This window comes from Aegilops tauschii, chromosome 7 (genome assembly GCF_002575655.3).
Source record: "Aegilops tauschii subsp. strangulata cultivar AL8/78 chromosome 7, Aet v6.0, whole genome shotgun sequence".
Classification (NCBI taxonomy): Eukaryota; Viridiplantae; Streptophyta; class Magnoliopsida; order Poales; family Poaceae; genus Aegilops; species Aegilops tauschii.
This window is the reverse complement of record NC_053041.3, coordinates 262,024,805-262,096,893: the sequence shown is the minus strand read 5'-3', so window position 1 is coordinate 262,096,893 and position 72,089 is coordinate 262,024,805. Positions and strand designations below refer to the sequence as shown.

Genomic DNA, 72,089 nt, shown 5'->3' with positions numbered 1-72,089 from the left:
AAACGCCACACATTATCACAAATTCAAATAAAATGTGAGATTGTTCGATGTATAGTATGGTTTAGATTGTTCGACATTTAGCTGTGAGTTGCAAACGACATGCATTATCACATTATGGTATAACATGTGCAAAACCACAACACGCGTATCACCGCTATATTCATGCATGCATATGTTTAAAACACTATGATCTCCTATTCAAATATATGAATCCACTTTCATATCAAATTATGATCTTTGTTAGTCTCTTACACCCACACAATCCTCTAACCTTTGTAGCTACCACTAACTTTCTCTCGTGCATGCACACGCCCTCCTCACCCTCCCCCTCCCTCAGAATTCTATCCATCGCGCACATTCATTTTTTTCTTTAGGTTGTTCTCCCACAGTCTCCACAACTCCTTTCCGACACACACCGATCAATAAACCTCTCCAGTGATGTCTACCTACAACATACACACGCACCTTCAATCTCCTCCTTTATGTGTCCTTGCCTCGTGTCTCTCATACGGTCCCACACACGTGTAAACTCTCGCCCCTCTTTTCATCGATCTCACAACCGCACACTCCTCTCCCTATCTAGCTAGTAGCTGGGCCTCTCGCACCACCTCCTAGCTCCATTCTCTCTGTCTATCTGTCTCGCTGGGCCTTATTTGCCTCTAACAAATGGACATACACCAACCGATCTCCCTCTATACATATAGCTAGCTAGGTCCTTATAACTCATTTTTCCCACGCGTCGATCGATCTACCTCATTAGTTATGTCTCTCCCTTCCTCCGACAAACAACAATCGATCTACCGATCTAGTTAGGTTTGCTTACCAAACACATGGTTCCCCTTCATCATCCATGGACGTGTCCCGACAGATCTATGATGCACAGGCACACACAGAAACACATCCCCACTCTTATTGATAATATTGCAGTTCCACCCTTAGTTTGTCTAGTAGGCCTCTCCTACCATCTTCGAGAAGCAACTCCATCACCCATCCAGCACTCTACCCCTCTCCCTCCCTCTCTCTCTGTCCCATCCTATTTCCCGTCCTTCAGTTATGTATGGATGTCGAACGATCTCCCTCAAGACATAGTTGGGTCTCTCCTTCTCAACACATATACGAGTCGTTCTACCTCTATAGTTAGGCCTCTGTCTACCCCTCCCCCCCACCCCTCGCACACACACACACACACACACACACACCGATACATCGAGCGCTCTAGTCATGTCTCCCTACCACACACAAACTTGACCTGTGCCCTCTGACGTTCCGGTAGCTAGGTCAGTCGCCCTATATCTTTGACTTGCACACACACACAATTTCGATGGCTCTCTTCATCGATCTCGCACCCACCCACTTGATCCTCTCTTCGACTCTATCGATATCTATGACCCCTCCCTCTCTTCTCGTGGATCGCCCGACCCTCTATATATGATATGGATAGGCCTCCATTTCACACACGTTGCATGCAAAATTTTGTTTGAGATGTCATCGACACATATTCCCACAAATACATTCACGAAATCAACCTCCCCCCCCAAACAAAAAACACTCACGAACGCTCAAGCCATTTGTCTAGGTTTGTATCTCTCACACACACACCCGTAGGTGGGGGACATGCACGAAGAGAAGAGGTGCACACACGGCGCACGTACTCCCGTCTCTTTCCCAACCACACCCGTGCGGGTACACGGTGGAGCTCATTTCTGTACGAAAAGGCAGCCCATGTGGTAACTTGACACGTGTACTGGTTGTCCACTAGATGGAGGGAGGATCGTCTACCACGGGTGAACAAACAAATTGCGACTTGACGCGTTATGTTAAAAAAGAGGCAAACCATGTGGGGCCTACCTTAGAGGCAAGGCTCTATACACTGGAGTACTTTTGATGTGTCCCGTCAACTCGCAGAACGAGCAGAAGCTTGCTTAGTACGCCGTCTCCCCCGCCCACATGTGCGGTGGCTCACAGGATGAGGTGAAGCTTGCTTACTACGCCTTACGCCCGCTCCCTCGCCCACGCGCGCGGTGGCTCGCAGGACGAGGAGAAAATTTTACTAGTACTCCATCCGTTTACTCCTCGTCCCTACCTTGGTTAGAGATATTATCATATTGTTTGGAATATATGTCCTTTAGTAGATTTCAATATGAACTACTAGTACATACTCCAAACAGTGATGTATATAGACGTATTTTAGAGTGTAGATTCACTCATGTTGCTCCGTATGTAGTCCATATTGAAACGGACGTAATAGTACGCACTCTCCCTCGCCCCTCGACCCTCTCCACGTGGTGGACGTGCAGCAATTCATTCGGTCTCATATAGCCAGAACGATATATACTGCAGTACCATTATTGCTCGACTTCCTGAAGAGGCAAAGAGCCAATCGCAAGGTTAATAGTTTGGAGATGCCAAGCGCAAGGTTTATACGAGAACGAGTAGTAGGTGCCGCGTCATTTATAAATAAAGTTTTTTTCCTTCAGTGGCACGTACGCAATATAAATAGGTTCATATGGAGAGAAAAGGAAACCGCTCCACTATATACATAGGCAGGACGGGCCTACATGGTTGCTTGCTGGGGTTGCTCTCTTCAGTTTTCACACTCTCTCGCACAAAACCACTGTGGCCACATCTCTAACATCCTGGCGGATCACGTCCGCCAGGGGAAGGGGTGGATGCTTAGTGTAGATGCAGTCGCCGTCGCCGACGGCGAAAACCCACTGTCGGCACGTCCCGATCAGGGGTCCCCGCCATTCTCTCTCACAAAGCCGGTGAGGTCGCCTTCGTCCATTGCTCACTGCCGCGGCGTGGGTAGTTGCCTCCTCCCGCTGCCCTCCTCTAGGTTGAGCTACATCCCGACATCCCTCAGGTACAACTCCCTTTACAGCCGGCTTGCACCACTGCTCCAGCTGCCCACATCACTCCATGTGGATATTTCTCTACTTCTTTGCCCCGCACATACCTCTACTTGCTTCTACGTACTGTATTTGTGATGAGTTAATGTCTCATCAACTAGTCCCAGTAATCTTATTCTAATCATGCTTCTTCAATTTCTTTGGCACAGGGATGCTCATCTCGATTTTGGTGAAACTGCACAAAATGATCCGATGATCGAAGGGTTGCAAACTTCATTTCTTAGGAAGCGCCGACGTTGCCAGCAAATTAAAGCCTGGTTAGGGTTTACGGTTCAAGGGCTAGGGACTGCATGGATCGTTTTTTCCTTTAACTATCTCTGTTTCAATGGCTAGGGACTACATGAGTAGTAGTAGTACTGTACGCCTTACGCCCGCTCCCTCGCCCACGCGCGCGGTGGATCGCAGGGCGAGGAGAAAATTTTACTACTCCCTCCGTTTACTCCTCGTCCCTACTACCTTGGTTAGAGATATTATCATATTTTTTGGAATATATATGTCCTTTAGTAGATTTCAATATGAACTACTAGTACATACCCCAAACACTGATGTATATAGACGTATTTTAGAGTGTAGATTCACTCATTTTGCTCCGTATGTAGCATAAAGTTGAGACACTTATTTTGGAACGGAGGGAGTACATATTTGCTATGATATGTCAATCATTGAGATGCAATAGCATGCATGTTAGTCTCCTTTGTATTTGATGAAATGTTGCAACGGGCAACCTTGGATGCAAGATACATGTAACAGAAGCTGGAAGCTTCATAGCATTGTACTATCTCACTGATAAATTACAGTACGTACTATACAAGTACTTCCTCCGTTCCTAAATATAAGTCTTTGTAGAGATTTCACCATGAACCACATACGGATGTATATAGATGCATTTTAAGTGTAGATTCATTCATTTTGTTCCGTATGTAGTCCACCTAGTGGAATCTCTACAAAGACTTATATTTAGGAACGGAGGGAGTACTATGTAAAGAGTTAGGTGTCGCACGGTGTCCAGAAAATATGGTGATAGTGTGAGGTGGGCCATGTAATCACTGAGCCTGCGTGTTTTCACTGCTCTTGCACTCCTCCGCCGTAAGAATGGAGAAAATTGTAATCTAGTAGTACCTCCTTTCGCCGAAAGCGTGGGACATCCAGCAGTCCTACCACCTCAGTAATAATGACCAATGAGCCATCAAATCACATAGACCCAGCAGTAAGTTGGATGGACGAAGCAACCATCACTCTTGGATCCGCTTCTCCCTTCAACGCAGGTGCCAGTGAGAGGTCACGTCCGCTCTGCCCAGGCATGAATGCGGCACCGATTCTTTGGAGCGGCGCTGACCGTTTCGGGCGGGAAGCGCGCGCGGGCGATGGAGGGGCTTTGGGTGGGCCAGGCTTGTCAGGAGCGAGCGTGGCAGCTGTCCGCTTGTCCCTATCGGACGCCCGAAAATGAGAGGATGCACCGACTCTCGCGGCTAAAATCATACACTACACACCATCTCTCTGTAGGAGTACGTCGATCTGTCGCTCTCTCTAACACACACATGCTGTTAAACACACACGCACACGCACACGCACACACAGGTTCATAGAATAGGAAAATCGTGCGAGTGCGAAGCCACAGGAAGTGAGATACAAATGGAGTACGTACAAGAAGAGAAGAGGTGACGAATATTCCATCAAACCTGGACTGAGGAGTAGTACTCCCTCCGTCTAGGTGTTAAGTCATCCTACGGAAATCAGATATTCCCAAAATGTTTAGGCGTCGTCCATTAACTTCGCATCTCAATCCCCTCCTGGCCTCGTTGCTAGCGAGCGTTGTTACTTAGGGAGCATTTGGATCCTTAGCAAGAACAGCTTATAGCATAGCCGGGCAAGGTTAGGCGTTTTGAATTGTTAAAATATGTTAGCTTTTGTGTGCCAGCTAGCTCGGGTGGGCTAGAAAAACCTTGCTAGCTCAGGAGAGCCAGATCGGCTCGCTTCCGACGGCAAACTTCGCGTAGTAGTAACATAGACTAGTAACATCCTCCATCACCAATTTCATGATGCTCACTGCCGTGCGTGAGTAATTCCATCGTAGGCTTGTTGGATGGTGATGGGTTGGATGAGATTTATCATGTAATCGAGTTAGTTTTGTTAGGTTTGATCCCTAGTATCCACTATGTTCTGAGATTGATGTTGCTATGACTTTGCTATGCTTAATGCTTGTCACTAGGGCCCGAGTGCCATGATTTCAGATCTGAACCTATTGTGTTTTCATGAATAAATGTGAGTTCCTGATCCTATCTTGCAAGTCTATAGTCACCTACCATGTGTTATGATCCGGCAACCCCGAAGTGACAATAATCGGGACCACTCCCGGTGATGACCGTAGTTTGAGGAGTTCATGTATTCACTATGTGTTAATGCTTTGGTCCGGTACTCTATTAAAAGGAGGCCTTAATATCCCTTAGTTTCTGCTAGGACCCCGCTGCCACGGGAGGGTAGGACAAAAGATGTCATGCAATTTCTTTTCCATAAGCACATATGACTATATTCGGAATACATGCCTACATTACATTGATGAATTGGAGCTAGTTCTGTGTCACCCTATGTCATGACTGTTACATGATGAACCGCATCCGGCATAATTCTCCATCACTTATCCAATGCCTACGAGCTTTTCACATATTGTTCTCCACTTATTTACTTTTCCGTTGCTACTGTTACAATCACTACAAAACCCAAAAATACTACTTTTGCTACCGTTACCGTTACTTCCATATTACTTTGCTACTAAATACTTTGCTGCAGATACTAAGTTATCCAGGTGTGGTTGAATCGACAACTCAACTGCTAATACTTGAGAATATTCTTTGGCTCCCCTTGTGTTGAATCAATAAATTTGGGTTGAATACTCTACCCTCGAAAACTGTTGCGATCCCCTATACTTGTGGGTTATCAAGACTATTTTCTGGCGCCGTTGCCGGGGAGCATAGCTCTATTCTTTGAGTCAGTTGGGATTTATATCTGCTGGTCACTATGAAGAACTTGAAAGACGCGAAAACAACAATTTATCCCTCAACTACGAGGGGAGGTAAGGAACTGCCATCTAGCTCTGCACTTGATTCACCTTCTGTTTTGAGTAAGCTTGCGACACCTAAACCTGCTTCTGCTATTAATTCTGATATGTTGCATGTTATTGATGATGCCACTTCTGCTATGCATGATACTTATGATGAAACTACTTCTATGCTTGATACTACTGTGCCACTTGGTGAATTTCTTGATGAACAACTTGCTAGGGCTAGAGAGAATGAAATTATTGAAACTGATAATATTGATGATAGTGATGATGAAGACTCTCCCCCTAATAAATATGAATTGCCTGTTGTGCCTGAGGGCTATGTTATGGATGAAGAAGCTGCTAGAGCTATTTTTGCTTGCAATGATAGATATGATCTTAAGAAGTTATTAGCTAAATGGAAGCAGCAATCTCTTAATGCTAGAATGAAACCTGACCCTGCTTTTGCTACTTCACCTATCTGTGTTACTGATAAGGATTATGAATTCTCTGTTGATCCTGAGATAATTACTTTAGTTGAGTCTGATCCTTTCTATGGCTATGAATCTAAAACTGTTGTGGCACATCTTACTAAATTAAATGATATAGCCACCCTGTTCACTAATGATGAGAGAACTCGCTACTTTTATATCCTTCAAATATTTCCGTTCTCATTAAAGGGTGATGCTAAAATATGGTTCAACTCTCTTGATCCTGGTTGTGTGCGTAGTCCCCAGGATATGATTTATTACTTCTCTGCTAAATATTTCCCTGCTCATAAGAAACAAGCTGCTTTAAGGGATATATATAATTTTGTGCAAATTGAAGAAGAGAGTCTCCCACAAGCTTGGGGGAGGCTTCTCCAATTACTTAATGCTTTGCCTGATCATCCTCTTAAGAAAAATGAAATACTTGATATCTTTTATAATGGACTAACCGATGCTTCCAAAGATTACCTGGATAGTTGTGTTGGTTCTGTTTTCAGGGAAAGAACACCGGATGAAGCTGAAATTTTATTGAATAATATGTTGACAAATGAAAATAATTGGACACTTCCTGAGCCAACTCCTGAACCTATTCCTAAACCAACTCCGAAGAAGAGGGGTGTTCTATTTCTCAGTCCTGAAGATATGCAAGAGGCAAAGAAATCTATGAAAGAAAAAGGTATTAAAGCTGAAGATGTTAAGAATTTACCTCCTATTGAAGAAATACATGGTCTTAATTTACCGCCTGATGAAGAAATACATGGTTTTAATACATCACCTATTGAAGAAACACATGGTCTTGATAACCCGACACAGGTAGTAAAGGTAAATTCTCTCTATAGATATGATACAGCTGAAATCCCTCCTACTAAGTTTGCTAGCCAATGTTTGGATGAGTTTGATAATTTTATGGTTAAGCAAGAAGATTTTAATGCTTATTTTGGTAGACAATTAAAACAAAATGCTTATATGATTGAACACTTGGGTGATTATATGTCTAGAGTTAAAGGTGAACTTAAACTCATTAGTAAACATGCTTCTATGGTTACCACTCAAGTAGAACAAGTACTTAAAGCTCAGAATGATTTGCTCAATGAAATGAATAGTAAGAATAATGACTATGCTGTTAGAGTGGCTACTAGAACTGGTAAAATGACTCAGGAACCTCTTGAGAAGGATTCTCAGAGAAATAATGTAGATGCACCTAGTCCTTCTAAAAAGAAGAAAAAGAAAAATGGTAGGCTTTGCATGCTTCTAGTGAACCTATTGCTGACACACCTGAGAATCCAAATGATATTTCTATTTTTGATGCTGAAACACAATCTGGTAACGAACATGAACCTAGTGATAATATTAAAGATGATGTTCATGATGATTCTCAACCTAGCAATGACAATGATGTAGAAATTGAACCTGCTGTTGATCTTGATAACCCACAATCAAAGAATCAACGATATGATAAGAGAGATTTTGTTGCTAGGAAACACGGTAAAGAAAGGGAGCCATGGGTTCAGTAACCCATGCCTTTTCCTCCCAAACCATCCATGAAAAAGGATGATGAGGATTTTGAGCGCTTCGCTGAAATGATTAGACCTATCTTTTTGCGTATGCGATTAACTGATATGCTCAAAATGAATCCTTATGCTAAGTACATGAAAGAAATTGTTACTAATAAAAGAAAGATACTGGAAGCTGAAATTTCCACCATGCTTGCTAATTATACTTTTAAGGGTGGAATACCAAAGAAACTTGGAGATCCAGGAGTACCAACTATACCATGCTCCATTAAAAGAAATTATGTTAAAACTGCTTTATGTGATCTTGGAGCCGGTGTTAGTGTTATGTCTCTCTCTTTATATCGTAGACTTGATTTGAATAAGTTGACACCTACTGAAATATCTTTGCAAATGGCTGATAAATCAACTGCTATACCTGTCGGTATTTGTGAGGATGTGCCCGTTGTGGTTGCAAACGTTACTATTTTAACGGACTTTGTTATTCTTGATATTCCCGAGGACGATAGTATGTCTATTATTCTTGGAAGACCCTTTTTGAATACTGCAGAGGCTATTATTGATTGCAACAAAGGCAATGTCACTTTTCATGTTAATGGTAATGAGCATACGGTACACTTTCCGAGGAAACAACCTCAAGTTCATAGTATAAACTCTATTGGAAAAATTCCATCGATTATTTTTGGAGGTTTTGAATTTCCTCTACCTACTGTCAAGAAGAAATATGATATTCTTATTATTGGGAATGTGCATATCCCCGTTGAGGTAACATAGTGTTATTCGAAATTTCTCCGGCTCCATGTTATTCGGAATGAGTTTGTTAACAAGACTTGATCAACCTTGTTAGTGGATTCCTTTTGATGAGCATGAGATGGATGAAACTAGAAGGCACAACCTTCTGTACCCTCTTTCTACTTTCTATTATTTAGTTGAAATAAAGCAAAAATAGTATTGTTCTGTCTGTTTTCTGAATTATCCGTGCAATATAAAAATACCCCAAAAATAAAAGTTCTCCAAATGCCCTGCCAATTTAATATGATTGTTTCTGGAATATTTGAGAATATCTGGCACTAAGAACACAGCAGGGGGAGCAAGCACCTGGCCACGAGGGTCCAGGGCGCGCCCCCTGCCTCGTGGGCTCACGGTGGCTCCCCTCCACTTATTCCTGCACCCACACACTCCTTCTTCCTCCCAACAAAATCACCATCCAGCTCAAGCACGAGTTCTAGCTCATTTTGCTGCGATTTTCGATCTCCTTGCTCAAAGCACCTCTCAAAAAACTGCTTTGGGGGATTGCTCCTTGGTATGTGACACCTCCATTTGTCCAATTAGTTTTTGTTCTAGTTCTTTATTCATTGCAAATTTGTGCTGCCTAGGTGACCATGTTCTTGAGCTTGCATGTCAAATTTATATGGTTCCAAGTAGTTCTAATGCATGATATAGTCTCTAGGCACTTGTAGGAGTAGTTGCTATCAATTTTGTTGAGCTTGGTTCACTTTTATTTGAAGTTACTAAAAATTTCAGAAATTTTCAGAAAATAATGAAGAGATTTTTGAGGGGCTCATCGAGCCGAAGCTCGAAGGAAAAGCAAAGTGAAGAAGCAGAGAGGCCCAAATATAATCTGCCTCGCATCGCGGAGGTTCGGCCGTGTGAATGGCCTTCCGATGATTTCTTGAGAGCAACCGGGATTTATGATGATTTTTATGAATTGGCTGAGAATGCAGGCCTCACCGACTTCCTCCGCGACCAACGTGAACAACCCATATCTCGTTCCGCTGGCGGCCATTCACGCCTAGCGGAACCCTACTTCAGCCACAGAGCCAGAGCCGGAACCACAATTTGATCCTCCACGACAATCTAATTACCAGTGGGATCCGGAGATGATTGCCAACCAGTGGCAATCAGGGGCTTCTTCATCTCAGTACGACCCCGGTTATAACTTTGGATATCCGCCAGGCCATCCGTGGCAATAAACCAACTTAGGCCAAAAGCCTAAGCTTGGGAGAGTACGTATTTCTCACCGACATTAAATTCATGTTCGCACACTCATTACTAGTTGTCGGTGCTCATACTCTTTCACTGTAATATCCATGCTAGTTTATTTTCCTTTTTCTTGCTTTCTTCTTGTGTGTTTAACAAACCTTAAGAAAACCAAAAAAATTAGTGTAGCTTTAGCTAGTTTACTTTTCTTGCTGTAGTAGTAATAATTAAAAGAAAACCCAAAAAGATTTCCCGTTCTTCTTTTGCTTGTTGGGAGTTTTCCCGTGTAAATAGTTTTATTTCTTTTCTTTGGGGTCGATAGGGGAAGACCATTATTAAATTGTTAAAGTGGCTCTTATATGCATTATTGTTGATTTAACCAAGAGCCCATATTGCCTTGTCTTCTCCTGTTTATTGAATGCTCGCAGATTCCAGCTTAGTCCAATGCACGTGCACTATTATTATTATTCACTTCGTTCGGTCGTGCAAGTGAAAGACAATTATGATGATATATGATGGGCTGATTGAGATGGAAAAAGCTGGTATGAACTCGACCTCTCTTGTTTTTGTAAATATGATTAGTTCATCGTTCCTGATTCAGCCTATTATGAATAAACATGTTTGCAATGACAATTAGAGATTATAGTTGCTCGTGCCATGCTTGATTAGCTATGAGTTATAATGGTTTACCTTGCGTGCCAACATGCTATTAAAATGGTTGTGATGTGGTATAGTGGGGTGGTATCCTCCTTTGAATGATTTAAGTGACTCGACTTGGCACATGTTCACGCATGTAGTTGAAACAAGTCAACATAGCCTTCACGATATTTATGTTCATGGTGGATTATATCCTACTCATGCTTGTACCCAATGTTTATTAATTTTAATGCATGTTCATGACTGTTGTCGCTCTCTAGTTGGTCACTTCCCAGTCTTTTTCTAGCCTTCACTTGTACTAAGCGGGAATACTGCTTGTGCATCCAATCCTTTAAACCCCAAAGTTATTCCATATGAGTCCACTATACCTTCCTATATGCGGTATCTACCTGCCGTTCCAAGTAAATTTGTATGTGCCAAACTCTAAACCTTCAAATGAAATTCTGTTTTGTATGCTCGAATAGCTCATGTATCAACTAGGGATGTCCGTATCTTCCATGCTAGGCGGGTTATCCTCAAGAGGAGTGGACTCCGCTCCTCACTCACGAGAAAATGGCTGGTCACAGGGATGCCCAGTCCCATGCTTTATGCAAACTAAATCGAAATAATTACAAACAAAACTCCCCCTGGGACTGTTGTTAGTTGGAGGCACTCGTTGTTTCGAGCAAGCCATGGATTGATGCTTGTTGGTGGAGGGGGGTATAAACTTTACCATTCTGTTTGGGAACCGCCTATAATGTGTGTAGCATGGAAGATATCGCCATCTCTTGGTTGTTATGTTGACAATGAAAGTATGCCGCTCAAAATATTATTTATCTCTATTTGAAAATCGAGCTCTGGCACCTCTACAAATCCCTGCTTCCCTCAGCGAAGGGCCTATCTATTTACTTTTATGTTGAGTCATCACCCTCTTATTAAAAAAACACCAGCTGGAGAGCACTGCTGTCATTTGCATCCATTACTATTAATTTATATTGAGTATGACTATGATTGGATATCTTTTACCATGAATTACAATGTCTAGTCAGTCCTTGATCTTTAAAGGTGCTCTGCATTTATGTTTTGCGGTCTCAGAAAGGGCTAGCGAGATACCATCTTGTTATATCATATTATGATTGTTTTAAGAAAGTGTTGTCATCCGAGATTTATTATTATTGCTCGCTAGTTGATTCTGCCATTGAGATGAGTAAACACGAGACCTAAATGTATTGTGAATATGGTTAGTCATAATCCTTGCTGAAAACTTGAATGTTGGCTTTACATATTTACAACAACATGAGCAAACAGAGTTTGTAAAAGTTTTTCTTTATCACTTTCAGTTTGTCAACTGAATTGCTTGAGGACAAGCAAAGGTTTAAGCTTGGGGGAGTTGATACGTCTCCGTTGTATCTACTTTCTCAAACATGTTTGCCCTTGTTTTGGACTCTAACTTGCATGATTTGAATGGAACTAACCCGGACTAACGTTGTTTTCAACAGAATTGCCATGGTGTTATTTATGTGCAGAAAAAAAGTTCTCGGAATGACCTGAAACTCCACGGAACTTATTTTTGGAAAATATTAAAAATACTGGAAGAAGAATCCACGTCAGGGGGGCCTCCACCTGTCCACGAGGGTGGGGGGCGCGCCCCCTGCCTCATGGGCCCCCTGTTGCTCCACCGACCTCAACTCCAACTCCATATATTCATGTTCGGGGAGAAAAAAATAAAAAAGAAGGATTCATCGCGTTTTACGATACAGAGCCGCCGCCAAGCCCTAAAACCTCTCGGGAGGGCTGATCTGGAGTCCGTTTGGGGCTCCGGAGAGGGGAATCCGTCGCCGTCGTCATCATCAACCATCCTCCATCACCAATTTCATGATGCTCACTGTCGTGCGTGAGTAATTCCATCGTAGGCTTGCTGGACGGTGATGGGTTGGATGAGATTTATCATGTAATCGAGTTAGTTTTGTTAGGGTTTGATCCCGAGTATCCACTATGTTCTGAGATTGATGTTGCTATGACTTTGTTATGCTTAATGCTTGTCACTAGGGCCCAAGTGCCATGATTTCAGATCTGAACCTATTATGTTTTCATGAATATATGTGAGTTCTTGATCCTATCTTGCAAGTCTATAGTCACCTACTATGTGTTATGATCCGGCAACCCCGAAGTGACAATAATCGGGACCACTCCCGGTGATGACCGTAGTTTGAGGAGTTCATGTATTCACTATGTGTTAATGCTTTGGTCCGGTACTCTATTAAAAGGAGGCCTTAATATCCCTTAGTTTCTGCTAGGACCCTGCTGCCACGGGAGGGTAGGACAAAAGATGTCATGCAAGTTCTTTTCCATAAGCACATATGACTATATTCAGAATACATGCCTACATTACATTGATGGATTGGAGCTAGTTCTGTGTCACCCTATGTCATGACTGTTACATGATGAACCGCATCCGGCATAATTCTCCATCACTGATCCAATGCCTACGAGCTTTTCACATATTGTTCTCCACTTATTTACTTTTCCGTTGCTACTGTTACAATCACTACAAAACCCAAAAATACTACTTTTGCTACCGTTACCGTTACTTCCATATTACTTTGCTACTAAATACTTTGCTGCAGATACTAAGTTATCCAGGTGTGGTTGAATCGACAACTCAACTGCTAATACTTGAGAATATTCTTGGCTCCCCTTGTCTCGAATCAATAAATTTGGGTTGAATACTCTACCCTCGAAAACTGTTGCGATCCCCTATACTTGTGGGTTATCAACATGATGTAGACAAGATAAACTCATGTATGAATAAACCCCATCTTTTTATCCTTAATAGCAATGGTACATACGCGTCATGTCCCTTTTGTCACTGGGATTGAGCACCGTAAGATCGAACCCATTACAAAGCACCTCTTCCCATGGCAAGATAAATCAATCTAGTTGGCCAAACCAAACCAATAAATCGGAGAAGAAATACGAAGCTATAGTAATCATGCATAAAAGAGTTCCGAGAAAACTCAAATTATATTCATGGATAGATCTGATCATAAACTCACAATTCATTGGATCCCAACAAACACACCGCAAAAAGTCATTACCTCAAATAGATCTCCAAGGACACCGAGGAGAACATTGTATTGAAGATCAAAAGCGAGAAGAAGCCATCTAGCTACTAACTATGGACCCATAGGTCAGTGGTAAACTACTCACACATCATAAGATTTAATTGATTTCAATGAACAACCTGATCATAAAGTGACAATTCATCACATTCCAGCAAAACGCACCGAAGAATTACATCGAATTGATCCCAATCATGTGATGAAGCTCATGTGAACATGGCATTCAAGGTCCAAAAGAAAGAGATTTATCTAGCTACTACTATGGACCGTAAGGTCCTGATGGAATTGCTCACACATAGTCATGGAGGCAGCAAGGTTGATGAAGAAGCCTTCGACAATGGATTCCCCCCTCCGGCAGAGCTCTGAAACAGGCCTCCAGATTCGATCTTCGCGAAACAAGAACTTGTGGCGGCGGTAAAATTCTTCTAAAAATATGGCGGATGGTTTCGGCATTTATTGGAATTTATTGCGATGGGATCAACGTAAGGCGGTGCAGGTGGGCCCACAGCCTAGGGGCGCGACCTACCCCTAGGGCGCGCCAGGTAGCCATGTGGCCCTCATGTGGCTCCTCTCGATCTCCCCGAAAGCTTCCTGGGTTCTTCATTGCATGAAGAAGTATTAAATCGACAATTTATTTTGACCTCCGTAGATATTGATTTACTAGGAAACCAAAAACATGCAAAAAACATGAACTAACACTGGACACTAAATTAATAGGTTAGTCCAGAAAAATAATATAACTTGGTATAAAAATTATATACAAGTGATAATATAATATCATGGAACAAAAATAATTATAGATACGTTTGAGACGTGTCAACTGCCCTTCTCCCTCATCATCCACAATCATTTTGTGACATATTACACAACATGTTGATACGTCTCCGTCGAATCTATAATTGTTTATTGTTTCATGCCAATATTATACAACTTTTACATACTTTTGGCAACAATTTATATGATTTATTGGACTAACATATTGATCCAGTGCCTAGTGCTAGTTCCTATTTGTTGCATGTTTTTTGTTTCGCAGAATATCCATATCAAACAAAGTCCAAATGCGATAAAAATTTACGGAGAATTATTTTGGAATATATGTAATTTTTGGGAGGTGGAATCAACACAAATGGAGGCCCGGGGCCTCCACTACCCACTAGGCCGCGCCTGCCCCCCTGCCGCACGGTGGTGCCTTGTGGGTACCCCGTAAGTCGGTTGGGGCTATTCTTCAGGCGTAAGAAAGATAATTTATGGAAAAAAATTGTGTAAAAATTTAAGCCCGTTCAGATTTATGGATCTCCGGAAATTTAAGAAATGGTGAAAGGCCATAAAACAGGAACGCGAAACAAAAGAACAGACAGATAGATCCAATCTCGGAGCGGCTCTCGCTCCTCCGCCGCCATGGAGGCCATGGGCCAGAGGGGGAACTCTCCTCCCGTCTAGGGGGAGGCCAAGGAACAAGAAGGAGAGGGGATCTTTTCCCCTCTCTCCCTGTGGCGCCGGAGTGCCGTGGGGGCAAGGATCGTGACGGTGATCTACATCAACAATATTGCTACCGTCAACACTAACATTCCCCCTATATGCAGCAGTGTAACACCTCTTCTCCCTGCTATAATCTCTACTTAAACATGGTGCTCAATACTATATATTATTATCCAATGATATGTTGTTATCCTATGATGTTTGAGTAGATATGTTTTGTCCTATGGGTTGATTGATGATCGTGATTGGTTTGAGTTGTATGTGCTGTCCTATGGTGTCCTCTGTGTCGCTCAAACATGAGGGATCCCCGCTGTAGGGTGTTGCAATACGTTCATGATTCTCTTATGGTGGGTGGCGTGAGTGACAGAAGCACAAACCCGAGTAAGGGGGTTGTTGTGTATGTGGAAGGGCAACTATCCTTGGGTGGTTTTGGTAATTCCTAACAACATATAGCTCATTGAACTAATGCTCTTTCAAGATGATCATTTCAGAAAGTTCAATGATTGGCATGGCATGAACTAGGAATGTGGACCCCGCAAAATGCTAAGGACACATATTGGCTCAAGCTCAAGACTCTACCTTTTTCATTTTAATGATCCAAGATCACATTGAGTTCATAGGAAAAGCCAATACTATTAAAAGGGGATGAGGTGTTGCTTAATGGCTTGCTTGCTGAAAATGCTTAGTGATATGCTCCAAAAGCCCTCAACCACTTTCTCATATCCACATATGTCCCAAACCAAAAGTCAAACTCGGCCCCACTGATTTGATCTATCCGGCGCCACCGAGTTCATTTCACATAGCCATAGCCAGAAACCCTAATTAGTTCGGTCTCACCGATAGGGATCTCGGTCTCACCGAGATGGGATTGCAAACTCTCTGTTTCCCTTCATAACGTTTTGGTCTAACCGAAATGAGCGATCGGTCCCACTGATTTCACAATGCAAACTCTCTGTTTCCTTTTCGTAACGTTTCAGTCTAACCGAAATGAGCGATTCGGTCCCACCGAGTTTGCCTGACCAACTCTCTGTTTGCCTATTACAGAAATCGGTCTTACCAAGTTTATGTGATTGGTCTCACCGAGATTACGTTATGCCCTAACCCTAATGAAATTGGTCCCACCGAGTTGACATGTCGGTCCCACCGAAAATCCTAACGTTCACATTTTGAACTAAATCGGTCTGGAGTTTCATGATTCGGTCCCACAGAGTTTGGTAAATTGTGTGTAACGGTTAGATTTTGTGTGGAGGCTATATATACCCCTCCACCCACTCTTCATTCGTGGAGAGAGCCATCAGAACGTGCCTACACTTCTACCATTCATTTTTTGAGAGAGAACCACCTACTCATGTGTTGAGACCAAGATATTACATTCCAACCACAAGAATCTTGATCTCTAGCCTTCCCCAAGTTGCTTTCCACTCAAATTATCTTTCCACCAAATCCAAATTTGTGAGAGAGAGTTGAGTGTTGGGGAGACTACCATTTGAAGCAAAAGAGCAAGGAGTTCATCATCAACACACCATCTATTACCTTTTGGAGAGTGGTGTCTCCTAGATTGGTTAGGTGTCACTTGGGAGCCTCCGACAAGATTGTGGAGTTGAACCAAGGAGTTTGTACGGGCAAGAAGATCGCCTACTTCGTGAAGATCTACCCTAGCGAGGCAAGTCCTTCATGGGAGATGGCCATGGTGGTATAGACAAGGTTGCTTCTTCGTGGACCCTTCGTGGGTGGAGCCCTCCGTGGACTCGCACAACCATTACCCTTCGTGGGTTGAAGTCTCCATCAACGTGGATGTACGATAGCACCACCTATCGGAACCACGCCAAAATCTCCGTGTCTACATTGCGTTTGCTCCCTCCAAACTCCTCCCTTTACCTTCGTGTGCAATGATTTACATTCCGCTGCTATACTCTTAGACTTGCATGTGTAGGTTGATTGCTTGACTTGTGCTAAGTTGCTAAAATCTGCCAAGACTTAAAATTGGGAAAATGCTAGATTTTTATTTGGTCAAGTAGTCTAATCACCCCCCTCTAGACATACTTTTGATCCTACAAGTGGTATCAGATCTTTGGTCTCCATTGCCTTGATTTCCATAGCTTTGGTGATCATAGCCTTGGTTTCACAACCTAGGAGAGTATGGTGTCTAGCGAGGGAAATTACCATCATAGAGGTCCTTACTTTGATGGTACTAATTTTGCTAGTTGGAAGCATAAGAAGAAAATGCATATTCTTGGACATAACCCCGCCGTTTGGCTATTGTGTGTATTGGCTTGCAAGGTGAATTCTTTGATGGGAGAGAACCAAACCATGAAGCTACCACGAAAGAGTTGAAGATGCTACAATACAATGCTCAAGCTTGTGATATCCCCTTCAATGGATTGTGCCCCGAAGAATTCAACAAAATCAGCCGTCTTGAGAATGCAAAGGAAATTTGGGATACTTTGATTGATATGCACGAGGGTACCGACTCCGTCAAGGAATCCAAATTGGATGTGCTTCAAAGTCAACTTGACAAGTTCAAAATGAAGGATGGTGAAGGTGTCGCTAAAATGTACTCTAGGCTTGCTCTCATCACAAATGAGATTGCCGGCTTAGGAAGTGAAGAGATGACCGATAGATTCATCATCAAGAAGATCCTAAGAGCCTTGGATGGAAAATATGATACCGTGTTTACATTGATCCAAATGATGCCCAATTACAAAGATTTCAAGCCAACGGAAGTCATTGGAAGAATTGTTGCTCATGAGATGTCACTCAAGGATAAATAAGAGCTTCACAACAAGTCAAGTGGTGCTTACAAAGCCTCATGTGATGCTCCTACATCATCAAGTGAGAAACAAGCCTTCAATGAGGAATTGAGCCTAATGGTGAAGAATTTCAACAAGTTCTACAAGAGTAGAAGCAAAGAAAGAAGTTCCAAGTCAAGGTCCTACAATGACAAAAGATCTTCTAGTCGTGAGCGAAATTGCTACAATTGTGGAAGACCCAGACACTACTCAAATGAGTGTACGACTCCCTACAAAAGAACAGAATATTCACCCAAAAGGAGAAGTAGAAGAGAAGAATCATCTCCAAGAGAGAGAAGGAGTAGAGATGATCATTATGAACGAAGAACCTGTCGCATAAGCAAGGATTCAGAAAGGAAGGACAAGTCATCAAGGAGCTACACAAAACGAAGACATCAAGCTCACGTTGGTGAATGGGTATCCAGCTCCGACTCCAACCATCACTCCGAGAGAAGTTATCACTCCGACTCCGAATATACTCAAGATGAAGGTGTTGCCGGTCTAGCACTTGTGTCGACTAACTCCTACGACATATTTGACTCACCAAATGAAGGAATTGGAAGATGCTTCATGGCTAAAGTCACCAAGGTATCACACCCCGAGTATGTTGATTTCAATAGTGATGAAGATGATTTGCTAGGTGATGATGATTTACTTGTTGACAACTCTAGTGATGAAACTATGATGAAATTGCTATTAATCATGCTAATCAAGATAAACGAATGACGATGATAAGAAGGAGATTGAGCGTCTAACTAAAGAACTAAACACTCTTAAGTTAGCTCATGAAACTACCTTGGAAGATCATCGAGAGCTTTTAAAGACTTATGAGAAGCTACGCTTTGAAAAGCTCAACCTTGAGCAAGAGCATGGGTTCTTAAAAGCAATCCATGATGATCTTCGCAAGAAAAGTTCTTCTTACATTGCCAAGCGTTTACTCTTGTCTACTTACATGCCACAAGTAAAATCTAGTAACAAGAACAAGAAAGATTCTTCTTCTAGTAGTAAGAACAATCATGTTAAATCCAATGTTGTTACTTCTAGTAGTTCTCTTGATTCCACTAATCACTCTCTTAGCCAAGTTACACTTGATCAAGAAAATAGCTTATTGAAGGGAATTATAGAGACATGTGTTTACAAGAACCTTGCCGGGAGTAAGCAATTTGAGGAAATTGTACACAAGCAAGGAAGGCACCGGAAGAATCAAGGTGTTGGTTTTGAACTAAAGTTCAATGCCAATAGAGTTGAGTGGGAAGAAGATCAATACCCCAAGACGAAGTTTGTTCCTCAACAAGAGAAGTATGATCCTACTTATTTCAAGGGGACACAAGCTCAAGATGATCTTCCACCACAAGACCACAAGCAAAAAGGCAAGGACAAGCTTCAAGAGGAGATTGATGCATTTGAAGAAGCTCCCAAGGCCTTGGTCAAGTGGGTTCCCAAGACTACATCAAGTTCTACTTCATCAAGTACGACTACAACTCCAAGGATTCCCATCAAGTTGATGTGGATCCCGAATAAGAAGAACTAGAGAGTTCTTGAGGGTGACTCCGCCAACATACTTCACTCATATCATCTTGGCGAGGACAAGTGCAAACAACTTCCACATCTTGCACTAGTTCAAGGAGTCACAAACCCTCTTGTTGGTAAGACAAGGGACAAGGTAACCTAATGCTTTCATGGACATCATCTTGTGTGAACTACACTCTATGGATATGGATATCCTTGTTTGTTCCTTGTGGTACTAACCCATGTAGGTATTGAAAGTGCAACTCACTCCAATGGATAGCTCCGAATGATCTACATCAACATTGAGCATCCATATCTTCAACATCTACATGAAGTCATCATCGACAAAACCCAAGGTTAGTTCTTCCCTCTTTGGGGGGATATCACATCTAGGGGGAGCTTTACTCTAAGAATTGAGCTAAAGCAACTCTAATGGTGTGAACACAATGATGCTTTATGTAAAAGTGGTAACCCCACTTGTGCTTAAACGATGAGTATGACCTATGATCAAATGTTCTCATTTGACTCCTAAGTCGATATACTCATATATAGATGACCTAGTCATCGCGAATTGCTTGATAGATGCTAGAGTGTTTGTGCATGCTTTGTCACATATTTCATTTGCCATTTTATTGTGTGAGCATGTTGGTTGCATATTTTACTCATTCGAGTACATCCATTTGTTGCTTTGATTGTTTGGCTTTTCTTTTGCCAAATGGATGGACAAGAATGCCTAAGAACTTCCTCGAGCTATCTATGCTTTTCTCATCTCAAACTCTATTCATGATACATCACAAAGTTTGATCAAGTCATATTCGAACCCTCTGTGTGAGGAGCACTCGGAGTCACCGATTCATCATAGACTTAAACTTCCAAAACCTCTTTGTGCATTTCGGTCTGACCGATTCATCCTTTTCGGTCTGACCGAGTTCACTGAGTTGATCTAGGTTTTCAATCTTGGTGCAAACAATTAGAACTTTTTGGTCACGCCGAGTTGCAGTAACCGCTTGCAATTCTGCATCTCGGTGCCACCAAGTTGTTCCACTCGGTCATACCGACAGGGTCAGGATATAAATACCGATGGGTCAAATTTTGGAAATTCCTCAAAAACCTCTCAGCCCGCGTGTGTCCTGCTCTGCCGCCTCGGGTCTTCGGATCGTCCTCTCGTTGCCAGCGACCTCCCGCTGCTGGTCTCCGTCACCGTCAACGTATTTCAACACCGTCGTTGCCACCGCAGTGAGCTCATCACCGAACTAGGGTATGAGTTTGAATCTTTGTGTTGTTCTTTACTCCGATTCTTAGCACAAAGCAAATGCAGTGTTTCTTACCACATATGAGAACTTCCTGTCCACCAAAAACATCATTTAGATTAGATTTGATTCAAGAATTTAGGGTTAGGTTTCCGCCGAACTCATCTCGGACCGACCGAGTTGTGGAAATCGGTTTCACCGATTTGGCTTAGGCCATTGCACTTGCACTTTTCGGTCTGACCGAAACTTGCAAATCGGTGTGGCTGAGTTCAACTCTCAGTGAAACCCTAGCAATCTCAGAGTCACCAAACTATGTCTCGGTCTGACCGATTTCACTAGTTTAGACTCCAAAAGTTGCTTCGGTGTCACCGAGTTTAACAAATTGGTAGCTCCGAAATGCTTTCTGTGGAAAACTAAAACTAAGTTTTTGACTCATTTGTTTTGCAAAATCTCTGCACTTTGTGATGCTCATCCACTCTATCTCATATATAACTATTCACAGGGTCAGCTGTCAGTTTGCTTCGCCAGAATGTCTGATCAGAGTGATGGCCAGAACAAGTCAGAAGAGCAGGTGAACCTGAGTGAGGGCACTAGTCCTTCTAGCAGCTATGATGAGGGTAGCAGGAGCACCCCAAGCAACTTGCCCAAAGCAGCTACAAGGACAAGGAGGAAGAGAAACTCTGACTCAGAAGATGAGGATTATGTTGCTGCTGAGGAAGAGGTCAGCTCCAAGAAGAAGGTGTTGAAAAAGGAATATGCTGCTGCAACTAAGCCAGGATTGAACAAGAAGGCACCTGCCAAGAGAGTGCCCATGTCAAAGGCCAGAGCCTCCACTCTTGAAACTTCCAAATCAACTGGTGGAGAGGCTGCTGGTGAGGGAAAGAAGAAGAAGGAAAGGAAGAGAGGAAGATGGTGCAAGAAAGTGGATCCCATGGCAGAATTTGAGAAGCATTCATCTGATGATGAAGAAGAAGAAGAAGAAGAAGAAGAGGATGTTGCACCAGCACCCAAGTCACAAAAGCTGATGGGGGATGCCATCAAGTCTGGGGCTGCCCCTTCTAAGCCCAAGACAGCCCCCAAAGCTTCTGCTCCAGCTCCTAAGACTGCACCCAAGAGGATCACAAGGAATATACCAGCTACTGAGAAGAACAAGGCCCCAGTGCCTGAAACTGAAATTGAGGAAGATGCTGAAGCCCAAGTGCTTAGGAAGCTCAAGCCCAAGATCCCTGGCCATGATGATAGCCATCCAGTGGCAGAAAACATGAAGATCAGAAAGGATGCAGGTCTCATACTATGGAGACAATCTGATCCATATGCTGTGAGGAGAAGGACTGCTGTGGATTACAGGTTCCACACCAAAGAGCAGCAGGATTTCTATGAGACTATCTTGCTTGATAAGAAGCCAATTGTTTGTGATATGAAGTGGGCAGATTGGAAATATATTGACAACAATGAAGACCATTTTCCAGGAGTGCATGAGAGCTTCAGGCTATGTGAAGTGGACAAGTTTGTGGATCAGAAACTCACCAAGTGGAATGATGAACTCATCATGCAATTCTACTCCACAACACATTTTTATCCTGATGGCAGAATTGTCTGGATGTCTGAAGGTACTAGGTACCAGTCTACAGTTGATAAATGGGCCAAATTGATCAATGCCCCTGAAGAGCAAGAGGATGGCATAGATGTATATGCCAAGAAGAAGAAGGATCACAACTCCATGGCTAATATGTATAAGGAAATTCCTGACGAAGCCTTGGAAACTCACAAGATGGGCTCTATCTACTATTTGTTGTCTGGTTTGACCACAATCAACACTATCTTGAGGCATACACTATTGCCCAAGTCTGGACATCATAGAATTATAAGAGGTCATTCCATCAACTTGCCGCAGTTGTTTGATGTGCCCCAAAAGTTCAAAGTCATGAGTCTGATTGTTGGGACAATCAAGAGGACAGCTGCAGATCAGAAAAGGTCATGTGGGTATGCTCCACACATCCAAATGCTCATCAACTCCAAGATGGGCACAGGCACATATCTTTTGGACAAGGAACATCTTCCCTTGAGGCCAGATTTTGAGGACAACACAGTTGTCATGAATGAAAATGACCCCACATCTGTAGAAGCCCAAGAGAAGAGAGAGAAAGCTAAGGCTGAGAAAGCTGCAAAGATGCCAAGTGCTGAAGAAGCATCTCAAGTGTTTCTCAAGACTAAGCAAAATCAACTTGGATATATGATTCAAGCCACCTTGAGGATAGAGAAGGGCTTGGCCACCCTGACTCAGAACCAAGAGAGCCTGGAAAGGATCATTGAGACTAAATTTTATGATCTTGATTTGAAGGTGACAGAGATGCAGACAGCAGTTGAGCAGCTCCAGGAAGAAGCTGAGGAGAGGAAAGGGCAGGCTACCATAGATGCATTTCAGAGAGTGCCAAGAGGACAGAGATCTGCTGCAGTGCCCATGGCTGACACAAGAGCAACTACTTCAGCACCTGCAGCCACAGCATCAGTGCCACCTCCAGTTGCCACTCCACCAGCTCCAACAACTTCAACAGATGCATTCATCCTTGGAGTCCTCTCAACGCCTCCTCCCAAAGATCAAGCCTAGAGAGACGCATAGCACTATGCATTTTCAAGCTTTTTGGTAACTTGTTGCCAAAGGGGAGAAAGTGTATAGGTCATAGGCCGAGAGAGAGAGAGAGAGAGAGCTTGCTTCTTTTTTCCTTCTTTGCTATTTGGTTGATACTTATTTGTGTGCTTGCTTGATACTCTATGTTTATGTGTGTGAGATACTTGTATGATCATGTGTTTGATCATATCATACATTAATGCTTGTGCTTGAATGATGTTCTTATCTCTCTTATATGATCATTCACTTTGCCTTGGTGATGAGTGCATATTTTACTTTCTATCATTTTGAGCGCTCCACAAAGATGTATGTGACATGGAAGAGTAACCCATGATCCTAATCGATTGTGCATTTGCATTCAAAAGCAAAATTTTAAATAATGCACAAATTTAGGGGGAGCTCTTGCTTATCACATATTCTCAAAGTGACGATGTATTTCAATATTATTATCATTTGTCGAAGCTTTGATCTATATGTTGTCATCAATTACCAAAAAGGGTGAGATTGAAAGTGCAACTATCTCTAGTTGGTTTTGGTAATTCCTAACAACGTATAGCTCATTGAACTAATGCTCTTTCAAGATGATCATTTCAGAAAGTTCAATGATTGGCATGGCATGAACTAGGAATGTGGACCCCTCAAAATGCTAAGGACACATATTGGCTCAAGCTCAAGACTCTACCTTTTTCATTTTAGTGATCCAAGATCACATTGAGTTCATAGGAAAAGCCAATACTATTAAAAGGGGATGAGGTGTTGCTTAATGGCTTGCTTGCTCAAAATGCTTAGTGATATGATCCAAAAGCCCTCAACCACTTTCTCATATCCACATATGTCCCAAACCATAAGTCAAACTCGGCCCCACCGATTTGATTTATCCGGCGCCAGCGAGTTCATTTGACATAGCCATAGCCAGAAACCCTAATCAGTTTGGTCTCACCGATAGGGATCTCGGTCTCACCGAGATGGGATTGCAATCTCTTTGTTTCCCTTCGTAACGTTTCGGTCTAACCGAAATGAGGGATCGGTCCCATCGAGTTCGCAATGCAAATTCCCTGTTTCCTTTTCATAATGTTTCGGTCTAACCAAAATGAGCGATTCGGTCCCACCGAGTTTGCCTGACCAACTCTCTGTTTGCCTATTACAGAAACCAGTCTTACCGAGTTTATGTGATCGGTCTCACCGAGATTACGTTATGCCCACCGAGTTGACATGTCGGTCCCACCGATCCTCTGATGTTGGCCCTTCTGCATCATCCAGCAAGGCTCGGAAGTCTGAGAAAATGACAAATGAATAGGTGTGGAAGTTACAATTGTAAATAAACCAGGATTCCGTTTATGGCATGAGGTGAAGTTAGAAGCATACCTGGATATATACTCATAGTGGTAAATATGAATTCCTTTGTTATAAGAGCAGCTAAACCTTATTTGGCCACTTTCCTTTCTTTCGCATTTGATTTGCATGCCCCCTGTAGATTTGACCCGGAGCCAATGCCAGTCTTTTTTGCGAAAGCTAAATAGATGATCAATTCTATTCCACGATGTATTCCTAGTTTGAAAAACGAAAAACTACTGCTTATTGGAAATTATTTCTTATTCGTTTTGGCATTTGAGTGTTTTTCATGGTCGATAAAAAAAATCTTTTGATGTCTTGCTAGTTCAATGTTTTGACAGAAGCGCGTTCACATTTTGAACTAAATCGGTCTGACCGAGTTTAGTAAATTGTGTGTAACAGTTAGATTTTATGAAAACGGTCCCACCGAGTTGACATGTCGGTCCCACCGAAAATCCTAACGTTCACATTTTGAACTAAATCGGTCTGACCGAGTTTAGTAAATTGTGTGTAGCAGTTAGATTTTGTGTGGGGGATATATATACCCCTCCACCCACTCTTCATTCGTGGAGAGAGCCATCAGAACGTGCCTACACTTCGACCATTCATTTTCTGAGAGAGAACCACCTACTCATGTGTTGAGACCAAGATATTCCATTCCAACCACAAGAATCTTGATCTCTAGCCTTCCCCAAGTTGCTTTCCACTCAAATCATCTTTCCACCAAATCCAAATCTGTGAGAGAGAGTTGAGTGTTGGGGAGACTATCATTTGAAGCACAAGAGCAAGGAGTTCATCATCAACACACCATCCATTACCTTTTGGAGAGTGGTGTCTCCTAGATTGGTTAGGTGTCACTTGGGAGCCTCCTATAAGATTGTGGAGTTGAACCAAAAAGTTTGTACGGGCAAGGAGATCGCCTACTTCATGAAAATCTACCCTAGTGAGGCAAGTCCTTCGTGGGCGATGGCCATGGTGGGATAGACAAGGTTGCTTCTTCGTGGACCCTTCGTGGGTGGAGCCCTCCGTGGACTCGCGCAACCGTTACCCTTCGTGGGTTGAAGTCTCCATCAACGTGGATGTACGATAGCACCACCTATCGGAACCACGCCAAAATCTCCAAGTCTACATTGAGTTTGCTCCCTCCAAACTCCTCCCTTTACCTTCATGTGCAATGATTTACATTTCGCTGCTATACTCTTAGACTTGCATGTGTAGGTTGATTGCTTGACTTGTGCTAAGTTGCTAAAATCTGCCAAGACTTAAAATTGGGAAAATGCTAGATTTTTATTTGGTCAAGTAGTCTAATCACCCCCCCTCTAGACATACTTTCGATCCTACAGGGATAAAGAGGACTTGGTACTTAATGCTATGGTTGGGTTTTACCTTAATGATCTTTAGTAGTTGCGGATGCTTGCTAGTGTTCCAATCATAAGTGCATATAATCCAAGTACGGAAAGTATGTTAGCTCATGCCTCTTCCTCATATAAAATTGCAATAATGATCACCGATCTAGTTATCAATCACCTAGGGACAAATGACCTTCTTGTGTGACAAAAGATATCTAATACTTTTATTATCTTGCAATTTATTCGTAGTTTTATCCTTGCAAAGTACTTCTAGTTTTATTCTTGTTCTAGGTAAAGAAAACGTCAAGTGTGCGTAGAGTTGTATCGGTGGTTGATAGAACTTGAGGGAATATTTGTTCTACCTTTAGCTCCTCGTTGGGTTCGACACTCTTATTTATCGAAAAAGGATACAAAGGATCCCCTATACTTGTGGGTTATCAAGACCTTTTTCTGCCGCCGTTGCCGGGGAGCAATAGCGTGGTGTGAATATTCTCGTGTGTGCTTGTTTGCTTTATTACTAAGTAGTTTTTATTTTCTGTTCTAAGTTGTTTTATATCTTTAGTTATGGATATGAAACACGAAACACCAAAACAATTAGTTGCATTTGCTACTCATGGATACGGGGAACCTCCAAAAACCCTCGATGCTTGTTATGTAAAAAATATTAAACACTACTTTGATAATCCTGAGAAAACCCCGTTCAACTTGATAATGGGAGACACGTTGGATCAACGTGAATACTTTAGGGATTATCTCTTGACTCAAAAAGGGAAATTGTTATGGGATCAAATTCATATGTTGCATTGGTATGCTCAGGATCTATGCTTGAGATATGATTATACATGTTGCTCTAGGATAAAGGCTCCACACCTTCCCTTTTCATGAAAATTTAACAATAATGAAACCTTAGCTTCTTATGCTAATGGTAGATATGATTACTATGATGTGGAACGAATAGAAGAATTTGTTGCCTTTAAGGGTGCTTATGAAATTGAATCTCTGTTTTAAAAGTATGAAGATTATGCTGATGCTGTTTATAGGCCTGAAATTTTTGCTATACTTAAATATTGCTATGAGAATTGTGAATATAATGTTGATATTAATGAGTTTATTGAGAAAGGCTCAACTGTCCAAGAAGAGATTAATATTTTGCGGGAATCTATGGAATAAGAAATTGATGAAACTGTGAGCTCATTGGATGAAAAATATGATGAGGAGAGCGAAGAACAAAAGGAGGGAGAGCGGATTAGCTACCCGTTCCCACCTTCTAATGACAGTAACTCTTCAACTCATACATTATTTAATTTCCCTTGCTTACCGAAGGATGAATGCTACGCCAATTGCTATGATCCCGTTGATTCGTTTGAAATATCCCTTTTTCATGAAGTTGATGCTTGTTATGCTTGTGGCCATGATGCCAATATGAATTATGCTTTGGAGAAGAACTTGCTATAGTTCCTTATGTTAAGAATGAAATTGTTGCTATTGCACCCAAACATGATAGTCATATTATCCTTTTGAATTCTCCAACCTACACTACACCGGAGAAGTTTGCTCTTATTAAGGATTATATTAATGGGTTGTGTTCTACCACTACACATGATGATTTTGATGAGTACAATATTCATGTGCTTGCTGCTCCTACTTGCAATTATTATGAGAGAGGAACTACATCTCCACCTCTTTATGTTTCTAACACGATAAAATTGCAAGAAACTGCTTATGCTATGCATTGGCTTTTACTTGGTGTGTATGAATTATTCTTTTATGACATGCCGATGCATAGGAAGAGAGTTAGACTTCGCCATTGCATGATATATGTTGCTTTGTGCTCACTACTAAATTATAAATCATTGCTAATTAAAATTGGCTTTGATATACCTTCGGATCCGGGTGGATCGATTACTTGAGTGCTTTAGGCCTTGCTTAATGGCTTTAAAGAAAGCGCTGCCAGGGAGACAACCCAGAAGTTCTAGAGAGTCATTTTATTCTGTTGTGTGTTTTTATAAAGTTTAAAAACAAAAAATATAGAGGGAAACTTAAAACATTACAAAAGAAAAGTGAAAGTAAGAAAGAAAGACGAGCACCATTGAAGTGGGGGAGCTCCTTGAACTTTGTTCATGCCCATGGAAACTTTGCCAATCTTGAATTACAGAAAAATTTCAACAAAAACAATTATCCCCTTGTACAAATCCATTGTATTATAAAAATGATGTGCCAAGATTTGCCTTTAGGATGATTAGATTGCTTGTTGGTATGTGCGGTGCAAAAATTGAAACTTTTGCTGTAGTGCGTGATTTTACATTTTTTACTGGAATGTCAAAAGTTTCTGAAATTTTTACACAGTACTGCTATGCAAAATGTTTATTTTGACCTAATTTTTCAGAATTTTTGAAGTTACAGAAGTATGGTCAATGTTCAGATAACTACAGACCGTCCTGTTTTTGACAGATTCTGTTTTTGATGCATTGTTTTGCTTGTTTTAATGAAACTATCGATTGTATCGGTGGTATAAGCCATGGAGAAGTTATAATACAGTAGGAATAATACAAAAATAAAATATTAATGGGTTTGCAACAATACTTAAAGTAGCGATTTGCATTATTATACTAATGGATCTCATGGAGCTTTCTGTTAAGTTTCGTGTGGATGAAGTGTTCAAAGATCGAGGAGGTCTCGATATGAGGAGAAGGAGGAGAGGCAAGAGTTCAAGCTTGTGGATGCCCAAGGCACCCTAAGTAAATATTCAAGGAGACTCAAACGTCTAAGCTTGGGGATGCCCCGGAAGGCATCCCATCTTTCCTCAACAAGTAACGGTATGTATCGGTTTTCGTTTCGTTCATGTGATATGTGTAAATCTTGGAGCATCGTGTGCTTTTTCTTTTTCTTTTAGCACACCATGCTGGTATGAGATAGTCCTTGGTTGATTTATAGAATGCTCATTGCACTTCACTTAAATCTTTCAAGTATGGCTTTTATAGAATGTTTCATGTGCTTCGCTTATATCATTTTGAAGTTTGGATTGCCTATTTCTCTTCACATAGAAAACCATTATTTGTAGAATGCTCTTTTGCTTCACTTATATTTGTTAGAGCGTGAGCATGGTCTTTTATAGAAAGAATTAAACTCTCATGCTTCACTTATATCTATTTAGTGAGTCAACAGGAATTGGTCATTTGCATGGTTAGTCATAAAATCCTACATAAACTCGCGGATCACTGAATATGATATGTTTGATTCCTTGAAATAGTTTTGCAATATAGAGATGATAATATGTGGGAGGTACTAGTAAATGATTGTGGTTAGTAGGAATATTGGTGTTAAGGTTTGTGATTCCTGAAGCATGCACGTATAGTCGTTATGCTATGAAATTGGAGCATGATTTATTATCGATTGTCTTCCTTTGCGTGGAGGTCGGGGTGCGCGCGATGGTTAACTACTACCAACCTCCCCCCTAGGGGCATGCGTAGTAGTACTTTGCTTCTAGGGCTAATAAACTTTTGCAATAAGTATATGAGTTCTTTATGACTAATGTGAGTCCATGGATTATATGGACTCTTACCTTTCCGCAATTTGCTAGCCTCTTCGGTACCGTGCATTGCCCTTTCTCACCATGAGACGTGGTGCAAACTTCGCCGGTGCATCCAAACCCCGTGATATGATACGCTCTATCATACATAAGCCTTATTATATCTTCCTCAAAACAACCACCATACCTACCTATTATGGCCTTCCATAGCCATTCCGAGATATATTGCCATGCAACTTCCACCGTTCTATTTTTATGACTTGAGCATTCATTGTCATATTGCTTTGCATGATCGTAAGAAAGCTAGCACGATATTTCCATGGCTTGTCCCTTTTTTGATATCCTTGCTACGCTAAATCATTGCACATCCTGGTACACTGCCAGAGGCATTCATACAGAGTCATACTTTGTTCTAGGTATCGAGTTGTAATATTGAGTTGTAAGTAAATAGAAGTGTGATGATCATCATTATTCATTATTAGAGCATGTCCCAGTTAGGAAAGGATGATGGAGACTATGATTCCCCGACAAGTCGGGATGAGACTCCGGACAAAAAAAAAGAAAAAAAAGAAAAAAGTGAGGCCAAAAAGAGCCCAAGAAAAAAAAGAGAAAAAAAAGAAAAAGAAAAAATTAGAGAAAAGAGAGAAGGGGCATGCCAATTCCACACTTGTGCTTCAAAGTAGCACCATGTTTTCAAATATATAGTGAGTCTCCTATGTAGTCACTTTCATATACTAGTGGGAATTTTCATTATAGAACTTGGCTTGTATATTCCGATGATGGGCTTCCTCAAATGCCCGAGGTCTTCATGAGCAAGCAAGTTGGATGCACACCCACTTAGTTTTTATGTTGAGCTTTCATAGACGTATAGCTCTTAGTGCATCCGTTTCATGGCAATCCCTGCTCCTCGCATTGATATCAATTGATGAGCATCTCCATAACCCATTAATTAAGCCGCGTCGATGAGAGACTTTCTTACTTTTTTGTCTTCTCTATTTTTACCCCTATCATCATACTCTATTCCACTCATAGTGCTATGTCCATGGCTTACACTCATGTATTGCGTGGGGGTTGAAAAAGCTGAAGCACGTTAAAAAGTATGAACCAATTGCTCGACTTGTCATCGGGGTTGTGCATGATAAATACTTTGTGTTAAGAAGATGGAGCATGACAAGACTATATGAATTTGTAGGGATAGCGTTCTTTAGCATTGATGTTTTGAAAGACATGATTGTTTGTTAGGATGCCTGAGTATTGATATCTTTATGTCAAATTATATACTATTGCTTTGAATCACTCGTGTCTTAATATTCATGCCATGATTAGATATATGATCAAGATTATGCTAGGTAGCATTCCACATTATTTTTTTATCATTTACCTACTCGAGGACGAGCAGGAATTAAGCTTGGGGATGCTGATACGACTCCGTCATGTCTATAATTTTTTATTGTTTCATGCCAATATTATACAACTTTTACATACTTTTGGCAACAATTTATATGGTTTATTGGACTAACATATTTATCTAGTGCTCAGTGCCAGTTCGTGTTTGTTGCATGTTTTTTGTTTCGCAGAATATCCATATCAAACGAAGTCCAAACATGGTAAAAATTTACGGAGAATTATTTTGGAATATGTGTGATTTTTGGGAGGTGGAATCAACGCAAACGGAGGTCGAGTGCCTCCACTACCCACCAGGGCGCGCCTGCCCCCCTGGCGCGCGGTGGTGCCTTGTGGGCACCCTGTAAGTCGGTTGGGGCTCTTCTTCGGGCGCAAGAAAGATAATTTATGGAAAAAAATCATGTAAAAATTTCAGCCCGATCGGATTTACGGATCTCCGGGAATTTAAGAAATGGTGAAAGGCCATAAAACAGGAACGCGAAACAGAAGAGAATAGAGAGATAGATCCAATCTCGGAGGGGCTCTCGTGCCTCCGCCGCCATGGAGGTCATGGACCAGAGGGGGAACTCTCCTCCCATCTAGGGGGAGGTCAAGGAAGACGAAGAAGGAATGAGGATCTCTCCCCTCTCTCCCGGTGGCGCCGGAGTACCACGGGGGCAAGGATCGTGACAGCGATCTACATCAACAATCTTGCTACCATCAACACTAACTTTCTTCCCCTCTATGTAGCGGTGTAACACCTCTTCTCCCCCTTGTAATGTCTACTTAAACATGGTGCTCAATACTATAATTATTATCCAATGATATGTTGCTATCTTATGATGTTTGAGTAGATCTGTTTTGTCATATGGGTTGATTGATGACCGTGATTGGTTTGAGTTGTATGTTTTATTTTGGTGCTGTCTTATGGTGCTCTCCGTGTCGTGCAAACATGAGGGATCCCCGCTGTAGGGTGTTGCAATACGTTCATAATTCGCTTATGGTGGGTGGCGTGAGTGACAGAAGCACAAACCCTAGTAAGGGAGTTGTTGCGTATGGGATAAAGAGGACTTGTTACTTAATGCTATGGTTGGGTTTTACCTTAATGATCTTTAGTAGTTGCAGATGCTTGTCAGAGTTCCAATCATAAGTGCATATGATCCAAGTATGAAAAGTACGTTAGCTCATGCCTCTCCCTCATATAAAATTGCAATAATGATCACCGGTCTAGTTATTGATCACCTAGGGACAAATGACCTTCTTGCGTGACAAAAGCTATCTAATACTTTTATTATCTTGCAATTTATTCGTAGTTTTATCCTCGCAAAGTACTTCTAGTTCTATTCTTGTTCTAGGTAAAGCAAACATCAAGTGTGCGTAGAGTTGTATCGGTGGTCGATAAAACTTGAGGGAATATTTGTTCTAGGTTTAGCTCCTTGATGGGTTCGACACTCTTATTTATCGAAAAAGGCTACAAACGATCCCCTATACTTGTGGGTTATCACATGTCATTAGTTGCCACAATGTCCTCGATTCCCACATCATCGTTGCTCCTTGAACAGTACTTCAATGAGCTTGGAGCACTCTGATGCCCTCTCCTAGCACTCATGAGCATTATTCCTAACACTTTCTTGCATCTGTGCAAAGATACATTGTTTGTTATCTCAGGGCTTGTAAGCCTTCACAAATGTTGCCCAATGAGGACAAAAACCACCAGCAAGGTAGTACCCCATATTATAGTTATGCATGTTGGTAGTGTAGTTGTACACCGGTCCCCATCACAACGTCCCAGTGAAGATCACATGAGCACACTGACGTCGTTGTGAGAACCAGGCATGCCAAAAAAGCATGCCAAACCCATAAGTCGTTTGATGCCACTACTTCAAGTATGATGGTGACATCTTTGGTGTGACCTTGGTACTATCTGCGCAAACTTTTCAAATAGTTCTTCCATTGCCAGTGCATGCAATCAACTGAACTAAGCGTACACTGAAAACCTCTTGACGCTCCAATTGCCAAAACTGTTCCGTGTCCCCGGCAGCTTGTTCTCTCAGGTACTCTCACAGGGAACAACTCTCCCGCTGCTTATTGGACCCTTAAATTTCAAAACATGCTCCACTTGCTTCACCATTTCTTCCTGGATGCTCTTCATCAACTTCATTTCAACAACTTTGTTGTCCGAATCTGGCAAACCCATTGTTTGCCTATAAATGAGATAGGGAAGAAACGTGTGGACGAGGCACAAGAGAGGAGAGGAATAGAGTAAGTTGGGCTAGGGTTAGGAACAATTTGAAGAGATTCGAGATGGGTTCATCCTATCGGATCCAACGAGGCGGACGTCCCCGCCTCCATATTCAGTTATTCACCTCACATACGAGCTGAATTTGAAAGATGACAGACAACCGAGCCTTCGGCCTAGTTTTGACGTTTTTGATCCGGGCGACGTCCGGAGGAGGAGGGTTTGGGTTTGGGTTTGTGGACCGGCGAGGTTGAAAATCCTCCTGCTGCAGGCCAGTGTTGAGATCCGGGCCTTGTCAGGCCAACTCCACCGCGCGACACCAAACAGACGTCCGTTTTGTCTGGTTTCTATCCGTTTGGGTAGGGCAATGGGGTCGTGTCCGGGCGTGTCCTGGGATGCGGTGGCTGTGCGCCCAGCGCACGGCCGCATCCCTTTGCCCCATCCTGTCCGTCAGGGCCAAAAATGCCCATATTTTCATCAAAACTAGTTTTACAACCCAAATATTTGTCTGAAATTAAAATAGTTTTACAACCCAATTGAAATTGTCTTTAATAAAATAGTTTTACAACCAAATCGAAATTGTCTTGACTGAACATAAAATGGACCAATACATCTATTGGTTGCCAATGTGATCCCACACGTGCTCAACCAAGTCATTTTGAAGATTCAAATGAGTGTGCCAATCACGCATCTCATGGTGGAATTGGACAAACTGTTCAGATGTGGCCGGGTCTTGGTGCAGGGGCTCAATATTTTCACCTTGATAATCAAATCCTTGGTCGAAGATACTCTCATCACGCTCGTCCTCGACGATCATGTTGTGCATGATCACACAAGCAGTCATCACCTCCCAAAGCTTCCTTTCATCCCATGACAGTGCAGGGTTTCGAACGATACCCCATCAAGATTGAAGCACACCAAAAGCACGTTCCACATCCTTTTTAACACTCTCTTGCATTTGGGCAAATCTCTTTCTCTTCTCACCTTGGGGTTTCGAGATTGTCTTCACAAAAGTTGACCACTGAGAATATATACCATCTGCTAGATAGTATCCCTTGTTGTACTGGTGGCCGTTGATCTCAAAGTTGACAGGTGGGGAGTGGCCTTCTGCAAGCCTCGCGAAGACTGGAGAATGCTGCAGCACGTTGATATCATTGTGAGAACCTGCCATGCCGAAGAAAGAATGCCATATCCAAAGATCCTGCGATGCCACCGCTTCTAATATGACAGTGCACCCGTTGACATGCCCCTTGTACTGGCCCTGCCAAGCAAATGGACAGTTCTTCCACTCCCAGTGCATACAATCTATGATGCCAAGCATGCCTGGAAAGCCTCTAGCTGCGTTGGTCGCCAACAATCTCTCTGTATTAGCGGCAGTTGGCTGCCTCAAGTACTCTGGGCCAAACACCTCGATCACAGCCTGGCAAAACTTGTACATTGACATCAGACATGTTGTCTCACTCATACGCACATACTCATTCACCAGATCGCCTGGAATTCCATATGCAAGCATGCGGATGGCCGCGGTGCATTTCTGGTAAGAGGAGAATCCAAGCTTGCCAAGGGCATCCGTCTTGCACTCGAAGTATGGGTCATGAGCAACCACTCCCTCTCGGATACAATTGAACACATGCCTTGCCATTCAAAAACGGCAACGGAATTTACCGGCTTGAAGAGCGGGGTGTTGGCAAAGTAATCGGCATAGAGCAGGGCGTGGCCTCTCTCCCTGTTGCGGTTCAGGTTGGGAGCACGGCCAGGGACTGACCCCCTGTACCGAGGAAGCTGCCGTTGAATGTGGTCATGAACGACCAATGCAGCCACCACAAGATCTTCATCATCCGACGACGAATCGTCCGATGAACAAAGGAAGTGATGGAAGAAAAACTCGTCTCCACTGTCCATACCTTTGTGGGCAAAATGCCGAACACCTTGCGGTCGTGGTGGCGAAGAGGCCGCGATGATCACCTCGACGCAGCAGGGGTGGTTGCCGGCCGGCTACTGGCCGCTCTGGAGCTCTCGTCGAAAGCCGTCGAGGCCGCCGTGGTACGTCGCCGGCGGTCGTGTCCCCTCTGCGGCCGGCAAAGACGGCGACGGCCAAACCTCCGATCAACGGCCAAAACTACGGCCAAAGTGCGGGCGTGGTGGCGGCCATGTCGAGACGTGGTTTGGTAGGGACGGCCGGGGGCTGCGCGGTGAGGAGGCGGCCGGAGAATAGCGGCGGCGCCGGCGGCGGGGCGGGAGAGAGAGGGTGAAAGCGTTGGGAGCGGAGGGACTGCTAGTGTCCCCGACAAGCGGGCCAGGGGGGACAAGGGCGTGCGTCCAGGCCGTCCGCGCGCGTCCGTTTCACCCCAAACCGAGCGCAAGTTTGGGCCGGGATGGGTAAAAAACGGACGGAATCTAAACATTTGTCCATTTAAGGCCGCGCGCTGGGCCGTACTATTCGTCCGTTTTACCACAAACGGAAGCCGTGCAGACAGGATGGGGTCGCGCGGTGGAGTTGGCCTCATGCCCCCTGCATCACCAAACGCAGTCAAGAACTTCGGGCCCACGGTCCTTCGAGTCATGCGTAGGAGTAAAGACGAAGCATAAAAAAAAGGGTAAAAGAAGGGTAAGGTCGCTGTACTGCTCGTACTGCTCCCCCGTTCAGGAGAAGCAGAGGAGAGCCATCCGAGAGCGACGGAGCTGCTTCTTCGCAATGGCGGCGAGATCTCCGCTCCACTGAGCAAGCCACCGGCCTCCGTACAGGCGTGCGTCTGCCAGGTGAGCTCGCTCGCTTGCTCTTCCAACGGATTCGTTGGAGCCTGGATCTCCTAAAGGAAAATGCATAATTCATGACAAGGTTTTGGTAATCCGGGGCCAGCTCGGCAGAAAGCTCGGTGGCAGGCGCGGCGGACCGGCAATTGCCCTCCCAACAGGAGATGGCGCACGTTTCGTTCAAATCCAAGGAGGTGGACAGCGTGCCCCGGTGGTCGGACTACCTGACCGCCGAGGAGTCCTCTCCCTCGGCGTCAGCAAGCTGGAGGACCATGGGCGTCGACGGGCCTCAACCCTCATCGAGTGGCCAGAGGCACCTTCAGATGGAGCCAGTGGTTCAGCTCTCCAAGGTCGCGGAAGGGCTGCTGGCCAAGATGTACAGGCTCAACAGCATCCTGGACTACCCAGATCCAAACACGCACACCTTCTCGGAGGCATTTTGGAAAGCTGGTGTTATGCCGAATTTCCCGAAAATTTGCATCACCTTGTCCAAGAAATTTCCTGAGCATCCCAACAAGCTGCAGCTTGAAAAGGCAAGTGTCTCGACCACCTGGATGTATTCTCTCAACCTGGAATTTGCTCAATCTTATGGCACCATGCCTTTTCAGGTAGACAAGTTTGCTCTTGAAGCTTTGAATGAAAACGCGGAAGGTTACATGCAAAACCTAGAGCAATGGATCATGGTATGCGCCAACTACCGAGATTAACAATTAACTGTATCAGGCAGGGTAAACAAGTTTTGTTCTATTCTGTTGACTATCAATTGAGTGCTGCGATCTTGTAGGATAAAATTGGCTGTATATATATGGCCTAAGGCTGCCCCGGCTTGTAAAATGGAATTGCATTGACATAGGGCTTTATAACTGTATTTTGCACTCCTGTAATCGAACATCCTCGTTGGGACTTGTAAAAATGGAATTACATTGACATAGGCCTATAGTTCCAACCTCCTTAAGTCCTTATTATTTTCCAATGTATTAGTCAGAGATGAGACCAATGCTCCACTAGAATATTTTTTGGTACCATAATTATGTTGGTTGCCCCAAAATCTCTTTGACCTTCAATCAATAACCATACAAACATGGAGAAATTTTGAGCTACCATGATGATTTCCAAAAGTCTTCTAAAATACTGGTCAAACTTTGGTTGGTTCTGTAACTGGAATTATCACGACTAGTACAAGATCTCAGGAAATAGTTGTGGTGAACAGGCCGCTTCAGCTTGTAGCCTCGCTGTCGGCTAGTCGTGGTAGATGCAGTGGTGTCTAGAATAATAGCATGCACATAGGAGAGGGGTGCTGGCGTAGGAGAGAAGCATGAGGTACGAGACAGACTGACAACCCTATTGCTTGCCTTTCCATTGATTACGGTCCTCTCCTTATAAAGGAGTTACAACTTACAACCACGAGTTTCCTAACACAATTCAGACTCCAAACGTAAGAGCTTGCTGCTTTCCTGAACGGACACATCTCTTGTAGTGCGATCCAACTACAAGCTAGTATCAGCTTGAAAATGGTGCTATCTTCTGTTAACTATTCTATTTCAGAATAATGTGTCCAGAGGAATTAGGACAATAATATACTACACTATGTTGCATTTTTTACATAGAAAAAAAAGACAATGCTCACATGCAGTATACTTCTATTCTTATTTTCACATTTGACTAATTTTATTTTGATTTTCACATCACTAGCTGCTTCTTGATTTGCTGGAATTTCGTGAACAAGTTCTGCGACTAATTTTGGATCTAAGTAGTACCGTGATAACATTGCTGGTAAGGAAATAGTCTTGGTCGAAGTAACTCCCTATCATTTCTGCATCTCTAAGTAATGACGTTTGCACTACTTTTCGCAGCCCCATCAGAACTCTTTAATTCTTCATGCTTTTATGGATCTAATTTGCTCATTTGTGAGAGTCAACCTTTTCTCTGACAAGGTAATTATAACCTTAATCCCATCCTTGATTGAACTATGTAATGGCTCCGGATATTCTGTACCTGTTTCGTCTGCAGTAACAACTGCCTGGTGTTCTAATTCACAGATACCAAGAAAGATGATCCTCCAGGTTTACAACATCTTGCACGTCATGCTAAAGGGTGGACGTGATTGTGAGTTTTATCATCGGTAAGGTGGTAAGGGTACTAAGTTGTAGTAAATACAAGTGTTCACCACCTTTCAAAGCCTTTTTGTATATGCCATATTTGTTTCCTAATTGGCTTAAATCATTTGTTTCGTTCATGTGCTAATATTGTAGTATTACATACGGGACATATAAGAAATTTATAATTGCTCAAATATTATATCTGTGCATGATAATTGATTACTTCTAAAGTTAGAAACAAACATGTTGGCAATGCAATAATTTAATTCAAAATTTGAAAGCCAGAATGTAATAACTTTTCAGTCCTGAGTTGCTGACATTTCTGTAGTTTATCTGCAACTGTACATGTATGAATCTTTCTACTAGCGGTGCTTGTTTTTCAATATATTAATCTTATGATGGTTAAGAATGCAACTTATGCACTTGCTAATTTGCTATTGAATTGGATCTCAGCGACATTTATTGTTGGTCCGTTTCACTGAATCTGTCTTGCTAACTGAGCAAAATTCCTTTTTAGTCACCTTTTCACTAATTTTAATTATTTTATTATACACAGATTGGTTCAGTTTGTAGATTCTTATGATCCACCGGTCAAGGGATTGCACGAGGATCTAAATTTTGTGAGCCCACGTATTGGCGAGGTGATACCATCTACTTGTACATTCCAATAGTAATAACTAGGAAGTGAAGCTTCACGTGTTACTATAAAATGTTCACCACGCAAGTGTACTTCTATCAGTTTTTTCCGATAAAGATTCTTCTATCACTAAGGTTACAAGTCCATGATTGCGAAAGGCATTGCAGTGCAGATACTGTTTTTAGAGTGACAGTCAGGGTTGTTTAGCATATCTGTAAGGCTAATTGTTTTGATATATTATATGTCTTGTTTGGTTTCGTTCGTCCATGATCTGTTCATGTTAGCCGTCATTCTTTCGGTCAATGTGTTCAGCATTTGATTTTATTTCTCTCTGCTATTGTACTTTTATTGCATATATGTGTTACTTTGTGTTGACTCTTTTACCCGCTTTGACTAAATTATTTTGCTCCTCAGGTTCTAGAGGCTGTTGGCCCAATTATCTTTCTTTCAACGGATACAAAAAAGTTAAGAAATGAAGGATTCCTCAGTCCATTTCACCCGCGGTATCCTGACATCCTTACAAACTCTGCTCATCCCATGGTTAGTTGTTTCACTGACACTGACTAGAAATGAATACTATACTTGCACTTTCCTTGTGGCCAAATACAATAATCGAATAGGTATTTAAACTAGAGTCATAACATCATTCTGTTTCTTGCCAGAGGGCCCAAGATCTGGCTAATGTGACGTCATATCGAGAATGGGTTCTTCTTGGATATCTTGTTTGCCCTGATGAACTACTTCGGGTGACCAGTATAGATGTTGCAATGGTACATTCTATGCTTTTCTTCTGTTATTTGTTGTGTTTCCGAAATGTGCTGGACACATGCGAACTCAAATTTGATATGATGTTTCATGGTTTTGCATTTGTGCCACCATACACTCACTCACGCTGGCACATACTTCATCTTATTTGTCTAGAGAACTTTATTATGATACTACTTATGTTGTGTCTTCACATCTTATAATTTATTTATTTTTGTGTTATTCAGGTTGTTCTTAAAGAGAACTTAGTACTCCCTCTGTTCAGAGATGAGGTGAATCAAAGTTCATGTGATGGCTACTGTTAGATGTTGTTGTTCAATATAATAATTTGAGCTTTCATTTGTTTCTGTAGTACATCTTACTTCACGAGAACTATCAACATTATGTCCTTCCAAAAGTTTTAGAATCAAAGAGAATGGCTAAATCTGGACGTACTAAACAAAAGGAAGCTGATATGGAATACAATATTGCAAAGCAGGTTGAGAAGATGTTAACGTATGTTGTTCTTCACAATCTCATCTCGTCTACTTTTACCTCTGCCTGAGATAGCTTGAAACTGAAAGGGATTTGGCGTAATTTGAGGCATTTACCATTTACGTTCAACGGCAGTTGAAGGCTTTCTGCATCCTTTTCGTTCCGTTTGTCACAAGTCCATAGATCCTCTTTGCATAAGAGGCAAAAATAATTTGGTGGACTGTTTTGACCTTCTTCCACGGGGGATTATTTTCTCTTCCCAAGTAAAGATTTCCTCCCTCCTAGCATTTCCTTTTTCCTCACACCTATCTTTGTGCTGTGTCGACTTCCTGCAGGGAAGTGCATGAGCAAGCATTGGTGGCATGTGATGCTATACATCATGAAAGGAGAATTCTTCTTAAGCAGGAAGTTGGAAGGATGGTATTGTTTTTCACAGATCAACCTAGCCTCCTGGCGCCCAATATTCAGGTTTGGTACCATCTCTCTCTGTCGTAACACATAAGCTTGCAAAAGAAATCCACCATATTTCTGATATTAACATTTGAACGATATCTTGATGCTGTTTTTGATATTAGTCTATTCGAGTGTTAACACTCCCGTGTCTTAGTGATTGAGAGAAGCCAAAAATTGTTCCTTATCAGGGATAAAAGCCATATAAGAATTAACTGGATTTATAAAGGGGCTGTATAAAAATGAGCTAACTTCAGGCCAGTTGTCAGTGACAATCTCATGACCCCGAAATTCTTGCAGATGGTATTTTCTGCTCTTGCTTTGGCACAATGTGAGGTGGTTTGGTACTTCCAACATGTAGGGATTGCATCATCAAAATCTACTCGAGGGAGAACTGTTGACATTGTTAGTGATTTTACTCATTTTGTCTTGGAGGCCTCAACTTTTGTTTCCTTCCTTTCTGACTTTGTCATAAAATATTTCAGGATGCAACTGACCCAACCATTGGTTTCATATTAGATGGAATGGGCAAACTTTGTTGCCTGGTCCGTAAATATATAGCAGGTTCTCCCAGACCTGTTTCTGTTTGAGTCCCCCTCCCCTCCCACCCCCCTCCCTTTTCAGTGTAACTTACATATAAGACAGTGATCCTTATCACATTCTTTACTTTGTTATCTTTGCAGCAATAAAAGGCTATGCGTTATCGTACTTATCATCTTGTGCTGGAAGAATACGGTTCTTACTTGGTACCCCAGGCATGGTTGCTCTTGATCTAGATGCTACACTGAAGGGCCTGTTTCAGCAAGTTCTCCATTGTCTGGAGAACATTCCAAAACCCCAGGGGGAGAATGTCCCTGCTATTACTTGTGACTTAACTGTAAGTGTTTCCGTGAGGTCATTTTGTAATTATGCAGGTTGGGCACATGGGCTAACAGCCTATCACGATTAAAGTTTAACTTGTATAATTGCTGGGCACACATTCGCAAACATGCAGGCACATACTTCCAGACACACAATTTTGTGTTCAGTTTTCTGTTACTAGTTTTTCCGCACACTTGCAGTTGGAGTAAATAACCAACTTGCTGCACATTCAGAAAGTTTCAGTGTCCTGACAAATTCTTTCCAGTTTACCGAAAAAGGCTTTCGCCCCGCTTTATAAATAAAGCAAACCGCCACAGATCACCGAGAACACAAACGAGTCCACACCACACACACACAAGTCTCACAAGAGGTTCTGCTGAGCGCACAGCTCAACAAGCCCAAAGAAAACAAAAAAGGCCGGAGACACAACCCGGCTCCTAATCTGGATCGCGCGCGCGGGAGGGGGGGGGGGGGGTGGGGGGGCTCTTTCGAGTTTTGATGCCTCTGCTTATAGTTCAATATTTTCTAGTGGGCTTGAATTTAATGGAGTTCACTCCAACATACATGCCGACGGTATAATTTTCTCCTAGAGTTCTATTGTTGGGATCTGCGCATAGAAAGCTCACATGCTTGTCTTACAATTTTCTCATTTGCAGATAACTATTTCCCCCGTTTTTATCTATTAATGGTCTCATCATTTTAATCATGTTTTCCTGGGTTGGTTGAGTACATCCTGATCATTGTATGTAAATAAATGGTGAAAAATACACACCATTATTCACTGCTTGCCATAAACCCTAAAACGCAAGATAGGGCATCAGCTAGGTGATTGGTGCACTTCTTCATAACTATAATATGGGGCATTCAATAAAGTAGCAAGTGGAAATATCAGTACTTGCAATTTTGGCAAGGAAACCAGTCTAACTAACTGTATGCAAACATATGCTAAATATTTCATAGAGTTTAATTATAGGTTTTGTTAAACCTATTAATCCGATGCTGCAGGATTTGCGCAAGCACTGGTTATCCATTTTGATGATTGTCACATCTTCACGATCCTCTATAAATATAAGGCACTTGGAGAAGGCTACCATGTCTACTGGGAAGGAGGGCCTGGTCTCAGAAGGCAATGCTGCATACAGTTGGTCTAGGTAATCAAAAGTTACCATTTTGAATTGAATAATTCAATATCTTGACAAAGATGCTGCAGTTTTTGTTAGCTAACAACAATACTTACAGGAATGCCATAATTTTCCTGAACTATCTGAATCTTTTGCACTGTTACAAATAATTTAATAATCATGACAAGCTAGTGCTAATCCGCACAATACGGTAATAGCTGTTTTTTCCTAACATCCATCCATCTTCGTGTTGCTCTGGTACTAATCTTTTGGTAGTAAATTTGCTAATTCCTTCCACAAAAAATGCATATGCTGAGATCTAATTCTTCTGCAAGCTGTATCTCACTAGAATGAACTTCTTTTACAGATGTGTGGATGAACTTGAGAGCCAACTTTCCAAACATGGAAGTCTTAAAAAACTGTACTTTTATCATCAGCATCTCACTACTGTAAGTGTATTTTGCCTACGTTTGCCATGCTATTATTATATTTGCAATTTTCTTTCCTTTCAAGTAACTATAATTTTTTGGCGTTAACTAGTTGAATTTTGCTGGAATCTTGCAGGTTTTCAGAAACACAATGTTTGGTCCAGAAGGCCGTCCACAACACTGTTGTGCATGGCTCGGAGCAGCTTGCAGTTTTCCAGAATGTGCTTCTGCAATTATTCCTGAAGAGGTTTGTATTTCAACTCATTATGTTACTGTGCAGTATTATGATGCTTAATACAACGTGAAGATGCGCTTTTGCAAAATGGCCAGCTATGACGAATTGTGAAAGGATAAGGCCACCATCACGGTGGATCTTTGCTTCAACAGAGGGGCCTTAATAGTGCCTTACTTGTTGATATAAAAGCGAACAACCTACCTGTTTTGATACATAAACTTTAGATTGTCATGGACATCAATAATTCCATGCATGCTAATTGAACTCCTTTTATGACACAGTTCAATTATGATTCTAATGTATGCCAAGATTCCTGCACTATATGTACCACATCTGAAATATTGACTACTGAATATTATAACAGGTTAACAAGATTGGCAGAGATTCTATCTCATATGTTGAATCCCTTATTGAGTCTATCATGGGTGGATTGGAAGGTTTGATAAATATTCTTGATTCAGAAGGTGGATTTGGCTCACTGGAGATGCAGGTAGAGAATTTCTGAGCTCATATTGATAGTTTCAGCTTTATGTAGTTTGCTTACTTAACACCCTCACTTCCAAACTCTTCAGCTTTCGCCGGAACAAGCAGCTCTACGATTGAATAATATAACAAGAGTCAAAGCTGTTCCAGGCCTGTCAGCACCAGGGAATGAGAGCTATCCTGATAATAGTTCTTCAGTTAAGATGTCAGTCAGTTTGCTACTTCCTATCATTATTTGAACACTATGGGGTTTCCGTAACTTCAACTTCAGTTGTCGATGTATGAAAACAGGCTGGAAGCTGCTATGCAAAGGCTGACAAGTCTATGTTCTGTGCTAAATGACATGGAGCCTATTTGTGTTCTCAACCATGTTTTTGTTCTCCGGGAGGTCTGTACAATTTTTGCTTCTCTATTTTTGTTTATTTTGCTACCTGACAGCACACACATCATTTATCACTTCCTTTTACACCAAGGACATGCTTGAGTTGTCTCTTTTTATGGTTGAAATGAAGGAGATTTTGATGTGACAGTCTATTTTTACTTTACTTTACTTTACAGTAGCCTTTTTATTGTTGTTGTGAAGATACCTGTGATATTATTATTCTCCTGTAACATCATAATCTTAAGATGAACAAGAAACTGATCTCATAATACTAATATCCTGTTCTGTAAGGTCATTTTAATGTTGTCTTTGTTTCCAGAATAAAAAAATATTGCTTCTGTTATTTATTTCTGACAGCAGATATGGAGGTGTCCTTGTTTGACTTACTTTATGCACTTCATATTTCACAGTACATGAGAGATTGCATCATAGGAAATTTCAGGAGAAGGTTCCATAGCATGATTCGAACTGATAACTGCCTTCAGCGACCATCAATCATAGAATCTCTCCTAAGAAGACACCTAAGCATCATCCATCTGGCAGAGCAGCATATCAGCATGGACCTTACTGAAGGTATACGGGAAGTGCTCCTAGCAGAGAGTTTTACTGGGCTGTTCTCAAACCTGCAAGTATCTGAGAGACCAGTAGAGACAAATGGAGGAGGATCTGCCATAGAGATAATATGTAGTTGGTACATCGAGAACATAGTAAGGGATGCATCTCGCACCGGAGTTGTTTTTGATGCAACTCATAATTGCTTCAGGAGCTCACAGCCCATTGGTGGTGGATATTTAGCGGAATCATTTACAGATAAAAGAGAACTCAAAGCACTTGTTCGTCTTTTTGGTGGTTATGGAATAGATAAAATGGATAAGATGCTAAGCGAACATACTTCTGCTCTGTTAAATTGTATCGATTCAGCACTGAGGTCTAATCGTGATGCATTAGAAGGCCTGGCTGGAAGTGTAAATTCTGGTGATAGAATCGAAAGAGATGCAAATCTAAGGCAGATAATTGATATTGAAACGTTGGCCGATTTCTGTATCCAGGCAGGACAGGCAATAACTTTCCGTCAACTGTTGGTAGAAGCTGTCGGAGCAGTCCTCGAAGAGAAAGTACCTCTTGTATATTCTCTAATCAAGGGATTGACTATGCAGTTGCCAGACGAGGTACCTGATAAAAATGAGATCATTAGATTGAGAAGGGTTGCAAGCAGTGTTGGTGTTGGTGACAAACATGACGCCGAGTGGGTGCATTCAATTCTGGCAGAATCTACTTCTGCTAGTGATAATTCTTGGATCCTACTTCCATATCTTTGTTCTGCATTTATGGTGTCCAATATGTGGAGCAGTGCTGTTTATGATGTCAATACAGGTGGTTTCAGCAACAATTTGCACTGCCTAGCAAGGTATTTTTTATTATTCCTATTGGTTACATATGATTCCAGCAGGGCTATTTTTTGCTGCAAACTAGAATATGTATGTCCCTTCCATCGATAATATGATTAACATGTACAAGGCTAGTTTCCTAAGGATTCTCGTAGATATTGGTTTACAATGTTCTGGCATAGTAGGGTATTAAGCTATGACTACCATCTTGTGTTTGCACAGGTGTATTAGTGCTGTGGTTGGAGGAAGTGAATACACTAGGATGGCAAAGGAACAGCGAATAAATTCTCTTTCAAATGGGCATACAGATGAGCTTCAAGAGACTGAATTGCTGAGCCGTTCCTCAGCTGAATCAAATATTAAATCTGCTATGCAACTGCATGTGAAATTATCTGCTGGAATCGTCCTGGATTCATGGAATGACAGTAGCAGGTGATGTGCTTTATCTGTCCTATTTGTTTCAAAGTCAATCCTAGGTAAAATGGATTTACATTAGACATCAAGTGCTTCTTGTTTCGTGTCAATTGGTGCGCACATCATTTTGGCTGGCTAGGATTGTCATACTAGTACTGGTGCTGGAATCTGGTTGAATTTCTAGTCATGTTTGACGGTGTACTAGATGTGGCACCTATACTAGGTGTAAAGCCAGATACTGGCATATTGCTTATCATTTGGTGCTGCTGGTATGCTGCCCAGCATGATGGTGATACACTTTTTTTAATGCATGTTCTAATCTTAAGTAGAATCATTTATGCAAAAACTAATCAGATCACTGCTATCTGATATTACGTTAAATACAATCTAGGTAGGTGAGATTTTTGCTTCCAATTGCTTTGGAGGGCAGGAAGTTCTTGATTTCCTGGTTTCAAATGCTATTGACTATGACAAACGAGATTTTCAGTATGCTAATGGTTTGGTAGTTTGTGTTGGTCACAATGTGCTTACAACCGATCCTTGCCGACTTTTGATGGTTTTATATGATCTTAATGCAGACCACACATTGTTCCAAAGCTAATATTCCTTGATCAACTCTGTGAGTTGTCCCCCTACCTCCCAAGGAGCACCTTAGAAGCTCACATACCCTACACCATTCTGCGCTCGATCTATCACCAGCTGTATGGAGCTGCACAAATGGGTTCAGAACCAACGGAGCCATCCCCAAGGCAGTCGCCTCTGATTTCTCTAGCACACGCTTCCCCATCAATGAGGCCGAACCGATCGGACACAACACCCAGGTCTCACACTTATGAGTCGGGCTACCACAGCTCATCTGGCTCCCAGCATGACGACGGCTATGAAGTGGACCGAAGAACCGGAGAGAGGCAGCTACGAAGTATGAGGCGTTCTGGGCCACTCGACTACGGTGCAAGCAGGAAAGCGAAGTTCGTCGAGGGTTCAAGCTCTGGAAGCCACGGTGCCGGCTCACTACAAAGGTTTGCTGTGTCAAGATCTGGCCCTCTGTCCTACAAATAGCCCTTCATTTTCTCACTGCAGGACCATTCTGTGTGCTTGCATTCACAGAAGTGCAAGCGCTGTATTTAGTACTGAGCCGATGGAATCTTGCTAGAGCAGATGGCCATTCTTTTGCAGTAGCTTTTCAATTGCTTGACATCAGACGGAGATGTATGTACATGTACCTAGTGCTCTTGTAACCCATGTAATCGTGTGTGTAATATTTGTTGGTACTCAGGCTTGACTGTCAGCAGAAAACTGATCTGAGCCGGCTTGCGTGTGAAAAAATGTCCTAGTACTCCCTCCGTTCCTAAATATAAGTCTTTGGAAAGATTTCACTATGGACCATATACGGAGTAAAATGAGTGAATCTATACTCTAAAATGCATCTACATACATCCGTATGTGGTCCATAGTGAAATCTCTACAAAGACTTATATTTAGGAACAGAGGGAGTATATGTTTACTGTAAAATAGTGGTTTTGCTAATTTTCTGTCAACTGTTTTTAATTCTGTAATAATATGAGCATTTTGCGGTCTTCTAAAAACTATTAGCCATATATCTCCTTGAACGATGAATTAACTAATGAGCCGAACTGCTAATACAAATAAACCTGCAGTATAAGCTATGGCAATAATTTCTTACTAGAACTCGGTGCGAAAGCAAAATTTACATCAAAGACCTGTTTGGTTAATTTCTTACTAGAACTAGGTGATCAAAGGCCTGTATATGTGGCCTGGCTTAGCTTGGCCACCTCGTTTGATAGTCTGCACTGAATCAATGGTAATTTTTCTGCCTGCTAATGAGGGATTGGAACCCCTCATCGAAATAGCACAAGTCTTGGGCATCACATGCCCTAATCAACATCAGTTTCACGACAGTTAATCCAATACTATCAAAAAAGAAATCAACATATACTACTTACACCAATACTATCGCTTTAGAAGGCATTGAAAACTTACTCATGCTTAATGCAGCGGTACCGGTTGACGGTGGAGTTGCCCCTTTCGAAGACCTTCACCTTGAAGCCGAAAGTGCAGAGCTTGAGGATGACTATGTCGCCGGCTCCGACTAGGTGATTCTAGCAGAAGCCACTCCAGCCACGCCCAACACCGACCTCGGTTCTGAACTCTTGGACCTGCACCCAAGTCTGACACCCTAGGCTCGCAGCGAGTGACATGACACGAGAAAGACGGATGTGGAACCACCCTCTCAGCACATACTAGAAAGCCCTCGGACAACGAGATAGGCGGTGCCCTCCTCGTTTTTATCTGCATGTAGAACTGGGGCTGGCTTGTGCCCAAGCTTGGGCCTACGGCCAAGCATGGGCGAAGGCAACACCGCTGCCTAACAAGGGCCAATATCATAGCACAAGCAAAATGGAGCCTATTTTATGACGCACATTGCTATGATCCTACATTGGAGCCCATAGGTATGATCCTACATTGAAGCCCATAGGTATGATCCTAAATTGCTACTCCCTCTGTAAGGTAATATAAGAGTTTTTTAGATCGATCTAAAAAGGTCTTATATTACCCCGCAAAAAAGTCTTATATTACTTTACAAAGGGAGTATTATCCTACATTGAAGCACATGTGTATGATCCTACATTGCTATGACCCTACATTGATGCATATCAAGAACATTGCTATGATCAGTCCTATCTATGAAGCATATCAAGCACATTGCTATGATTAGTGACTATGTATGACTACATTGCTATGATCAATGTCTAATCTAGGAATGCACAATTAGTGCACAATGCACATTCATAGCAATGCAAAGTAAACCTAAAATCTAATCGAATCAGTGCACAAATTACACATGCACATTGCTAGCAGTTCAAATCAGGTCTAAAATCTAATCTAACCGCAAAAAAACTAACCATTAAAATCAAATCCTTACTGCGCAACCGAAGAAGCATGTTCACTTACAACGTTCGCCTTTGATGGAGCGAGTCCCACCGGAGGTGGAGCGAGAGCGGACGATGCCAGACTAAACCCCGGCGGAAATAACAACATCCACGCCCATGCCATGGCAGCCCAATATTCAACCGTTGCAGATGTGCTGACACCGACCAAAGGTGCATTGGATTGGGCCATAGTAGATGAAGAAAACCCTGGCAGTGACGTCAAAATCCACGGCCCGACTGTGGCTGATGCCCCGGCACCCTCAACCCCCATCTCCGCCACCGCAACTGACGAAATACCCTCCGCCGGAGTCAACATATCGGTCGTCGATGGGCGTTCGATAGTCGTAGAGCGCGGCATAGTACAGACAGGGGACGACGACTTGAGCATTCCGTGTAACTGCCAGTGGTTGTAGCCCCCCCCCCCCCCGTGACGGCGACGACCCTGACCCAACGTTTGTGGTTGCCATCGCCCATCCCCGACGGGGAAAGGATTCAGGCAACACGGTGGTGGAGCAGGCCATCAGTAAGATCAAAGGGAGGGGGAGAGAGATGTGTGAATGAGGTTTGGGTTGTAATGGGAGAGAGGCGTGAGAGTAATGGTTAATTAATACGATACGTCTCATTCTCCCGCGCTTCCCAGTGCGTACAGGGGGATGCATGACACTCGCTGGAGCTAGGCTTTGAAAAACAATTGTTTTTCTTCACACAGTCCCATGGGTGCTTGTTCGCTAGGCAATCAAACAAACCAAATTTGTGTCTGAAGGCCCTGGTTGGCTGGATGCAGCCTACGAAACACGTCTTGTGAGAGCATCTACAACTGGACGTAGCAAAAGTGAGCCCGTAAACATCCACAAACGTGCCTGGACGCGTCCGATGACCGTGACCGGTCACCCCTCAAATGACTCGTCCACAATCTCCTCATTTAGCAAATTCTTAAATCCATACAATGTCATGCAATATTAAACTAACAAACGTGGTTCATCTAGATCAATACACTCATAGCATAGGGGAGTTCATACATGCCATCGAACTACCAAAAGTTGGCATGTTCAGTTATGAATTATATGGCTATGGAGAAAGTTCACCCATGACCGTCCTTGCCCTTCCTGTCTTCTCATGAAAGTAGCGATCGAAGACGCAATATGGATCGAGCCAGGTCTGCTCACTGTCGGAGCTTCCCGATCCGTTACCGGCCTCCTCCTCTTTGGGGGCTCGGTTTTGCTCCTTTTTGAGGGTAAGCGCTGCCCAGGGTTGCCGCTTCGCGAGGATGCGGGCATGCATGGCATCCTCAGTCTTATCCAACATGACATGCTACTCAGCCTCCGCGGCTTGCCATGCTTTCTCCCTCACCCGGCGGGCACGCTGGTCCTCGACGCATCTACGATCGTTCCCGTCTGGCAGCATTGACCTTAGACTCGGAGCGACTCGAACTACGGAGTTGGGGTTTCCTCCAAGGACCAGCGAAGAGCCAGCCGAACAGCCTACCCCCTCGCCCCACACGAGACAATGTCCCAATTGACGAAATCGGAGATGTCAAGCTCGGATCCACTGCCCGCCATGGCGAAGAAGGCCGGAGAGGAGCTTGGGGGAAGAGTGGACTGGACTGGAAGTGGAGTGAAGTGGACTGACTAGGGTTTGGTCCGGGATGCGGACATCAATGCATATTTGTGGGGGTCGGAGTGGGTTAGAGTGGGCTGGATCCGACGTGACGGATGCGTCCGGGCGTCCTCATATCTACGCCACATATGGACTAGGTATGGTAGGTGCCGGGCATTCTGGACATGTAAGGTCGGTGTAGGATCGAAAGTAGGTCTAGAGGGGGGCGTGAATAGACTACTTGACCAAATAAAAATCTAGCATTTTCCCAATTTTAAGTCTTGGCAGATTTTAGCAACTTAGCACAAGTCAAGCAATCAGCCTACACATGCAATTCTAAGAGTGTAGCAGCGGAAAGTAAAACATTGCATATGAAGGTAAAGGGAAGGGTTTGGAGAAGGCAAACACAATGTAGACACGGAGATTTTTGGCGTGGTTCTGATAGGTGGTGCTATAGTACGTCCACGTTGATGGAGACTTCAACCCACAAAGGGTAATGGTTGCGCGAGTCCACGGAGGGCTCCACCCACGAAGGACTTGCCTCACTCGTGTAGATCTTCACGAAGTAGGCGATTTCCTTGCCCTTACAAATTCCTTGGTTCAACTCCACAATCTTGTCGGAGGCTCCCAAGTGACACCTAACCAATCTAGGAGACACCACTCTCCAAAAGGTAATAGATGGTGTGTTGATGATGAACTCCTTGCTCTTGTGCTTCAAATGATAGTCTCCCCAACACTCAACTCTCTCTCACAGATTTGGCTATGGTGGAAAGATGATTTGAGTGGAAAGCAACTTGGGGAAGGCTAGACATCAAGATTCTTGTGGTTGGATTGGAATGTCTTGTCTCAACACATGAGTAGGTGGTTCTCTCTCAGAAAATGAGTAGTGGAAGTGTAGGCACGTTCTGATGGCTCTCTCTTGAATAGAGAAGGGAGTGGAGGGGTATATATAGCCTCCACACAAAATCCAACCGTTACACACATTTGACCCAACTTGGTCAGACCGAATAGGAGAACTTGGTGAGACCGATTCAATTCAAAATATGAACGTTAGGAATCTCGGTGGGACCGACTGTCGTGGTTCTAAGTCTGACAGTAGAATGGGGGGTAGGGATGTAGAGGCAAGATCCTAGCTATGGAGAAGCGGTACGCACGAGTTTTACGAGTTCAGGCCCTTCTCGGAGGAAGTAACAGCACTACATCTCGGAGCCCGGAGGCGGTCGACTGGATTATATGCGTGTGTGTTACAGGGGGTGCGAACCCTTGTGCATGTGGAGGGGGGTGGCTTATATAGAGTGCGCCAGCACCCCGGCCAGCCCACGTTACAAGGGATTTAAGGTACATCAAGAGGGGGGCGTTACTGGTAACGTCCGTAATAAAGTGTTATAAATGGCTATTAAGTCTAGGAGTTAATGCTCGACCGTTGCTGTGTAGAGTGACTTTAGGTCTTTTGTCCGTCGAGTGTTTCTTGTTACGGTCGAGTGATCTTGACTCCTCCGAGTGGAAATGTTTCTGGTCGAGTGGGTGACGGTACCCCTCGAATGCTTCTGGCTTTAGAGTGATGTCCTTGAGGAAGGTATTTAGGTCAGGCCTGTGACCCTACCCTAGGTACATGTCCTCATCATTAGCCCCCAAATGGATCAGGGTTTGAGTGGAGAAGGAGTTGAAAATACTTCCGACTCATTTTTCGCGCTTCGGGTGTGTCTTGTTTTGGATCAACGAACCGAGGTGGTGACACCAACTTCTTTTTCCGTCGCCTTGATCCATTCCTGGTTTTGTCGAGTGAACTTTTGCTGGAAGAGATCCGAGTGCTAATGTGGTGGAGATCTTCCTTCTGACAAGTTGTTCTGCTGCCCGCGGATCTCGCGGGATTCGAATTTCGGGAAGCGCGCGGGGCGGAGGAGGCCGCAGTAATTGGGCTGGATAAGGCAAGGCCGCCTCGATTCCCGCGCCGCCTTTCTTTGCCACGTATCACGCGCGCGACTGTTGCGGGATTTGATAAGATTGCCCGGGCCTACAGGTCAGTCACTCGGAAGCAACCCCATATAAGGCGCCGGACCGGGGTTTTTGAACAGTGCGTCCTCATTCTTCTTCTCCCTTCTCAGTTTCCCCCATTGCGCCTGCTCCTACCCTAGCGCCGCCGCTCCGTTCGAGCTCCGCCCACGGCGATGGGGAAAGACAAGATGGTGGCTCTGGAGCGCGCGAAGAAGGCGACGGCGAAGGCGAAGGGGAAAAAGTCCAGCCGGGGCGGATCCTCGTCACGGTCCGGTTTGCCGCGCGGCTGGATCCATGGCGACTGGATCCGGTCGACGATCAGCCAGGACGACCTCGACGATCTGGCGGAGGAGGGGCTGATTCCTCACGGATCGGCGCGGCTCCCGGAGGATGAGACCGAACCTCGACCGCGGGAGGGTGGGTGCGTCCTCCTTGCCACTCACATCGACCGTGGATTTTCTCTGCCTCCGCATCCTTTTTTCCGGGCTTTCTTGAATTTCTTTGGAGCACAACTTCATCACTTTTCCCCCAACACCATCATATATCTTGCTGCTTTCGTGTCTCTGTGTGAAAACTTCTTGGGTTGTCGACCACACTGGGGTCTCTTCAAGCACATTTTCACGTGTCGCTCCCAGTCGGTCAAAAAGGCTAACCCGAGTGACGAGAGGACTCAGGTGATCCAGATGTGTGGGGGTCTTGGGATTCAGATGAGGGGTAAGAGCTCTTTCCCAACCATAACTCTTCCTGAGTCAGTACGAGGTTGGCAGTCGACCTGGTTTTACTGCAAAGACCAGCCGACTCCAGGTCAGTCGACCGGACTTCCTCCTTTTTCTATGGCTCACGTAGAGAAGCCCTCCGCCTTGAAAGTGACTCCAGGGGAGAAAGCGGAGGTGAAAGTGCTGGTTGAGCGAGTGGTCTATCTCATCCGTGAGGGTGTAACTGGAATGGATCTGCTGGAAGTCTTCCTCAGACGACGCATTCAGCCACTTCAAGCCCGCGACCATCCGATGTGGATGTATTCGGGCATTAAAGATTCCACTCGAGTGCACCCAGAAGAAGTCGACGAGGATACGGTGGAGAAGTGGTTGAGGAGTATCACTGGCAACAAGGATAACCCCAGAGGAGCCAGGAGAATCCCTCCACTTGACCAATCCTACGAACCAGACAAGGTCCGATTCTGAATTACCGAGTGTCATCTTGATTTAACATGCAACTGTTTATGCTTCACCGACTGACTTTGTCTTGCTTGTTTTCTTCTAGGCCCTTACTGAAATGTATTCGATGCCCAACGGAGAGCAGGAGCAGGACCCGGAGGGGGAGGCAAGCGGAGGTGAAAGCGGCTGAGTGGCATTCCGACGGAGAGGGGGACGAGGAGAGCGACGACCCGAGTGATGAAGAAGAGGTCGACTCTCCTCCCCGTAGGGAAAGGCGATCCAAACTTACTCACGACCCGACGAGCGCCCGTGACAAGGCGACCGTTCAGACCGGGCAGTCGTCAAAGCGTCCTGGGACGTCCTCTCCGGCACCAACTGAAAAAGCTCCAAAGCAGTCCAAGGTTGTAGTGCAGAAGACTCGGAAGGCCCTGCCGAGAATCAAAATTGACGTTCCTGTTGCTTCTGCATGAGTGTTCTTCTTTCGCTTTTACTCGACGTTCTGTGCTGTTTATTTTTCCCTTGGTTTGACCGAATGAATCTTGAAACTGGCAGTGTCGCTACCTCTGGGACCTCTACTTATAAGAACGAGGATGAGGAAATGGAAGATGCGGTGACCTCCAATCCGGGTACAATCCTCGTGATTTTGTCTTTGATTTGTCGATTGAACTGTGCTATATCCAATCGGGTGATGAAACTTTGGCGACTGATCTTTTTACAGCCCTCAACGTCATTGACCTCCCCTACGACGACGAGGACGAGCCACAGAGGCCCTTGGGGAGAAGAAACAGGAAAACGTCTGCTGGCAAGACGCTTCAATCGACACCGGTGGCGGAACCGGTAATTCAGGACGCCGGCGATGCCAATCGGACTTCCGTCTCCTTCGCCATACCGCTGTCGAGTGCTCGGCCTTCCTCGTCAGCTGCACAGACTCCCACCGATCCACCTTCACTTTTTGCTACACATCATGTCCCAGAGGACCAAGTGGGTGCTGCAAAAGAGGCTATACGCCAGGCGGGCATTATGATGGAGAAGATGAAGATGGTGCGGGAAGCCAGCCAAGCTGCTTATGATGCCAGCTCCGCTCTCCAGAGCAACGTCCAGGTTAGTAGATCGTCGACTGACTCTTCTGGCTTGTTCTGTTAGGATATGGTACCTGAAAACTTTCTTTCCAAGAATCTTTGCATCTGTCTGCGCCTTGCATCTGTACACCCACTGGGTGTTTTGATTTGTCACTGAACATATTCGCACTTTGAGCTGATAATGTTGTTGTCAATTGAATCTTTTGACCAGTGGGGGCACGCTGAGTGCACCCACTGGGTGTAGTCCCTGAGACCATAATTGACTGCGGGCAGTCGGCTATGGTCTGAGCATTAGAATTTGAATTTCTTCACTCGGTCTGGTCGGGCCATGTCGAGTGGAACTTTGAATCAGTGTTTTTTTGCACTCGTGCTGGACAGGCCTTGTCGAGTGTAAACTGAACCAGTGGGGGCACGCTAAGTGCACCCACTGGGTGTAGTCCCCGAGACTACTGTTGGATGTTTGATTTGGCAGTAGTCTTAGAATTTGTTGGCTTTATCCTTTTACCTCTCCGAAATAACCAATCTTTTCACCAGTCGACTGACCTGTTCTTTGGTTGCAGAAATCTTGTGATCTTGGAGCTCGTTTTGCTGACCTGGAGAAGCAGCAGATTCAGCTCAACCTCGATCTGGAGCTGGCCAAGACAGAACTGCAGAAGGCCAAGGATGACACCGCTGGTAAAGAAGACCTGTCGACTAAGTTTTCCCTGAACCGGATTTCATTCTACTTTTTCTGAATCCAACATTATTTCTTTCAGAGAAACTGAACCAAGCTCTGGCGAAAAAGGATCAAGATCTGGCGGCCGCGTAGAAAAAAGCTGATTAGAAAACTGCGCTCGCTGAACAGAAGTTGGCTTCAGTCGGCAAATTGGAGGAAGAAAACTCCGGGCTGAAAACTGCCCTTGACGAAGCCAATAAGGAAGCGGCTCGCCTGAAGAAGGACAAGGAAAATCTGAACGAGAAGATGGAAGGTATTGCCCGCAGGAGGAACGATCTGGAGAATTATCTGGGAAGCCTTGCTAAGAAGTTGTTCTTCATGCTTGAAGGTGTTTCCTTTGATCCGACTGGTTTGTTCTTGTCGACTCGACATATCATCATTGGCTTACCCTTGAATTGTGTATGCAGAGTTTTGCCGGGACTTCGAGGAAGAGACCGGGCAAATTGAACCAAGCTTGGACCCCATCAACTCTCCAGTGAAGGATGAAGCTGCCATGAACGTGCTCCGACTGGAATCCCGCATCACTGGTGTTGTCGATTATCTCGCCCGACTGAAAGTCGCGATGTCGCGGATTGACACAGCTCTCTGGCCCATGGCAACACTTTAGAATGACCTCGAGTCTATGATGGCTCGGCTCAATGAAGCTCCCAGTCGAATTCAAGAATGGAAGAAGTCTTCTGCCCGGTGCGGCGCTGATGTGGCTCTATCTCTGGTTCGCTTCCACTGTCGAGAATCTCGGGAAGAGAAGCTGGCGGCGATTAAAGTTGCTAACACCAAAAGGCATGACTTCCAGTCCTTCAGGGAGACTTTCATTGCTGCTGCCACTCGGATTGCTGACGGGATCGACCTGGATGAATTCGTCGAGCCTGCCAGCCCTCCTCCTGCGGAGTGAACAAACTTTTATGCTCTGCCTTAAATTTGCCTCGGAATGCCGAGTGATTTTGTAACCGTTAAACTCCTTCGGGTTGAATGCCCGAGTACTTTGATCCGTGGTCTTGAACTTTAGGATTTATCTGAACTTGATTTATCTTTGAATATGCTTGTATTTGTTTTCGAGTGGAATTTGTTCTTCACACGGAACAATCTTTGTGCTTGAGATGCAGCTCTGAAGTTGATGCTCCAGTCGACCCGCACCTCATCGCCCTTGCGGATAAGGGTGGAGCGCACGTTGTACTTATGGCGCAGCTCCGAAGGAGAAGGTTGCAGTCGACTTGCACCTCGTCGTCCTTGCGGATAGGGATGGAGCGCACGTTGTACTTGTGGCGCAGCTCTGAAGGAGAAGGTTGCAGCCGACCTGCACCTCGTCGTCCTTGCGAATGGGGATGGACTTCGAACTTAGGCGAGTACTAGACTGCAGCTAAGCCCCCGAGTGGGAGGGTTGCTCACCACTCGGTAGGATTTTTCAAACTTAGGCGAGTACTGGACTGCAGCTAAGCCCCCGAGTGGGAGGGTTGCTCACCACTTGGTAGGATTTTTCAAACTTAGGCAAGCACTGGACTGCAGCTAAGCCCCCGAGTGGGAGGGTTGGTCACCACTCGGTAGGATTTTTCAAACTTAGGCGAGTACTGGACTGCAGCTAAGCCCCCGAGTGGGAGGGTTGCTCACCACTCGGTAGGATTTTTCAAACTTAGGCGAGTACTGGACTGCAGCTAAGCCCCCGAGTGAGAGGGTTGCTCACCACTCGGTAGGATTTTTCAAACTTAGGCGAGTACTGGACTGCAGCTAAGCCCCCGAGTGAGAGGGTTGCTCACCACTTGGTAGGATTTTTCAAACTTAGGCGAGCACTGGACTGCAGCTAAGCCCCCGAGTGGGAGGGTTGCTCACCACTCGGTAGGATTTTTCAAACTTAGGCGAGTACTGGACTGCAGCTAAGCCCCCGAGTGGGAGGGTTGCTCACCACTCGGTAGGATTTTTCAAACTTAGGCGAGTACTGGACTACAGCTAAGCCCCCGAGTGAGAGGGTTGCTCACCACTCGGTAGGATTTTTCAAACTTAGGCGAGTACTGGACTGCAGCTAAGCCCCCGAGTGAGAGGGTTGCTCACCACTCGGTAGGATTTTTCAAACTTAGGCGAGTACTGGACTGCAGCTAAGCCCCCGAGTGAGAGGCTTTCTCATCACTCGGTAGGATTTTTCAAACTTAGGCGAGTACTGGACTGCAGCTAAGCCCCCGAGTGAGAGGGTTGCTCACCACACGGTAGAATTTTTCAAACTTAGGAGAGTACTGGACTGCAGCTAAGCCCCCGAGTGAGAGGGTTGCTCACCACTTGGTAGGATTTTTCAAACTTAGGCGAGCACTGGACTGCAGCTAAGCCCCCGAGTGGGAGGGTTGCTCACCACTCGGTAGGATTTTTCAAACTTAGGCGAGTACTGGACTGCAGCTAAGCCCCCGAGTGGGAGGGTTGCCGACCACTCGGTAGGATTTTTCAAACTTAGGCGAGTACTGGACTGCAGCTAAGTCCCCGAGTGAGAGGGTTGCTCACCACTCGGTAGGAATTTTCAAACTTAGGCGAGTACTGGACTGCAGCTAAGCCCCCGAGTGAGAGGGTTGCTCACCACTCAGTAGGATTTTTCAAACTTAGGCGAGTACTGGACTGCAGCTAAGCCCCCGAGTGAGAGGCTTGCTCATCACTCGGTAGGATTTTTCAAACTTAGGCGAGTACTGGACTGCAGCTAAGCCCCCGAGTGAGAGGCTTGCTCACCACTCGGTAGGATTTTTCAAACTTAGGCGAAACGGATTCGCGGCTAAGCCCCCGAGTGAGAGGCTTGCTCATCATTCGGTAGGATTTTTCAAACTTAGGCGAAACGGATTCGCGGCAAAGTCACCCACTGGGGGATTTCAGACGCAAACAAAAGCAACAACAACCATTTAGGAAGACTGTAAAGCTCTTGTCTTTGATGAACAAACTACAAAGGTATTTCTTATTACATCTCATCCGAATGAGTACTTAAGTATAAAAGGGGCGGAGCAGCTCCGCGTTCCAAGCCCGTGGCTCGTCTTTCTGATGCTCGACATTGTAAAGATGGTATGCTCCATTGTGGAGAACTCTGGTGACAATGAAGGGACCTTCCCAAGCAGGGGCGAGCTTGTGTGGTTTCTGCTGATCCACTCGAAGAACCAAGTCTCCCTCTTGAAAGGCTCGGCCCCTCACGTTTCTGGCGTGGAATCGACGCAAGTCTTGCTGATAAATGGTCGACTGGATTAAGGCCATCTCTCTTTCCTCCTCTAGGAGATCGACTGCGTCCTGCCGGGCCTGTTCTGCTTCATCTTCAGAGAAGAGCTCGACTCGGGGTGCATTGTGAAGCAAGTCACTCGGTAGAACAACTTCAGCTCCATAAACCAAGAAGAATGGAGTTCGGCCAGTCGACCGATTGGGAGTTGTCCTCAATCCCCAAAGAACTGATGGAAGTTCATCGACCCAGGCGTCTGCTGCATGCTTGAGATCACGCATTAGTCGGGGTTTCAGTCCTTTGAGAATCAAGCCATTTGCTCTTTCTGCTTGTCCATTCGACTGGGGGTGGGCGACTGAAGCATAGTCGACTCGTGTGCCTTGGGAAGCACAGAAGGCTCTGAACTCATCAGAACCGAAGTTCGACCTATTGTCAGTGATGATGCTGTGCGGAACTCCATATCTGAATGTCAATTCTCTGATGAAGCTGACGGCAGTACTGGCTTCAAGATTCTTGATAGGCTTGGCTTCAATCCATTTGGTAAACTTGTCAACTGCTACAAGCACATGAGTGAAGCCGCTCCTACCAGTCCTCAGGGGTCCAACCGTATCCAATCCCCAAACAACAAAGGGCCAGACGAGTGGAATAGTCTTCAGGGCCGACGCAGGCTTGTGGGACATATTGGAGTAAAACTGGCAGCCTTCACATTTGTCGACTATATCTTTCGCCATTTCATTTGCTCGTGGCCAATAAAATCCAGCTCGGTATGCTTTTGCCACAATGGTCCGAGAGGACGCATGGTGACCACAGGTCCTTGAGTGGATGTCGTTGAGGATCACTCGACCTTCTTCTGGTGTTATGCATTTCTGGCTCACTCCGGTTACGCTTTCCCTGAACAGTTGTCCTCTGATCACAGTAAAGGCTTTGGATCGACGGACGATCTGTCGAGCCTCTTCTTCATCCTCTGGGAGTTCCTTCCTAAGGATATACGCAATGTATGGCACTGTCCAGTCAGGAGTGATGACCAAAACCTCCATGATCAGGTCGACCACGGCTGGGACTTCGACTTCAGTCGGATCTGTGGCACTCTTAGGCTGCGGGGGCTCTTCAGTGAAAGGATCTTCTTGAACTGAAGGTGTATGAATGTGTTCCAAAAACACGTTGCTGGGAATGGCTTCCCTCTTGGAACCTATCTTTGCCAAATCATCGGCTGCTTGATTTTTCAGTCGGGGTATATGATGGAGCTCTAACCCCTCAAACTTCTTTTCCAACTTCCTCACCGCATTGCAGTAACCAGTCATAGCTGGGCTTCTGACGTCCCACTCCTTCATCACTTGATTGACTACCAAATCTGAGTCGCCGTAGACCATGTGGCGACGGACGCCGAGTGAGATGGCCATACGTAACCCATATAAGAGTGCTTCATATTCCTCTTCGTTATTGGAGGAAACAAAGTGAATCTGGAGAACATATCTGAGCTTGTCTCCTCGGGGGGATATCAGTACCACCCCAGCACCGGAACCATTCAGCATCTTGGAACCATCAAAGAACATGGTCCAGTGCTCCGAGTGGACTTGAGTCGGTAGTTGCTGTTCGATCCACTCGGCGAGGAAATCTGCTATTGCTTGGGACTTGATAGCTTTCTTTGCCTCAAACTTAATATCCAAGGGAAGGAGTTCAATCGCCCACTTTGCCACTTGACCAGTTGCATCTCTGTTGTTCAGAATCTCTGATAATGGAGTGTCGCTGACGACTGTAATGGAGTGGTCAGAGAAATAATGTGCAACCTTCTTCGTGGTCATATAAATCCCATAAACAAGCTTCTGATAATGTGGATATCTTTGCTTTGATGGAGTCAAAACTTCAGAAACATAATATACTGGGCGCTGAACTTTATAGGCTTTTCCTTCTTCTTCCCGCTCGATCGTAAGTACTGTACTGATGACTTGTCCAGTGGCTGCAATGTAAAGCAGTAAAGGCTCTTTGCTGATTGGGGCAGCGAGCACCAGCTGGGTGGAAAGCAGGGCTTTGAGCTCTGCAAATGCTGCATCAGCTTCAGGAGTCCACTCGAACTTATCAGACTTCTTCATCAGTCGGTAAAGAGGCAATGCCTTTTCACCGAGGCGAGAAATGAATCGACTCAAGGTGGCCAAACAACCTATAAGCTTCTGGACATCGTGCACACGCACAGGGCGTTTCATTCGGAGAATGGCACCAACTTTCTCTGGGTTAGCGTCGATCCCCCGTTCGGAAACGAGGAAACCGAGTAATTTTCTGCCCGGAACTCCGAATGTGCACTTTGATGGATTAAGCTGGATATCATACCTTCTGAGGTTGGCAAAAGTTTCAGCAAGGTCAGCCAACAGGTCGGAACCTTTACGTGACTTGACCACAATGTCATCCATGTATGCTTCCACATTCCGACTGATTTGAGTGAGTAAACACTTCTGAATCATCCTCATGAATGTGGCTCCAGCATTCTTCAGGCCGAATGGCATGGTGACATAACAGAAGCACCCAAATGGAGTGATGAAATCTGTTTTTATCTCATCGGGTCCATACAGTCGGATCTGATGATACCCGGAATAGGCGTCCAAAAAGGACAAGCGCTCACACCCTGCAGTCGAGTTGACTATTTGATCGATGCGGGGGAGAGGAAAGTGATCTTTCGGGCAGGCCCGATTGATATGCTTGAAGTCAATGCACATGTGGAGTGAGTCGTCCTTCTTGGGGACCATGACAACGTTGGCTAGCCACTCGGAGTGGTAAATCTCTCGGATAAACTTAGCTGCTAGGAGCCGAGCCACTTCTTCACCGATTGCTTTTCTCTTCTGTACGGCGGACCGTCGAAGATGTTCTTTAACTGGTTTCACTTTTGGGTCGACTCACAAATGGTGCTCAGCCAGCCCCCTGGGAACACCCGGCATGTCAGAAGGTTTCCATGCAAAGATGTCCCAGTTCTCACGAAGGAACTGGATGAGCGCTTCTTCCTATTTGGAGTCGAGTGTTGTCAAAATGTGAGTCGGAGCAGCATTGGGATCGGTCGGGTGAATATGAATTGGCTTTGTTTCACTAGACGACTGAAATGCTGAATCCGTGGCAGGCTTCTTAGCTCGCTGCATTTTTTGATACTCCTGCAATTCCACTACTGCCATTTGCGCATCGGCGATCTTTGAGCCCTTCTGGAAGCACTCTTCTACCTTCTTCCGATTGCCAGTGATCACTCCTTTAGGACCAGGCATCTTCAATTTGAGGTAAACGTAACATGATCGAGCCATGAAACGTGCATAAGCCGGCCTGCCCAGAATAGCATGATAAGCACTCTGGAAATCGACGACTTCAAACGTCAACTTTTCTTTGCGGTAATTCTTGGAATCACCGAAAACCACATCGAGAGCGATCTGACCGAGTGACTCAGCCTTCTTGCCAGGAATAACCCCATGGAAACTCATATTGCTTTCACTGAGTCTGGACATCGGAATGCCCATTCCTTTCAAGGTCTCTGCATACAGTATATTCAGGCCACTGCCACCATCCATCAGAACCTTAGTCAACCGAGTGCCTTCGACGACTGGGTCGACCACCAAAGCTTGCCTCCCAGGGGTGGCTATGTGTGTCGGGTGATCAGACTGGTCAAATGTAATGGCAGTCTAGGACCACTTCAAATAATTGGGCGTCACCGGAGCGACCATGTTCACTTCTCTGTTGATGACTTTCAGTCGACTCTTGCTCTCAACATCAGCAAAAATCATCAGAGTGGAATTGACGTGGGGGTAACCACCATCGTCCTCTTCCTTATCCTGAACTTTGTCCGATTCTTTCTCCTTTTCTTTGGGCTGTTTCTCTCGGAACTGCTGGATTAGGAGCCGGCATTGTCGAGTGGTATGTTTTGGATAAATGAGATTACCCTCCTCATCCTTTTTGGTGTGAATGTGGCATGGTAAATCCAACACATCATTTCCATCTTGATCTTTTACTTTCTTGGGGTTCCATGGCCCTTTGGGCTTCCCCTTGAACTTTCCTTGAGTCACGGCTAAGGCTTCTCCGGGAACAGCTGGCTCGGCTTTACGCTTCTGCTTCCGACTGGAGTTCCCTCCCCCGGTTTCATGGGCGACTGTTTTGTGCTTGCCACTCCGGAGCCGATCCTCCTCTTCACCATTAGCATACTTGGTGGCAATTTCCATCATTCGACTCAGAGACATATCTCCGGTCCGACCGAACTTCAGATTCAATTCTCGATACTTGATGCCTTCCTTGAAGGCACAAACTGCTTGGTGATCAGACACATTCTCCACCGTGTGGTGCAACATGATCCATCTCTGGATATAATCTCTCAAAGTTTCATTCGACTTCTGCACACAAGACTGTAGCTCTGTTAGCCCTGCTGGCCGTTTGCATGTACCTTCAAATGTTCTAACAAACACTCGGGCAAGCTCTTCCCAGCTATAAATACTGCCAGGTGCTACTGATTCAACCACGCTCTGGCCGAGCCCTCTAACATCAGAGGAAGGTGCTTCATGGCCACTTCATCATTGCCACCACCAATCTGCACAGCCACTCGGTAGTCCTCAAGCCAAGTGTCAGGCTTGGACTCACCAGTGAACTTGCTGACTCCAGTCACCAACCTGAAGTTGGGAGGAATCACTGCTGCTCTGATGGCTCTGCTGAAACACTCGGGACCTGAAACATGCACCCTGCTGCCGGTCGGGTAATCTCTATCGTGGCCATCTCTGTGTGCTCTGTTCCTGTCAACCAGACCTTGAACGAGAATGGATCTCGCGTCAAAGCCCGGCTCCCGGGGGTCAACTGGAATCCTTCGCCCACCACTGTGAGGGCGCCTGTCATCGTGTTGCCGAGGCGCGTATGACCCACTCCTTGGGGGAGGCGTGGGTACTCGATGACGATCATACTGCTCACAGTTTCTGTACTGATCCCGTCGATCTCCACGTCCCTCACGCCTTGGAGGTGATCTTGGGCTGTGAGCCGACTGAACTGTGTCTGCCATTATAGATCTACTATGAATCCTATTCCGAGACTGTGACACTGCTGTGTTCTGCTCCCCCGCCGCCCGGAGCAAAGCCCGGATCTGCATCAAACCCCTACCAGCCTCCGACTGGGAAGGCTGAATCGACTCTGCTATTCGGGCAGCAGCTGTGAGATTTTGGATCAGAGGTTGGAGGCGGAAAAAGTTGTCGTCAACTAGATTCAGGAACTCGCTGCCGAGCACGCTCGTCGAGTGCGTGCTGGAGATTCTCCAGTCGAGTGCGCTCAGCCAAGTTGGCCAGGCGCACCTCCTCCAAGGCCCGGGCCTCGGGGGTTTCTCCAACGATAGGAGTGTGAAGTGCATCCATGTTACGGCGGCGAAGCTCTTCCCTCTGCTGCGAAGAGAGGGGCTCGGGGCGGTACTCCTCGTGGACACGCGACGGATCGCCTCCGCCATCACCACCGTCGTCGCGGGGGAAGCCAGGAGGACTGCGCGGTCCGTTGACCACCAGGACTTCCGCCGCGGGGTCACTGTTGTCGCACTCGGATGCGGTCTCAACGGAGCTAGTCGACAGGTCGAACAGGCCGTAGAGAGTTTTGTCGGGCTCGATTGCCGCGACTTGGGGGGTGGCCGACTGGCGAGCCACCGCGTGCCTCACCCACCGCTGGAGCCTCGACCGACCGGAACGCTTGTGCCGGCGGGCAGCAGTGAGTGAAGACGCCACCGGAGCCGACCGATACTGGGTCGACGGCTGCCGCAGGAGGACGCCGCGGACGCACGCGCAAAAGTGCGTTGCCCCGCGGACGGGGAGCGCCTCGACGTCGAGTGGAGCTTCTTGGAGCCAAGCGGAGTCGTCGGCGACGAACACGAGCGCGCCGAGACGGATGTCGCGGCCCTCGGCCAATCCTCCACCTGAAACCATGCTGATGGGGATCAAAAAAATTGCAACTTCTCCAACAAGTCGCTAAGACACCTGCCCCACGGTGGGCGCCAACTGTCGTGGTTCTAAGTCTGACAGTAGAATGGGGGGTAGGGATGTAGAGGCAAGATCCTAGCTATGGAGAAGCTGTACGCACAAGTTCTACGAGTTCAGGCCCTTCTCAGAGGAAGTAACAGCCCTACGTCTCGGAGCCCGGAGGCGGTCGACTGGATTATATGCGTGTGTGTTACAGGGGGTGCGAACCCTTGTGCATGTGGAGGGGGGTGGCTTATATAGAGTGCGCCAGCACCCCGGCCAGCCCACGTTATAAGGGATTTAAGGTACATCAAGAGGGGGGCGTTACTGGTAACGTCCGTAATAAAGTGTTATAAATGGCTACTAAATCTAGGAGTTAATGCTCGACCGTTGCTGTGTAGAGTGACTTTAGGTCTTCTGTCCGTCGAGTGTTTCTTGTTACGGTCGAGTGATCTTGACTCCTCCGAGTGGAAATGTTTCTGGTCGAGTGGGTGATGGTACCCCTCAAATGCTTCTGGCTTTAGAGTGATGTCCTTGGGGAAGGTATTTAGGTCAGGCATGTGACCCTACCCTTGGTACATGTCCTCATCACCGACATGATCAACTCGGTGGGACCAATGTGCTAGGGTTAGGGCAAAACCTCATCTCGGTGTGACCGATTGCATGAACTCGGTAAGACTGATTTCAGCAATGAGTTAACAGAGAGTTGGTCAGGCAAACTTGGTGGGACTGATCGCTCATTTCGGTAAGACCGAAACGTTACGAAGGGAAATAGAGAGTTTACATTGCGAACTCGATGGGATCGATCGCTCATTTTGGTAAGACTGAAACATTACGAAGGGAAATAGAGAATTTGTGTCGGCGTTCTGGGAACGGGGGGGGGGGGGGGGGTCCCAGACTTGCCTGCCCGCGGCCCACGGTGTGGCTCTGCGAGCGGGCCCGTACGACCCATCTTCACCAACAAGCATTCGAGACCCTCGCGAGGGGCCAAGCCTCGCGAGGCAGACGACACAAGACCTCCTCGGGAGCGGCCTCACCAGGCTGGCTCGCGAGGGGTGGAGAGATCAAGGCAAGGCAAACCTCACGAGGTTCTCATGACGTGAGCCATGACGATCGAGACCAGGCGGGCGCCAGCGCGCTAGTGTCCTTGCTTCCTCTTTGGTGCTAAGGAGGCAAGTGCAGGTGAGGAGTACCGAGGCATCAAGCAAAGGTTTCCATATCGGTGCAACGAGACCAAGACCAGCAGGACGGCAAGACGGAGGTCACCGTGGAGCCCAAGGCGGCGTCACCACCAGAGCCTTTGGCAGGCGAAGACCACCTTTAGTCAGGATAGCTTGTATTAGCTGTCTCCTTTCAAATTGGCCGTTGTTGGCTCCCTTCCCTCTCAGTATTTGGGGAGAGGACCAGGGCCTCTATAAATAGGGCTAGCCACCATAGTAGGACGGGGATCATCATCTCACCTTGGACTAGATCCAACTCCTCCTCACACCCACCAAGCACAAGAACACCTCACCTCAGGAGGCTGTTCTTCCCCTTGTACTGTTCATCCTCAACCCGAGAGGCAATCCACCACACCACACTGGAGTAGGGTATTACACCACAACGGTGGCCTGAACCAGTATAAATCGTGCGTCTCTTCTGTTGCGAGTTCGTCGAGCTAGCCTTTGAGATCGTGGCGAGGTTGAGGGCGTGATTAGGTAGGAGGAGATATTCGCGCGCACCCCAGTGTTCGAACCTTGAGGGTTTTGCCGGAACCGAGATCCGACATTTGGCGCGCCTGGTAGGGGTGCGCCGGAGTTTTCCTTCCGTCGATTCACGCTCCACCACCCTCACGCCCATTCTCCATGGATGGCGCCGCTCTTCCGGCTGGATCTACAGGTGCCCACGATGACGCCCGGGGGCTCCGAGCCCTTGCTCCCGCCTTGCAACAGGTGCAGTGGCCACCCAAGTTCAAGCCGGAGATGCTGCCGCGCTACGACGGCGCGGCGGACCCGTCGGCTTTCCTGCTGGCATATGAGGAGGCCGTCCTTAAGGCCGGGGGCGATGACAAGGTCATGGCCAACTGGCTTCCCATGGCTCTCACTGGCGCACCGCGCGCCTGGCTGCTCAACCTCCCCGGATCCATGGTGGCATCTTGGGAGGAGCTGCGCGGTCTCTTCGCTGTGCGCTACGCGGCACCGGCGCACCACGCGGTCGCGGCCCTCCTCGGCGGCTCGCAAGCACCGCCCTCGGATCGTCACATCAAGCCGTTCCTTCACCAGATCGGCGCCACTTCCAAGTGTTGGAAATATGCCCTAGAGGCAATAATAAAATGGTTATTATTGTATTTCCTTGTTCATGATAATTGTCTATTGTTCATGCTATAATTGTATTAACTGGAAACCGTAATACATGTGTGAATACATAGACCACAACATGTCCCTAGTAAGCCTCTAGTTGACTAGCTCGTTGATCAATAGATGGTTATGGTTTCCTGACCATGGACATTGGATGTCATTGATAACGGGATCACATCATTAGGAGAATGATGTGATGGACAAGACCCAATCCTAAGCATAGCACAAGATCGTGTAGTTCGTTTGCTAAGAGCTTTTCTAATGTCAAGTATCGTTTCCTTAGACCATGAGATTGTGCAACTCCCGGATACCGTAGGAATGCTTTGGGTGTACCAAACGTCACAACGTAACTGGGTGGCTATAAAGGTGCACTACAGGTATCTCCGAAAGTGTCTGTTGGGTTGGCACGAATCGAGACTGGGATTTGTCACTCCGTATGACGGAGAGGTATCTCTGGGCCCACTCGGTAATGCATCATCATAATGAGCTCAATGTGACTAAGGAGTTAGCCACGGGGTCATGCGTTATGGAACTTGTAAAGAGACTTGCCGGTAACGAGATTGAACGAGGTATTGGGATACCGACGATCGAATCTCGGGCAAGTAACATACCGATGGACAAAGGGAATTGTATACGGGATTGATTGAATCCCCGACATCGTGGTTCATCCGATGAGATCATCGTGGAACATGTGGGAGCCAATATGGGTATCCAGATCCCGCTATTGGTTATTGGCCGGAGAGGTGTCTCGATCGGTCATGTCTGCATGGTTCCCGAACCCGTAGGGTCTACACACTTAAGGTTCGGTGACGCTAGAGTTGTTATGGGAAATAGTATGTGGTTACCGAAGGTTGTTCGGAGTCCCGGATGAGATCCCGGACATCACTAGGAGTTCCGGAATGGTCCGGAGACGAAGATTTATATATGGGAAGTCCTTATTCGGTCGCCGGAAGTGTTCGGGGGTATATCGGTATTGTACCGGGACCATCGAAAGGGTTCCGGGTGTCCACCGGGAGGGTCCACCAGCCCCGGAGGGCCCTATGGGCCGAATATAGAGGGGAACCAACCCCTAGGTGGACTGGGTGCCAAACCCCCTAGGGCCCATGCGCCTAGGGTTGGGGGGAAACCCTAAAGGGGGCGCCCCCCTTGGCTTGGGGGGCAAGCCTCCCCCCTTGGCCGCCGCCCCCCTCTAGATCCATCTGGAGGGGGCCGGCCCCCCTCTCCCTTGCCCCTATAAACAGAGGGGGGGTGGGAGGGCAGCTGCACCCCTGGCAAGGCGCAGCCCTCTCCTCCTCCGTAGTGCTTAGCGAAGCTCTGCCGGAGAACCACGAGCTCCATTGTCACCATGCCGTCGTGCTGCTGGAGTTCTCCCTCAACTTCTCCTCTCCCCTTGCTAGATCAAGAAGGAGGAGACGTCCCCGGGCTGTACGTGTGTTGAACGTGGAGGCGCCGTCCGTTCGGCGCTAGATCGGATCTTCCGCGATTTGAATCGCTGCGAGTACGACTCCGTCAACCGCATTCTTGTAACGCTTCCGCTTAGCGATCTTCAAGGGTATGAAGATGCACTCCCTCTCTCTCATTGCTAGCATCTCCTAGATTGATCTTGGTGACACGTAGGAAAATTTTGAATTATTGCTACGTTACCCAACAGTGGCATCATGAGCTAGGTCTATGCGTAGATTCTATGCACGAGTAGAACACAAAGTAGTTGTGGGTGATGATTTGTTCAATTTGCTTACCGTTACTAGTCATATCTTGATTCGGCGGCATTGTGGGATGAAGCGGCCCAGACCGACCTTACACGTACACTTACGTGAGATAGGTTCCACCGACTGACATGCACTTGTTGCATAAGGTGGCTAGCGGGTGCGAGTCTCTCCCACTTTAGTCGGATCGGATTCGATGAAAAGGGTCCTTATGAAGGGTAAATAGCAATTGGCATATCACCGTTGTGGCTTTTGCGTAGGTAAGAAACGTTCTTGCTAGAAACCCATAGCAGCCACGTAAAACATGCAACAACAATTAGAGGACGTCTAACTTGTTTTTGCAGGGTATGCTATGTGATGTGATATGGCCAAAAGGATGTGATGAATTATATATATGTGATGTATGAGATTGATCATGTTCTTGTAATAGGAATCACGACCTGCATGTCGATGAGTATGACAACCGGCAGGAGCCATAGGAGTCGTCTTAATTTATTGTATGACCTGCGTGTCAATGAAAAATGCCATGTAATTACTTTATTTATTGCTAACCGTTAGCCATAGTAGTAGAAGTAATAGTTGGCTAGACAACTTCATGAAGACACGATGATGGAGATCATGATGATGGAGATCATGGTGTCATGCCGGTGACGAAGGTGATCATGCCGCGCCTCGAAGATGGAGATCAAAAGGCGCAAGATGATATTGGCCGTATCATGTCACTTTATGATTTGCATGTGATGTTTGTCATGTTTACATCTTATTTGCTTAGAACGACGGTAGCATAGATCCCTCACTAAAATTTCAAGAGATGTGTTCCCCCTAACTGTGCACCGTTGCGAAGGATCGTTGTTTCGAAGCACCACGTGATGATCGGGTGTGATAGATTCTAACGTTCGCATACAACGGGTGTAAGCCAGATTTACACATGCGAAACACTTAGGTTGACTTGACGATCCTAGCATGTACAGACATGGCCTCGGAACACAAGAGACCGAAAGGTCGAACATGAGTCGTATAGTAGATACGATCAACATGGAGATGTTCACCGTTGATGACTAGTCCGTCTCACGTGATGATCGGACACGGTCTAGTCGATTCGGATCATGTTCACTTAGATGACTAGAGGGATGTCTATCTAAGTGGGAGTTCATTAAATAATCAGATACACTTAATTATCATGAACATAGTCAAAAGGTCTTTGCAAATTATGTCGTAGCTTACGCTTTAGTTCTACTATTTAAGATATGTTCCTAGAGAAAATTTAGTTGAAAGTTGATAGTAGAAATTATGCGGACTGGGTCCGTAAACTGAGGATTATCCTCATTGCTGCGTAGAAGGCTTATGTCCTCAATGCACCGCTCGGTGTGCTGAACCTCGAGCGTCGTCTGTGGATGTTGCGAACATCTGACATACACGTTTTGATGACTACGTGATAGTTCAGTGCGTAATGCTAACGATTTAGAATTGAGGCGCCAAAGACGTTTTTGAAACGTCGCAGAACATATGAGATGTTCCAAAGACTGAAATTGGGATTTCAGACTAGTGCCCACGTCAAGAGGTATGAGACCTCTGACAAGTTTCTTAAGCCTGCAAACTAAGGGAGAAAAGCTCAATCGTTGAGCATGTGCTCAGATTGTCTGAGTACTACAATCGCTTGAATCGAGTGGGAGTTAATCTTCCAGATGAGATAGTGATGGTTCTCCATAGTCACTACCACCAAGCTATTAGAGCTTCCTGATGAACTATAACATATCAGGGATAGACATGATGATCCTTGAGCAACTCGCGATGTTTGACACCGCGAAAGTAGAAATCAAGTAGGAGCATCAATTGTTGATGGTTAGTAAAACCACTAGTTTCAAGAAGGGCAAGGGAAAGAAGGGATACTTCATGAAACGGCAAATCAGTTGCTGCTCTAGTAAAGAAACCCAAGGTTGAACCCAAACCCGAGACTAAGTGCTTCTGTAATGAGGGGAACAGTCACTGAAGCAGAACTACCCTAGATACTTGGTAGATGAGAAGGCAGGCAAGGTCGACAGAAGTATATTGGATATACATTATATTGATGTGTACTTTACTAGTACTCCTAGTAGCACCAGGGTATTAGATACCGGTTCGGTTGCTAAGTTTTGGTAACTCGAAATAAAAGGCTATGGAATAAACGGAGACTAGCTAAAGGTGAGATGACGATATGTGTTGGAAGTGTTTCCAAGGTTGATGTGATCAAGCATCGCATGCTCCCTCTACCATCGAGATTGGTGTTAAACCTAAATAATTGTTATTTGGTGTTTGCGTTGAGCATAGACATGATTGGATTATGTTTATCGCAATATGTTTATTCATTTAAGTAGAATAATGGTTACTCTGTCTATTTGAATAATACCTTCAATGGTCTTGCACCTAAAATGAATGGTTTATTGAATCTCGATCGTAGTAATACACATGTTCATGCCAAAAGATATAAGATAGTGATGATAGTACCACATACTTGTGGCACTGCCATTTGAGTCATATTGGTATAAAACGCATGAAGAAGCTCCATGTTGATGGATCTTTGGACTCACTCATTTTTGAAAAGATTGAGACATGTGAACCATGTCTATTGGTAGATATGCATGAAGAAACTCCATACATATGGATCGTTTGGACTCACTTGATTTTGAATCACTTGGGACATGCAAATCATACCACATGGGCAAGATGACTGAAAGGCCTCGTTTTCAGTAAGATGGAACAAGAGAGCAACTTGTTGGAAGTAATACATTTGATGTGTGCAATCCAATGAGTGCTGAGGCACGCAGTGGATATCGTTATGTTCTTACTTCACAAATGATTTGAGTAGATGCTGAGTATATTTACTTGATGAAACACAAGTCTGAATTATTGAAAGGTTCAAGTAATTTCAGAGTGAAGTTGAAGATCGTCGTGACAAGAGGATAAAATGTCTATGATATGATCATAGAGATGAATATCTGAGTTACGAGTTTGGTACACAATTAAGACCTTGCGGAAATTATTTCATAACTAATACCGCCTGGAACACCATAGTGTGATGGTGTGTCCGAACATCATAACTGCACCCTATTGGATATGGTGCATACCATGATGTCTCTTATCGAATACCACTATCATTTATGGGCTAGGCATTAGAGACAACCGCATTCACTTTAAATAGGGCACCACGCAATTCCGTTGAGACGACACCGTATGAACTATGGTTTAGAGAAACCTAAGCTGTCGTTTCTTAAAAGTTCGGGGCTGCGACGCTTATGTGAAAAAGTTTTAGGCTGATAAGCTCGAACCCAAAGCGGATAAATGCATCTTCATATGACACCCAAAACAGTTGGGTATACCTCCTATTTCAGACCCGGAAGCATAGCTGATTGTTTTTAGAAATGGGTCCTTTCTCGAGGAAAAGTTTCTCTCGAAAGAATTGAGTGGGAGAATGGTGGAGACTTGATGAGGTTATTGAACCATCACTTCAACTAGTGTGTAGCAGGGCACAAGAAGTTGTTCCTGTGGCACCTACACCAATTGAAGTGGAAGCTTATGATGGTGATCATGAAACTTTGGATCAAGTCACTACCAAACCTCGTAGGACGACAAGGATGCGTACTACTTCAGAGTGGTACGTAATCCTGTCTTGGAAGTCATGTTGCTAGACAACAATGAACCTACGAGCTATGGAGAAGCGATGGTCGGCCCAGATTCTGACGAATGGCTCGAGGCCATAAAATCCGAGAGAGGATCCATGTATAAAAACAAAGTATAGACTTTGGAAGAA

The 72,089-nt window shown here is 44.9% G+C and overlaps 2 protein-coding genes across 4 annotated transcripts; one reads left to right on the top strand and one right to left on the bottom strand.

Annotated features, from left to right (window-relative positions):
- Positions 1 to 34,072: 34,072 nt before the first annotated feature.
- Positions 34,073 to 35,073, bottom strand: LOC109786388 (uncharacterized). Its single transcript, XM_020344956.1, has 2 exons — positions 34,837 to 35,073; positions 34,073 to 34,780 (listed from the first exon to the last, which is right to left on the bottom strand). The coding sequence occupies exons 1-2, from the start codon at positions 35,071 to 35,073 to the stop codon at positions 34,073 to 34,075; spliced, it is 945 nt and encodes a 314-aa protein (XP_020200545.1).
- A 660-nt stretch (positions 35,074 to 35,733) lies between these two features.
- On the top strand, positions 35,734 to 47,084 carry LOC109786389 (probable protein NAP1). Of its 3 annotated transcripts, none has more exons than XM_020344957.4 (24): positions 35,734 to 35,931; positions 36,032 to 36,458; positions 36,534 to 36,608; positions 37,618 to 37,698; positions 37,779 to 37,859; positions 37,965 to 38,047; positions 38,581 to 38,665; positions 39,076 to 39,201; positions 39,324 to 39,431; positions 39,654 to 39,698; positions 39,779 to 39,921; positions 40,236 to 40,368; positions 40,651 to 40,755; positions 40,836 to 40,914; positions 41,034 to 41,227; positions 42,217 to 42,362; positions 42,700 to 42,781; positions 42,897 to 43,007; positions 43,360 to 43,485; positions 43,568 to 43,683; positions 43,770 to 43,866; positions 44,271 to 45,268; positions 45,471 to 45,680; positions 46,241 to 47,084. In XM_020344957.4, exons 2-24 carry the CDS (start codon positions 36,090 to 36,092, stop codon positions 46,719 to 46,721), a joined length of 4,074 nt encoding a protein of 1,357 aa, XP_020200546.1. In that variant the 5' UTR covers positions 35,734 to 35,931; positions 36,032 to 36,089; the 3' UTR covers positions 46,722 to 47,084. The 3 variants fall into 3 exon arrangements, with proteins under 3 accessions (XP_020200546.1, XP_073358984.1, XP_073358983.1); XM_073502883.1 differs by having other exon boundaries at positions 36,032 to 36,462; positions 36,538 to 36,608; positions 46,241 to 47,041; XM_073502882.1 differs by having other exon boundaries at positions 35,738 to 35,931; positions 36,011 to 36,458; positions 46,241 to 47,041.
- Positions 47,085 to 72,089: the final 25,005 nt, after the last annotated feature.

Bases quoted from the DNA above. Each gene is read 5' to 3' on its own strand.
- LOC109786388 (XM_020344956.1), bottom strand. From the start codon at position 35,073: ATGGACAGTGGAGACGAGTTTTTCTTCCATCACTTCCTTTGTTCATCG. The intron at 34,781-34,836 runs GTAAATTCCGTT...TGTATCCGAGAG, and splicing joins ACACCCCGCTCTTCAAGCCG to GGAGTGGTTGCTCATGACCC.
- LOC109786389 (XM_020344957.4), top strand. From the start codon at position 36,090: ATGGCGCACGTTTCGTTCAAATCCAAGGAGGTGGACAGCGTGCCCCGG. The intron at 42,363-42,699 runs GTAATCAAAAGT...CTTCTTTTACAG, and splicing joins GCTGCATACAGTTGGTCTAG to ATGTGTGGATGAACTTGAGA. The intron at 43,684-43,769 runs GTCAGTCAGTTT...GTATGAAAACAG, and splicing joins AATAGTTCTTCAGTTAAGAT to GCTGGAAGCTGCTATGCAAA.